Here is a 64,992-nt window from a genome sequence, read left to right on the forward strand (position 1 = left end):
TGGAGCGGAATCCACCTCATAGCGGAGGGCAGGCTCTGCTTTGCCCAGACAAGCCCAGCCCCACTTCCCCTTTGGTGCCAGTGTCCACACCCCCTGGCTGCCACCCCACCTGCCACCACCGTCCTCTCTCACAGATCCCACCTCAGGCTGGGCTGAGGGGCTGAGAAATGCCTTGTGTATGACTGCACACAAAGATGCCCCATAGCCCCACTGGCTGAGTTGCAAGTCTTTCCCTTAAGCCCCAGCCAGATATTTCAACTATAATTATAATAACTTCCATTTGTGGAGCACTTCCTACATGCCAAGCACTGGGTTAAGTAACTCCCAAGCATCATCTCGTTGACCATTTGAATTTGGTATGATTATTTCTACAGGGTTCGGGATAGTCCCAGGGTTACAGAGTTAGTAATGGCAGGAGGAAGCATGGCCTGTCTAAAGCCCACGCAGGCACCCACTGTTTTATCTTGCCTCCTGCTTGTTCCCTTAACCACTAAGCAATGTGCAAATAAAGGCTGTGGCCAGGCCAGCAGATTTATATTTGCCCAGCTCCATAGCCCAGGGCATCACCCAGCAGCCCTTCAGAAGCACCCGCACCCCATACACACCCCAGCTGTGAAACCTCAGGCCTAGTATTGTCTGCGATGCCTAAATGAGAAGAATCCCCCAAAAAACCTATCGGGAGAGCAGAGGCAGGCTCATTTGCTGCTTCCCTCATCTGAGGAACAGGAAATTGTAATCACTGGCCTCGTTTATTTTCACAGAACCCTCCAGAAAGTCCTCTGGACAAAGGTAGATACAATCAGCTTTACAAGCACCACTGAGTGTGCTTGAAAGATTAACAAATACATTGTTTTTGCTGGCGGCTGGCCAGGGGTTCTATGCGAACTAGGACAGAAGACAGCCAGGAGCTGGCAAGTGACAGGAGGCCCACATTCTGGGACAGCGGTTCCTGACAAGCCCCTGCCTCTAGGGCCCGGTTGTCATTGACCTCTGAGAGGAAAGGGTCTGTGGGCCTGTCTGGGATCCCCTGTGCGCGGGCATGCGCTCTGGGCCTTCTGGGAGGCCCTGCCTGAGAGTAGGCCTTCAAGTTAGTGCACGTAGGGCACTTAGTGCCTGGCACCTAAAGCACTCAGTAAATGCCACTATAGGAGGAGACTAACAAAAGCACCAACACTGACAAACCGCCCACCCCTCTGCCCCAGCCATGGTCTCCTCTGGTCTGTTCCCAGCCGGCAGCTCCCAGACAAAGATCCCTCTGTGGAATGAAGGAACTGCACACAGGACCCAAGGAAGCAGGATCTTATAATTAGATGCTGGCAGTCAGCACCCAGGCCTCGGAGCCTGAGCCCAGACCTCCTTCCAGAAAGCAGCAGCTGCTTGATGCTATTGCAGAGACAACTGGACATGGGCCGTAGGCTTCAGCCTACTGCTGTCTCCATTACACATCCTGATCTGGGGGATTCGGGGTGGGGGGACAAAGCCACTGCCTCTCCTGGGGTCCCCGGGGAAAACAGACAGCTGGCTACCTGCCAGGAGTAGTAGTCTGGGATTCTCACCGCCCTCCCTCCTGTCCCATTTAAATAATCTTGCCTTATCTTGAACTCTCCCCCAGCCCTGGATTTTGCCTTCCTTTTATATACCACTTCCTAGCTTATAATTATAGGGTTTTGGGTTTTGTTGTTGGTTTTTTTTTTTCTAAAAAAATAATGCAGTGGAAAGAGACAGAAGTCAAGATTCAAATTCCAGTTCTGCCATCTCTTAACTGTGTGATCCCAGGCAAATGACTTTGCTCAGGTACCCCATCTACGAGCTGGGGTAATACGGTTATAAGGATCCATTCTCCCGGGCCCTGGTAGATTCAAAACTCCTGGAGGGTGGGACCTAGGATCTCTATGTGGCCCTTGTTTTTGTTTGGAGCAAGGTCTTGAACATGGAAAGACCTCAGCAGATGCTGGTGAAGTGGATGGAGGGGTGGATGGAGGAAAGCACCCGCCCCCATTACAAAGAGGAAGCTGCTGTGCTCAGGACAGGTCACAGCCCGGTGGGTCCTTCACTGGGGAGGCAGCTCCTAGAGGAGTGCCCTTGGCTATACTGTGGCTTTGACCCTCTGCAGAGGGCCACATGCACGGAGGCTCTGTCCCTCTCAGGTTGGCGCAGGTCCTTGCCTGAAGACTGGGCGGGGGGGAGACAGCCAAGCCCCTCAAGTCCACGATGCCATCCCTGAGATTTCAGCTTCCTGGGGTGAAACCAAGGGGGCCTTGCGTGGCACCTGCTTGTGGGTCAGGCGGGCACATCCGAGTGACACATCGCAGCCTCCTGCTGAACCCAAACCTCACGGGTCCACCCGCCACACCTCCTGCACTTGAACTCACACTCCGCGTCCGAGTGCTCAGTCTGGCCTGGTGACTAAGGCGCGCTGTGCTGGTTGCTCAAAAGTGTCCACACTCGTGTGTTTGAGGAAAGGCGATGTGGTGCAGTAGGTGGGCATGGCTGCCAGCAGGCCTGGGTTTGAGTTGGGCTCGGCCACTTGGGAAGTGTGTCCTCCCCCGTAAAGTGGGACGGTGAGTGCTCCCCTCGTGGGTTGTTATGAGGATCAGAGAGAAAGTCCAAGAGGTGCCTGAAGTGCTGGGGGCGCCCAGTAGGTAGCAACCATTACAGTCCCCCTTTACTCAGAGGCCCTGTAAACAAGGGGCCCAGCCCATTCTACACACACCTTCTCTTCCCTTCCAGAATCTTGGTCAACATGGACAACAACATCATTCAGCATTACAGCAACCACGCGGCCTTCCTGCTGGACGCGGGGGAGCTGGACGGCGGGGTTCAGGTCGTCCTCACGGAGCTGTGAGCCCTGAGCCCCACGCCTCAGGCCTCCTGGAGTGGACTGCAGGCAAGGAGCAGCTGGGCAGTGGCCCCCGCCACACACAACCTCTCCGCATGCCTCCGTGCTGTTACCTGAATGCCTTCCCTGAGGGAGAGGCCCTCAAGTCACAGACCCACAGACGTCAAGGCCAGGAGGGGACCTGGGAGGTGTCCTGATCCGAACCCTCATCTTGTGCTTGAATCTATTCTCTGAACTTCCGGCCAGAGCCTGCCCGGCCAGGGACAGCGTCACGTTGGTTAACAAGCCCAGCAGGCTGTTCCCTCCTCGCAAGACCTGCTCTACAGCCCCTCTCCCGCAGGCTGCCGTTCGGATGCGGGAAGCGGACCCTGTCTCCACAGGCTGACTTGACTCTTCCATCAACTTCAGACCAATGAGTCCTCACCCTTTGGTCAGTTAGTTAACTTGAAAACACTTGATTTTCAGTGCAAATGACTTTTAAAAGACACTGTAGTGGACACACTCTCCTCATAGATGTACTTCCTCAACACTAGACAGCAGTCAGAGCCGACCGACTGGAACAAAGTGGCCTCGGTGTAAAACGACTGCCATGCCTGCTCACTACTGTATACATTTCTTATTTACAATTTTCATTTATGTTTTATATATATATAAGTATATATTGTATATATATGCAACATTTTATATTTTTCATGGATGCGTTTTTATCATTTCAAAAAATGTGTATTTCACATTTCTTGGATTATTTTTTTTTAGCTGTTATTCAGTTATGCATTTTGTATACTCGTATGGTATTCAGTAATAAAATTCTATGTATGTATTACTTCAAATGCTACACTAGTTCCTTTTGTGAAAGTCTTCCAGAAGGAGAGGGTGAAAGTAAACAAGGCCTCTCTCCTTCTCTATCCTATAAGTGGTTTGCCTCGAACTTGAAGGGCGCTGGTGAGTGCTGGGCCCTGGTGAAGCAGAGGTGCCACCATGGAAGGCGGCCGAGTCCTGATGCCCAGCCTGTCCTGTGTGGCCTGTCCTGTGTGGTCCCACAGGCTGAACGTTATGATGTCAGGATCACTGACTCTGGCCGTGTGACCGCACTCTCCTGCCAGTTCTGCCCCCATGCTCTCGACCAACTCACTTTTCCTGTTGCCGGCTCCTACCCGCTCACAGACGCGATCCAGCCATCTCTCCCCGACTCTGAGGTCAGTGACGTCCTGTCGGTATGTTGGAGGGAGTGTTTACACCACAGGGATTGACAAATGCTACAAATCAAGGCCTTATTTTCCCTAGAGAACAAACGGCAAATCAGAGCTTCCTCCCTCCCTCATCCCTTCTGGCTTACCAGCACACCACCAGCTCTAGTCCTCAGCTTCTTTGGCTGTAAAATGGGCGGGGCTGTAAAATGGGTCATCAGGTAGCTACAATCTTTGGAGCCCCAGGGTTCACTGGTGGGTCTCAAAGGCCCCTACAATGTGGGGGAGGAGATAGCAGGCAGCCCTTGGGCATCCTCCCCAGACTCAGTCATAGCAGCTCTGCTTTCCTTTGTTTACATACTAAGATTTCTCATATTAACTTTTTTGTTTGTTTGTTTGTTTGTTTTGTGGTATGTGGGCCTCTCACCGTTGTGGCCTCTCCCGTTGCGGAGCACAGGCTCCGGACGCGCAGGCTCAGCGGCCATGGTTCACGGGCCCAGCCGCTCCGCGGCATGTGGGATCTTCCCGGACCGGGGCACGAACCCGTGTCCCCTGCATCGGCAGGCGGACTCTCAACTACTGCGCCACCAGGGAAGCCCCTCATATTAACTTTTGTCTGAACTAAACTTAAAAAAAAGAAGTATGAAAACCGTGGATGTCTCCAAGGGCCTTCCGGCTCTGACAGGAGGTCTAGAGTCTTAATTCCCAAGGCCCTGTGGCCAGGACTCAGGTCAGGCAAGTGAGGCCCTAGCCTCAGGTGCAAAATTAAGAGGAGCCAAAGAGCTCAGTAATCAAGTTAAGTCACAGTCCAATGCAATGCTTTTTGAAATTAAGGCCAAAAAAACATGATAAAATATCAAAACTTTGACGAGAGGGTCAGTATTACTGATGTTTCCTGTGGCCTCTGACTCCAATACAGCTTGCCTGGCACTGCTGGAGCGACCCCATGGAGCACCCAGAGCTGCTCTGCCTACTCCGGGCCTCGCTGCTACGTCACCCTGGGTGCCGCATGAGGGTGAAATGGCAGAGCGTATGCAGAGTATCAGCACGCGGCCAGGCACGCAGAGGTGTTCCGCATCTGTTCGTTTCGTTCCAGGGCCGCCAGAAGCAGGAAGGCAATCTTCTCAACCTTGACTGCACATGGGAATCACCTAGGCAGCTTTTATCCCCACTGCCCAGACCACACCCTGCAGCAATTAAATCAGAATTTCTGGGGTTGGGGCCCAGGCCTCAGTACTTTTAAAGCCCCCCAGGTGATTACAATGTGCACTCAAGGTCGAGAACCACTGCTCTATGGCCGTCGTTCCATAGGCCTTGCTGCCTTTGCGACCTGCCAGCGTCTGGCTGGACTAATGCACACAGGGAACTATGGGGACCAGTGCAAAGCCTGCTGCCGAGCTCAGGGGTGGGGCCTGCAGCTCCACATCCACCTCCACCCACAGCCTCCAGCCAAGATGCCAGGGCCCATTTCTCTACCCTCCACATGAACAGACAACAGATGAGGCTGTCTATGGCTAGGAAGGCCATTTGGACCTCAAGCAAAGAGAGCTCTGAAAGGCTTGAGGAAATTCTGCCCTGCCCTCAGAGAAGGTCGGGGAGCAAAGGGCAGCTCCTGAGCCAGACAGCAGCCATTCCGGGGTTGTCCTTCTCCAAAGAGTGGAAAGGTGAAAGGAGTGAAGGTAAGTCCTTTCCAAACGGGGGTCACTGCAAACGCAGCTGGTGGCTGGAGGAATTGCCATCCCCTGACTGCAGGTAGCTTTGCACGGTAGACAGCGAGTGAGTGAGGGGAGAAAAGGATGGATGAGGAACGCAGGAGTGAGGGAATGAACAAATAATGAGGAGAAAGGAGGAGGGAGGGAGGGAAGGATAGATAGGTTGACAGGCAGTTGGATGAACACATGGAGGGCCAGATGAAGAGTTCCACAGTTAGGTGTATTTACTAGACCTTTGCTGCTCTAAGTGTGGCCCATGGACCAGCAGCATCGGCATCACCTGGGAGCTTGTTAGAAACACACCTAAAACTAATACAATGTTGTATTTCAATTATATCTCAATTAAAAAAAAATACGTAGACTCTCGGGCCCCACCCGAGATCTTTTAATAAGATCTCCAAGTGATTTGCATGCACATTAAATTTTGGAAAATACTATCAGTACATCCTAACCCTAACTAGACACTTTGCAATCACACCAAGAATGCTAATAAAGATACCACAGCCCAGGGCTTCCCTGGTGGCGCAGTGGTTGAGAGTCCGCCTGCCGATGCAGGGGACACGGGTTCGTGCCCCGGTCCGGGGGGATCCCACATGCCGCGGAGCAGCTGGGCCAATGAGCCATGGCCGCTGAGCCTGCGCGTCCGGAGCCTGTGCTCCGCAACGGGAGAGGCCACGACAGTGAGAGGCCCCCATACCGCAAAAAAAAAAAAAAGATACCACTGCCCAGACCCTACCTCAGATCAGAACTTTGAGGGTCGGGCCTGGGCAGTCTCTATAACAGCTCCCCAAGTGATCCTACCATACAGATGGGGCTTGAGAACCACAGGGCTGGACAGAGCTGTGAGCAGCCTATGACATCTTCAGAGAGGCTGGGTACAACCCAGACAGACCCTCCGAGCTCAGGGCCTCAGCTCCAGCTGTGTCTTCTATGGAATACCCTGATTCCTACTGGCCAAGAGCAGCCCTGCCATTCTCTTCCCAGAGTCTCCGCTTTCCTGACCCCACTTGGAGGGGTTTCTATAGAGACAGACCTCATCTGCTGGTGCTCAGCCCAGCTGCCCCAGGGAGGAGCGGCCTGTCCTGTTTTCTATGCAGTCCCGCCAGCCTCTGCCTGCAGTGATCCCAGGGCTGGCTGCTTCCAGCCCAGTGGCCTGCTAAGGTCTCCTAGGGTCAGAGGGACCTAAAAGCCAAGGCCTTCAGGTCTGGCCCTACTGTCAAGAGTCTGGGTTCAAAGAAAGGTGCAGCTTCAAGTGTCAGCCTTAAAGGGGTCTTCCAGAATTTCTAGCGCCGAAGTGGACAACTGATGGTTAGCAGAAGAGTTTCCTTTAGCGTGAACAAAAAATTTTTAATTGAAATATGGTTGTTAACATCTCCAATCAAGAAGTTTCACATTAAAAAAATTCCCAGGTTCTTTTGAAAACTCTGCAGATCTGGCAATAGGTAGCTGCCCTTTACATGGGCAGCCTTCTCAGCTCCTGGACCTCCTCTCGCCTCACCTGTTTTTCTCCCTTGCACTGCCCACCCAACCCTGGAAGTGCTTGACCTTGAACCTCCAAATTCGAATCCAACTCTTGACCTCTAGGAGAAGCTAAGGACCTGAGCGGACTCAGCACAGGGTGTCCACCTTTAGGTCCAGACCTTGGTCGCTCTTGGCACCATGCTCCAGGCTGCCTCCCGCTCATCCCAAAGCAGCGGGGCACCTGCGGGAATCTGAGGTTCACAACAAGGCCAGCTTTTGTGAGAAATGAGAACTCTGTTTAACTGGACCCATCGTTCCATCCTTCTCCCTCCCTCTTCCTCACCCGCCCCTCCCTGAAGGGAGAGGCAGTCAGCGACCAGTTCTGGACTAACAGTCACGGAGGAAAGTCAAAGGAGAAAGCCAAGGGCAAGGGAGGGACACGCAGAGGGGAGGGAGGCGGCACAAGAGGCTTCCACTTACAAAAGCCCCAGACAAGTGGATAGTTGGGGAAGGAGGGGATGTGTGGTTAACTCCAGTTCCTCTTGGTTCTTTGAGAATCTCATCCTCTTGCTGAGGGGGACCGACTCGGCAGGCCAGAAAGGATCCGTTAAAGATCATATTGAACTTGAGCACAAGGTGGGAGGGACGGAGACCAGCCCAGGGGAGGGGAAAGGCCGGGCAAAAGTAAGAACCTGCAGGCGCCCCTCAGAACCGCTGTGCCCAGGGCTCTGGCCCCAGAGGGTCCTGCCCACATCTGCCCTTTGTGCACGGAGCCAACAAATGGATGTGGAGGCCTCTCCTGAAAGTGGGTGATGAGCTCACATGACCACGGTGATGCTGCCATGCTCTTCCTAGGGCGAGACACGAAGGCTGAGCTGGGGGTGACGGCCAGGCAACCCCTTCAGGTCCCTGTCACAGTGCCTGTGGGCCTTCCTGGCTCCTGGAACTCCGGGAGGAGTCTGGAGGTCAAGGCCAGAGCATGGGAGTGTGCCGGGGCCGCGGCCTTGCGCCGCCCACCCTGTGGCCCCAGAGCCCTGGCTCAACATCAGCCTTCCAGACGGGGCATCTGCCATCGGCCACCTCCTCCTGGATCCTGAGCTGCACGAGGTCTGAGGGCTGAGGGGAGGCGGGCCGAGCTAGGCCGGAGGGCACGTGGCCAAGTAGCCCAGGGGGCTCTGTCTGCTCAGGAATCCACGGGGGTCCGTGGGGCGGGGGTCCACGCTCCAGGGGGCAGGTCAGGACAAGGACAAGCATGGCAGGCCAGCTGTAACACCAGGCAGGGGGCAAGGACGTCCCAAGTCATCAGCCGTCACACACGAGATGGGCGCTCTCTGAATGACCGTCCGGGGTGCCTGGGGGGACAGCTGGTGGCCGGGGGGGTCTCCTTGAGCTCGGATGAGGTGACTACAACACTGGGATCCATTTCTTGTCCACATTGTAGAGAAAGGACTGCTTTCCAGGGAATTCCGGCTTGTATGTGGCTGTGAGAGGAGAGAGAGACAGTGTTGAGAGAGAAAAGGCCAATTCTCAAGGTCCTGGCACTCGGCGTCGGAGCGGGTGAGGCCGGCGGCACCCCTGCACCTGACATGTGGGGAGACAGGGAGGGAGGGACTGGCCCTAGGTCATCCGGCTCTGAACTGGCCCAGGCGGGACTCGAACTCCAGCTCCCCACCTTCTTCAACTCACTACCTTTTTTAACAGAAGAAAATTTACGGAAGAGTTTTGTAGGAAATTTGAAAAGAAATGAATAGAGCAATACTCTTATAGAAGCAAGGTGTCAGCTTAATGCGGTTTTGCTTTGAATTAGTTCAGAAATTTCGGGAAAACTGAAAGCTATCACAATAGCAGCCAGGACCATGCAGGGCTTGGGAACCACAACCTGGGGTGGCTGGAAACTCTCGTGTCAATGCTGATGTGTTCACGAGGGCCACGCACGGCCTCCGGTACACCCTCAGGAAGCTGCTGAGGGGTCCAGGTAGATCTGTGCCCACTGGAAGCCAAGAAGGCAGATGTTTGCATGTACTTACTCTGGGAGGCCCTCAGGGAAGCCCACCTTGGCCTAGGTGATCACAGCAGCAGGCCCTGGCCTGCACCTGCACTCCAGGTGCCCTCATGGAGAAGATGCTTGGAGAAAGCTCCTAGAGGACTGGGCCAAACAGGGTTAGACGAGGATCCGGCTGGTCTCCGGGGTCCTGGCACCACCACTCCATGGGGCATTCGTACATTTGCGGGACCAAGCTGAGTTCTGCCTGGACTGACCAGATGACCCGTAGGTCAAACCTCTGCCATCTTATTGGCTTATCACTACGTTTCCAAGGACAGAGCCATGAAAATTATATTCTCCCTGTCCCGCCTACCTTACGTTTTGCTCACCTGTGTGTGTGGAGGGAAGGGGACGCCTCGGGGGGGCAGCACCGAGCCTCAGTCACCTTTGCCTCCGCAGGGTGGGAGCATCAGCGATGCTCATTGAGAGCCTGACTTCCACGGGCCTGGTGGCCACCTCAGCTCTCACCTTCCCCTCCCACGCCACTAGCCCATCAGCACACCTGTCATCCCCCAATGCCATAAACTCTGGCCAGTGTCGGGGGTGGTAAATAGCTAGGGGCTCCAAGTAGGCAGGGGAGTGCAGGGACCACCCACGGGAACAAGTCCCTCAGACCATCAGCTCTCAGGCAGATCCTGGGGGTAACTCTATGGCTTGAAAGGGCTGCTCGGGTGGAGCCCTGTTTTATTTTGTGACAGACAAGGCGTTGAGGGGAGAGAGTCTGGGCCTCTGCCTTCCACTCACCCTCCGCAGGGCTATGACACCTTGCTCTCCGGGCCTTTCCCATCTGGGAGATGACCCCGCCAGACTAGACCCGCGATTTAAACATTCTTAAGGACATGAACTTTTTAAACAAAAGCTATGGCTCTTTTCCCCAGAAAATAATATCAGCGTGCTCCAAATCTGCAGACAATTTCAGGGTCACAGACCCCCTGGAGCCCAGCTTTGTGTCTCTTGAAACATTCATAGTCCTCAGTTATAAATCCCTGACCTGGATCATCTCTAAGAGCCCTTTCACCTTAAAAAAATAAATAAAAAATAAAACAAAAACCCACCTTTCATACTCTGAAAGTGTAAGCTGAAAAGTCTTCTAGATCCACTCTAACCCCTGTAAACTGTTTGGCAAACAGCCTATAAATCAGTGGTATTTGATGGCCCAAGAATGACAAACAAATCCAGGTTTGGTTTCTACAATCACTGAAAGCAATCCTCTGACCTGGGCCGGGCGGGTCGGGCAGGCCTGGCTGGGACGGCGCCACTGTCCACCGGCTGGTGTTGGACACGAAGGATGCACTGGATATGAGGTGCTTGGGGGGCCTCGTGTAGTCCACGATCTCATACTGCCCAGGGCCTGGAAGAGGCGGCTTCAGGGGAAGAGGCAAAGGCCGGGCAGAGGAATTTAGGATGGGGTTTCTCCTTCAGAAAAGACAAAAATGGGAAGATGTCACTAAATCAGTCTATTGGAGAAATGGCAGTTTTTCGACATAGCCAGGACCTGCCCAGTGCCCAGCCATTTGCAAGAGGACTGGATGAGGCACTGGGAGACCTCTTTCTTCTTCCGGCTCCACTGCTAGTGATCTGGGGACCCTGGACCCCAGTCTTCTCGCCTGCACAAGGGCAGTCATAACGGTACCTACCCTGTAGGCTTGTTTTCAGGGTTAAAGGAGATGATACACCTAAAACACGGTAGTCAGGACAGGACCCAGCACAAAGTGAGAGCTCAGTACATTTGTCGTTGTGGATGACAGATGTCGTTGAGCTACTCAGGAATGGCAGAAGGCATCGATGCCATGTCCCAACACTGATCACTTGGTAGTGCCTGGCTGGAGCTCCATGTAAAGAACTGAGGCCTCGTTTGGGCTCTATGGGAAGAGCATTGGTGAGCCACTTGTGATGTCTGCCATGGCCAGGAAATGGGAAGAGGCATCCCAAATTCCAAGGATTTGCCATCCCAAGACTAGTAGATCTTTAGAGGCCATTCTAGCACTGACATCTCAGAAACTTATTAACATCTTTTTGGCAAGGCAGGATGTAGGAGTGGAAAAATACTGGGTTGGAAATCAAGAGACCTCTGAATAACGATCACCACTTAGATTGCTGTTGTTTTCAGGTCTGTCTTCCCCCCTTCAGGAAAGGGAGTCTTTTAAGCCTGTTATTGAGAGAATAAATGAAAGAGAGAACCTGTATTCGAGCCCTCACTCTGTTACTAATTCACTCTGGGACTCAGTCTCCCCATCTGTAAAATGAGGGGGTTGGACATGACGACCTCTGAGGTCCCTTCCAGCTGTGACCTCCCATCTGGCCTTGATTCAGAGAGGTCTGCTGGGTTGTCCAGGAATCCTGGGATTGTTAACAGGAAATGTCCTACCCTCCTGGCCATGCAATAGAAGGGCTGCCCACTTCTGCCTCACATCTGAAGCTTCTTCTAAGGTCTCTCACCAAAATGAAAGAGAGATTTCTCAGAGCCTTGAATGGCCCCAGGAGACTCACCACAGCTCAAAGCCAACCCATCCAAACAGAGGAGGGAACTGGGATGCCCAGCCACTGGAACTCTGCTGCCCTTTGGCCAACACCTTCTGAAGCAGAGGCATTCTTAGACTCGGAGAGCTAGAGGAGACCTAGAGATGTCTTATCCAACATCCTTATTTTGCTTAAGAAGTTGGTGCCCAGAGAGAGAAAGTGAGTCACCCAATGTCACAGAGCAGGTTCGTGGTAATGCCAGCACTGGAACTCAAGTCTTGGTGACTAGCAAGATGGGGAGGGCATTGTGGTAGAGGAGAATTTTCAAGTTTTAGAGTCACACAGACCTGAGTCTGAATACCAGGCAGCCAAGTCCCTGGACCTCTCTGTTCCTGGCAACAAGGAGCAGTAACACTCACTCCTTATATGAGGGTTGATGACTGGAGAAAAGCTATGTAAGGTGCCTAGCAGAGCGTCCGAACACAGTAAGTGCTCAGTAAAAGCTGTTGTGTTATTAGTACGAGCCCTTGCAGCACCACCATCCGCTGCCTGGATGGGCAACGGAGGCTCAGAAAAGTGAGGTTAGGGGACCTCTCACCAGAGTTACCTTGGGGCAGGGTGGACAATCCCACTGCCAGCGGAGGCTGCTGGCAGCCATCGTAAACCTGCTAGAGGCTCACATCTTGGGATGGAGGAACAGCTGGCTTGGATGTATATATTTAGGCTAAAGGTGCCCACAGGAAAAGGGGGAAAAACGTTGCCTCCTTTCTTTCCCTCTAGTCTGCGTGGAAGAACTGGTTATAGTGTGTGATCCACCACTCTCCCCTCACAAATAAAAGCTGGCGTCTCCTTGCTCCGGCTGCATCACCCCTTCAGAGCACCCTCAGAAATCTGATCATTGAGAGACAGGCTTGATTCCTGGAAGTTAGAGGTGGAATGAGCCAATCACCGCATGAGGTTACTCCATGGGTCCGGGTCGCCCTGAGTCTTTGAGGAAACTGTGAGATGTCTGCTCTCCTGACCAGGGACAGCCTGCAGGGAGCTGCGCGGGGCGGGGGTGGGGGGTCAGTGTCTCACCAGATTCTTGCTGAGAGTGAGTGAGACAGGTCCCTCACCCTCCCCTCCATCCACATGCCCAGGAGAGGCTTTGCCCCACCAACTCAGCTCCCTGGATCTTCGGACAGTGTCAGCCCCGTGTGCAGCTCTGTGCCAGGCACTCTGGGGGCGTCCAGACTGTTCTGTGCTAAGACACAGACCCTGAATGCCCCGGAGGGCTTGACAATCCACTGCCAGTGACAATCATGACCAGGGACAACTTATAGGCTTTGCACTCAGACTTGAGTTAGAATCTCTGCTTCCCCATCCACCAGCTGTGCATCCTTAGAAAAGTCTCTTAATCTCCTTAAGCCTCAGTTTCTTTATCTGTAAAACAGTGGATAATAATACCTGCCTCCCAGGGTCGTTAAGAAGATTAACAAGTGCTTTACTGGTACCATTTTTTTTTTAACATGAAATATTAGAATAGAGGTGAGAGAGACTAATTCCACCTGGGTGAATCCAGAAATCTACCCTAGAAGAGGTAACATTTGCTCTGAAAGGTAAGCAGGAATTCTTTGGGTAGAAAAGGTGGAGATGGGGGCATTTCCCACAGAGGAAACAGCAGGGGCAAAAGCCTGGAAGAGGGACAAGCCGTGCTCCATGGGGCCGGGACTGGGCCACAAGGAGCCAGAGGCTAAGCCCCTGGACCGCCTTCAAGCCTCCTTCCACCCGTGAATTCTGGGTTGTTCGCTTGGGTTTCCGAGCAACCCCCGTTACAGGCCCTGAGGAGGAGCTAAAGGAAAACTCCTACCAGTGGCCTCTCAATGCAGCCTAACTCCCAGGTCACCTCCCAGAAACACCCAGCACAGGGACTTCCCTGGTGGTCCTGTGGTTAGGACTCCATGCTTTCACTGCTGTGGGCCCGGGTCCGATCCCTGGTTGGGGAACTAAGATCCCGCAAGCTACCCTGTGCGGCCAAAAGAAAAAAAAAGAAATGACCAGAAATACCCAGCACAGCGTTGTCCAACGACTCCGTGCCTTTGCCGTGCTGTTCCTTCTGCCAGGAGCACCTCCTTTCCCTGCCAACTCTGATTCCCTCTTTGCTTCTCACCTCCTCCAGGGAGACTCCCCCGGCCACATCCTCCCCCTCCCCCGCCCCCCTTCCTGGGCTCCATAGAGGAGGACCACGGGTTTTGGAGTCAGATGGACCTGGATTCCACCCTCTGCTCTACCACCGGGGAGAGTCTGCATCCCCTGTAAACTCTATGTAACAATCCTGACCCGTGGGAGAGTTGGAAAATAAAGCTGTAGAAAGTCTGTGAAAACTCTGAGTGGCTGGAAGCTGGCCCCTCAATACATTGTAGCCATTCTTCTCTTCTCTGCACAAGACACATTACTTTTCTATGCTTTTTACTTGCCTAGCTCTTTAATGCAGGGGATGGTGTCTTATCCATCACTGAGGCCCTGGTCCCTATTCCCGAGGACATTTGCCTAACTGCAGAGAGAAGCAGAGGGGTTGAAGCAAGTAGGGGAGCCCAGGCATCTGAACCCCACCTGACAGTTTTATCATCACCCAGGGCTGGTCCTTCCATGTCATCATGGGGCTGGGCAAATCACTGAGGTCAGACTGAATCAAACCCTGGGCAGCCACAGTGCATTGTAACCAGGGCATTTATGAGCCTCATCGCCCAGTTTTAAAAGCCAACCTGGTCCTGCCCCGTGGAAACAAACATCTGTCAAAGGCCCTGAGTTGGCCACAACTGGATTAAGTTGTGTTTGCAGCTTCCAGTGTGAGCTGTTTGCAAATCACCAAAGAATAATGAATGTCTCAGAGAACTCAGCAGGTCACTTGGGGAGGGCATCCGAGACCCTCGGGACACTCCCAGGCACAGATTCACTCTGCCTCAGGGATTCCCAGGGTCGGGAGGGATAAAGGGGCAATTTTTTTCTCATCATTAAAGGGCAGCCGATTGCCTCTGGGGTGGAATGCGGTATCTGTTTAACAGGGAGTGGGTGACAGATTACAGCTGCTTGGGAAGAAGCATCCCATAGCTAATTGAAAATCCCAGGGGAACTTTAGGTGGGTCCAACGTAATTACCCAAATTGGAGTGGGGCCGATGGGGCTTGATTCTTCGGCTCTGGCTGTGACAGGACAGCGTGTCTGAGCAAAACCAGTGGTTTGAAAACTCCAGGAAGCAGATCAAGGGTTAGAAAGATGTCAGTGGGTGTTTCATCTCCCAGCTGGCGTGAGTTGGAAGGCAGCACCTAGGAGGAAGTATTCTGATCTCCAAAAGCCCTTCCCCTGACTCACCCTGATCCATTGAGTCATCACTGTGACGGATGCTGAAGACCTACAGAAGTGAAAACCTGGCTGATAGCCTCCTCCAGAGACCCCCGGAAGCTAGTAAATCCTTTTAGCTTTTGAGTCAGCAACGTGGCCATGACAAAGAGACACTCTGATGTGTTCTTCAGCTGAGGAACCCAGAAATGGCCACGCCAATGACCCTACAGCCCCTCACAGCATCTGTGCTGCAGGGCCACTCAAGAAACATCAGGTGAGTGCAGAAGGCTCGCTCACACGTTTCCATGAAAGTACAAATCACGCACGTCAAAAGCTCACAATTTGCCAGACCTGGTGAGTTATGTGGGTCATCTTTTTTTATCCTTGCAAGCCTGTTGTAAAGTGTGCTTGCCCCAACTCACAGAGGATGAATTTGAATTCCCAGGGAGTTAAGTGTCCCGCCCCCCACCCCCACCCCCAGCCTCCCAGGGCTGGTGAGAGGGGAAGGCGGGAATTTCAGCGGCCTGACTCCCTGCCTGTGCTTATGCCCTCGGTGCCACAGCCTCTGCAGCCGGTTCCCAGCTCAGGAGGCCAGCAGGGGTCGGTAACATGGCACCAGTGACCCCAGCGAGAATTAACGTCTCCCCCGTCCTCCTGCATCCTGAAGAAAGCAGCGCCGAAATATCATCTTTGCAAACTGGAACACCACCCATGAATGGGGAGCCACACACTTCCAAGCAAGAGAAACAAGGGGAGGCCTCACATCCTGTCACATGCGTGTGACACCTGGGCAGCCCGTGCTTCCACAAAAGTAACACTGTGATGATTCTCAGATTCTCCACCACTGCCCCATGCAGCCCCCGGAGATCTGAGTATGACTAGGCTTGATGTAGACAAAGTCTCAACATATCGATGGGGAGGAAACAACGCAGACCTTCTCCGGGGCCTGACAACCCTAGGATGGGCCCTCAGGTGCTCTTGGCCCTCTCTTCCCTCCAGGGTCACAGGAGAGGAAACAGAATTTGAATTTGAGAGACTGGAGTTTGGATACTCCTTCAATACCACCATATTCAGCTGTATCTTTTCTTTATATTATATCCCTTTCTCCATCGTCCCACATAAACAGATGGATGCTACTTTGGAATAACCAACAGCACACTTTAGTTTTATCTCTTTGCTTTTAAATGAAATTACAGATTTCTCAACTTCATCCTTTCCATGTCACCTCAACAATATATACTGGACTTTCTCTGTGGGTCCTGCCTGGCCCCATGTTCACTGCCTCCGTATGCTCTCCGAAGTGACATGGTGAGCAAAGCTGGGGTCACAGAGTGTGAGAAATGGAAAGATTTCCCCTCTTTTCATACATGGAGAAACAAAGGCCCAGGGAGGCGCTGAGAGCAGCCCCAGACCACAGAGCCTGCCATGGAGGCTGGGGCACTGTCCACTCAGCAGGGTGAACCCAAGTTTAAGAGACACTGGGTTTGACAGGTCTCTTTACTGCGGGCCTTCTCAGAGCCTTTAATAAGCTCATGTATACTGTGATGCACCCAGGGGCAGAGGGATTGTATGCAGTGCTTCCTAGGTTTATTAACCGAGGATCCACCATTCACGAAGCATCACAGAGAGCCAGTGCCCCCCAGATACCCCCAGACACACCAGCACTACTGCACTGCTCCCATCAGAAAGCTGGCACCCATGGGGGGGTAGTGTGGTCACGCAACCTTGGGGCCCACACGATCCGGCGTTTTGTGGCACGTTCCTCTGCCTTGCTCTGGAGTTGTTGCCAGGTGAGCCTGAAGGTATGGATGGTGCTCTGTCCATGTGAGCTCCCTCATAGTCCTCAGCACAGCACCAGAAACCTCCAGGGCCTGCTGACTGACAGATGCCAATGCCCTAAAATGAGGCTACTTCAAACCACTCGTCCAAACTTGGATGCAGGCCAAATGACAGCGCTCTGGGGAAGGCGGTTAAACACCGAGTGCCCCTCACCCTCCTCTCATCGTTTCCCTGAAGAAGCTTCCAGAGTCAGGGTGGGGGCCTGAGCCTCCATGCCGCGAAACAGCTGCACCCTCTATCGTCACATATCCTCTCTAGGATATAGAATAATAGCTGCTGTAATAAGAAGAGTGAGAGCTATTTTCAAGCACTTTCTCATCTAATCCTCACAGAACCCCCATGAGATAAGGTTCTTATCTCCACTTAATACATGGAAACATGGAGGCTCAGGGAGGAGAAGTCTCTGCTAGAGACAGAGCTGTGATTCTCACTCAGGTCTGCTAACCCCAAAGCCCGTCCTCTCTCCCACTCCATCTGGGGGCAGCATAGGGATAGGTTGTGTGTAGTGGTGCCCAAGCCAACCCAGAGGCAGGAAGTCCCTGACGTTTGGAGAGAGCCTTTTCCTGGAGACTTTCCCGCCCTGGTCCCGAGTCCTGCAGCCTATGAAGGGTCAACCTGCAGAACCCCAGATCCAACGGGCAGAAGGGACTCAGCTGGTGGACTCCATCTGAGGTCTGAATCCCTTCCCCAGGTCCTGGGTTGGACTCAGCAGGCTCATGTCTTGCTCCTCTCCCTTCTCTCCCTTACCCCTGACCCCTTGCTCTGGGCTCATGGTCCAAGTAGACCCAGTGTTGCCAACCTCCCCGGGTCACCCAGCCTTCTGAACCCCTGTGGCTATGCGCCCAGCCAGCTGCCTGACCTCTCTGGACAGTCCCAGGTGACCTCTCTGGAGGCTCCCAGGTGGCTATACCCTTAGTCCCAGCTCTGCTAGTCAGCCCTCCCAACAGCCAATCCTGTTGAGAGTGACAGGACGGCTAACCTTAATGGCACTTAGTTCTAGAAGTTCTAGACCCATTTGAGGAATATTAAGCCCTGTGAATTTTTGAGCCTCTGAGGCGAAAGTAACATTAAATGTACAGGAGATTAAAAACAGTAACACAAATCCCTGTCTTTTAAATTTTGTGTTATTGACTCACTCTTTGTACCTACTATATCAAATATATTTTTTAAATCCGAAAGCAACTTTCGGATAAATTAACCCCACTTTACAATCGAGGGCATGCAGGCTCAGAGGGGTTAGCACCGTGCTGATTTTCACACAGCATGAAGATAGCAGAGCTGATGTTCAAATCTAGCAGGTCTGACCAACTCCAAAGTCTAGGCTTTTAACCTATCAGTACAAAGCTATGAGAGTTTCACCACTTTCATATATCCTGCCACTCCAGTGGAGATTTTATATTATAAAAATAGAATAATATCAGCACCAGGAGAGTACAGCATCATGGGGAATGTTGGAAGATCCAAACAGTCCTGAGCCTGAGTCCCAGGTGCATCTCAAGTTAGCCGTGTGGACTTACGCAAGTCTTTCAGCCTCGTTGAGGTCTGGCTTCCTCCTCTATGAAGTAAGAATAATCATTCCTACAACAGAGTTGTTATGAATGATCATTGAAGAAGATGTTAAGTTCCTGGCATACAGTAGTTACTCAGTAAATACTACGTATTCAACAAGTATTTCTTGAGCACCTGCTATGTGTCAGCAAGGGCCCCAGGAGAGCAACTCGGCCTGTGTCTGCCAAGCTGTGACACCCCTTCTTTTTCTCCCCAGGTTCGGGTCTTTCCCCAGAATACCTTTCAGAAGAAAGATCAAGATGATCAGGACTCACGGGATAAGAGTCTTTTTTTGAACTTCGGTGTGACCTTTTGGGTTGTAATAACCGGGTCCTGGGCCTGTCGATGTCAGTTTTAATCCACGGCCAGTTTTTGATTTAAAACAAGACATTAATATCTTCGGCGACTGCTTCACAAGGGATTCGTTGACATTATAATGCCCTGAGCAGAAATAAAATTTAAAACAGAATAAAGAACTCCTCTCAAATAAATAAAAAGCAGTAAGAATATATTTAATGACTACAAGGCAGTATCACTCCAGGATGGTCAAGTAGAAGGGGCCTGGAATAACTGAAAATAACGCTCACCATTTAGAGAACATGTGTCCGTGCATCACATATGTGGCTCATTTAATCCTCATGGCAGCCCTGCAAGGTGGGTATTAGCACCTCCATTCCAAACATGAGGAAATAGACTCAGAGATATTCAGTAATTTGCCAAAGGACATTCATCTAACCAGGGCCTAAGCCCAGCTTCCTCCTCCATAAACTAAGGATAATAATTCTTCCAACAACTGGGAGGCTATGGTAGAAAAACATTTTAGGTTCCTGGCACATGGTAGCTGGTCAGTAACTATTACTCAATCAACAAATATTTATTGAGCACCTACTATGTGGACCCAGACCCACCTTTCTCCAAGGTCCATGCTTTCCCACCATGCCTTGTCTCAATAAACTGTCAGAACATAAGTAATTTGGCTGTGCACAAAGCTTTAAGGAAGAAGAGAATGATCTGAGCTGGGGTAAAGAGGGAGCAGTCTCACCCTAAATAGCAAGTAACCCTGTAAATGGGGGCAGGCATTTTGGGGTGCAAAGCAGTAGTACTAGGCAAAGGCCTTCAAGATGCTGCACACTTTGACCCTGGCTTCCTATTACTTGGAAATTAAGGAAATTATTCAACATAATGGAAAAGCTCTAAGCCTAAAGATGTACATAACAGCAGCAGCTACAGTGTGAGAAACAATGAATAGCACAAAGGTCCAAGTACAAGGGCACAGTTATGGGAAAACAGCCTAATCTGGTGGAATATCAGCCCTGAGGGTGGTAAATGCAAAGGCCATGAAGCCTATGGCAATGTTCTCAAAAACAAAGGTGAGGGAGAAAAGTAAAATAAAGCCTAACAGTCTATACTGTATATACTATGACATCAATGTGCAAATGGATACATGTGAATAAAAATAGGTGGGAACCCAGAAAAGTGGGAAAAACTATGTTAATGGTGGCATTGTGGGTGGGAAAAATATTTCAAATTTTCTAACCATTGTAAAGTTAAGTTTTAAAAAAATAAAATAGACTTTTTCATTGCAAAAGCACTGAAAACAACAATATGGGACATATTAGCAAGATTTTATTTAAATGGTAATACTCATTGATGGCAAAGGTGAGGGAAGGCATATTTCTCATAGAAGCAGGAGGATAAATTATCTCTGTGCTGAAGGGCAATTTGGTCACAAATATCAAAAACCTTAAATATTTTACATACCTTTCGACTTAGCAATTTCACGTTAGGCAATTTATGTAAGGAAATAATCTTGATTGTACACAAGTTGTGAGCTATAAGGATGTTTGCTCCCACTCTATTTATATGAGTGATCCATTTAAAACAACCTAAATGCCAGCAAGAGGGCATTTGTTCCTTACCTGATGGTACCACCAGATAATGGAATACTATGCATCCATTAACAAAAGATGTTCTAGGAGGATTTTTAATAACATGAAAAGATGGTCCCAATATATGCTTAAGTTAAAAAAAAAACAGATGTCCAGTTAGCAGCATTTATAATACTGGTATCTATCTCTCAAATTATCTTTCTGGGTTTTTTACATATACATATATTTATTTTTTAATTTTTATTCCCCCTACCAAAAAAAATAGTTTAAAGCAATGCTTGATTATAAAATGTTAAAAAGCAGAAGCAAGGGGGAAAGGCATTCATGCTCTCACGGCCCAGAATAAACCAGGGTTGAACTCTCTGCTGTATTTACCCTGGTCTTTCCATCATGCAATGGACACTGTCTCACGGTGTTGGGCCCACAGCGCGGATTCGATTGTGTCACCCACGTTTTTCAAGTGACACTTTACCATAGTTGTTTCCCCATGATCTAATAACTTTTTTGTTTTTAAGGAGAAATAGAGAGGAGGATGTTGGGGAAGTGCTTGGCCTTGTGTTTGAGGCAGCCAGACTTTAGAAAATCCAGCCAGCCAATGTGTAAAGGTGAGCATTTTGCTCAGAACTGAAGGCAGACCATACCCGGCCCTCAGCCCCTGAGCCTGAGCACCCTGAGTGGGCGGAACCCAGCAGGGATGCCAATCATGGCTCCACATCTGGTTTCTTCCCACAAGGGGGAGAAGCAGAAACCACAGCATTTTTCTGAGAGGTCAAAACAGATTGTTTCTCTCAGAGAAGCAGATTCCCCAGGCTGTGGCCCCTGGCAAATTTGGGGGATGTGAGGAGAGTCCTGAAGGCACCAGGCATTGAGCTGGATGTAGGGGGAGGCCTGGATTCAAATCCAGCAGTGGGACCCTGGACTGGTCACCTGTTTTCTATATATCATGTTTGCTTGTAAAGTGGGGCTATAATAATATTAATAATAACCCACACTCTCTGAGCACATATGTGCCAGGCAACCCTCCATGGGGTTTTGAAAGCTCCTGGCACACAGTAGGAGCTTAAAAGATGCTGGTGCCCACCTCTCCCCTTCCTGCTGTGTTACAAGGGGCCCCTCAGGACCCTCCCAGAGGGAGGAGCTGCCCACTTCCCGGGGCTCTCTGGTGGAACCTCTGGCCAAACCCCAGGGATGCTGGCTTTGTTCTCCTGTATAAACAAACAAGGTGGGGTTTTGCCCGTGGTGATGCAAGGCAGGGAGCTTTAGCCGGGTTTAGCCTCCTAATTAGGGCTGGTTTTGTTATTCAGCCTCAGACTGATCTTCTCAACTTTAATCTGGATTTGCTGAAATCTGACATGCGCTGAGATTTTGTCCACACTCCCATCCGAGAAGCATGATTGCAGAGGTAAACCCTCCCAGCTCCTCTTCTGGGCTCTGGGGCCCAGAGCTCCCTCGGGGGTCTTCTGGACCTGTTTGGGAAGGTCTAGTCTAACCAGTGCTCCTGGAGTATGGACTGCTATGTCACCAGACCCCTCTGGAAATTTTTCACTAAGGCTGGTGTGGGGAGGAGGTCTGAGGGCACAGAACAGGTGCAATGCCTTTCCCCAGCCCAGCAGGGAAAACATCTGCAGGTGAGCCCTTGTGTGTTCCTGAATCCTGGAGGCTTCAGAAGTTACATTGGGACGACGGGGTTAAGAGATTCCTCAGACACCTCTGGGCTTAGGCCTGACATTTATTAGCTGTGTGATGCTGAGCAAGCTGCTTCAACTCTCTGGACCTCCATTTCCTCACCTGAAACACAGGACTAAGAGTGTGGCCCTATGAGGACAGATATGTGAGGACCGCGTGGAAAAACTTAGCACTGAGCAGGCGCTCTGTGAACAGAGCTATTTCCCATCATCTGATGATAGATGATGAAGCCGCTGTGTAGGCATGGGAGGAAAGGAATATTACAGCCAAGTGTCCAAGGATCAGAACCTATTGTGTGCCCCGCCTCCCCCCAGCACCTGGGATGGCACCTGGGGTATGCGCATGGGCACACTTCTGGCACGAGAAGTCTCCCCCCAGCTGGCTGCCCAAAGCAGGTGTGCTGGGTCTGGAAGGCAGGCCAACGTGATAGGCCACCCCGGGGTCCATTTCCAGAGCCGGCTGTTCTTCCCCTGAATGGGGAGCGAGTCTTCTCCTCTTTGTACAATACCTGCCTGCACCCCCTCTTCCCCCAATGCCTACCTCCTTCCAAAGAGACTCCCTGTGAAGGAATGGGTGCCCTGCTGATCAGATCTGGTACAGGAAGCCTTAGGTCAAGGCCAGTGCGAGGCAGCTGCTTACCTGGGGCAGGTCCTGTTTTAGTAATAGTGAAAAGTCCTCTCTGGGTTTTGGACATGAACCCGGCTCGGGCACAAACGTTGTTTGTCTGTTTGCAGCAAGAGACAGAGGCCTGGGGGAGAAAATAAGCACGGTGTGCTCAGTGTCTTGCCTTTCTTTGTCCTTGTTGTTGTGTCTGGACGAGGGGCACTTTGGGGTAAAAAAAATAATAATAAATTTAAACCTGTCTTCAGAAAATGAGCGGACGTGAGTGGAAAACGTCACACTGGCTCTGCCTTCACCTTCACCCCAGCTGGAGTGGGGGAAGAGCTTGTCATCGCTAGCCAGTGTCTGGCGACCCAACACAACAAGGAGGACGGTGCCCTGAACCAGCCGGCAGACCTGGCTTCCGGGCTCACTCCCCGCACACAGGGCAGGGCATCCTGCTCAAACGGATTAATTTCTCTGAATTTGAGTTTTCTCACCTGTAAAATGGATCAGATAATCCCTGCTCGACTTGAGGCAGAGTGCTGTTGGGTTGGGGGTAGGGGACAGCCGGTCAACACAAATCATCTGTTTTTTTAAAAAGTGTGTAACGTTACATAGGCAAATTATTTTCATCATTTTTTCTACGATTTTCATTCTTTTCGGAACACTTAGTCCTACATATCCCCACCCTGATTCCTCACTGCTCAAATAATCCTTCAATACGTGTGGGATTTAGGACATACAAAGAAATTGTGTAACTTTAGATTATGATCAGATTTGTAAGCACTGTCTTGACTTTTCTGGGCTGACCAGAAATTTAGAATTTTGGTTGACCCGGGCAATATACATTAGAGAGTGTCCAGTGAGTTCAGAACGCTAAAAATAATTTTGGAAAAAACAAAAAAAGAACCCTGAGATCATTCTTATGATGAATCATAAATATTTTAAATGCTAATTTGCAGTCAGTCTCCTGTATTCATTAGATAAAAGATGCAATAAAAATTGTGCCTGCAATGGCTGGAATATTTACTGAATGAGTGAAACTATTTGCTGAGGCCAGGATGGCTTGATTTTCTGCGCTACTCCTTTGTCAAAAAAAATGTTTCTTGAGAAATGCAGATGGCATTTTGATTTAGTGTTGACAAAGGCAGAGGAATTTAGCTTTTCCCAGGGTCCTAACGGCCAGACTGCCTGCAGAGAGGGCAAACAAAAAGATCAGATGGACCAGGCTAATTACTGGACACCAGGAGAAGAGCCAGGATGCCAGAGAGGAAGTAATAACAGGTACCAAGGGAAAGGCTTCCAATAGAGAAGCGGGGGATCGCAGTAAGCAAAGGTAGAGAGGTCTTGACAGCCTCAAAGCACAGTGTGGCTAACAGGATTACCGCATTTCTGTTCCTCGCCAGTTGACTCAACCATTGTTCTCCAGGTCTGAAAAAAGCCTCCTGTAGACAAAACACTACTTCAGCTTTATTCCTCGCCCAGACAGAAAAGCAACAGAAAAAGGGGGCATTTTTGTATACACTGAGTGTGTGTGTCACTGGAAGGTTTTCACTATTAGACTAGGAAGAGTCAGCTCCACTGGCAGGTTAAAAAAGAATGAAGCAGATTCATTGTGTTGCCATGGGAAAAAACAAATCCCAGATATAATTAAGTAGAAAACGCACATGTACCGTGGACAGCGTAATCCCAAAATCAAGGGAAGGACCAAGGGAGGAAGAGAATATGAACAATATTGCCCCTGGTTTTTTTTTTTTTTTTTTTTTTTTTTTTTTTTTTTTTTTTTTTTTTTTTTTGCGGTACGCGGGCCTCTCACTGTTGTGGCCTCTCCCGTTGCGGAGCACAGGCTCCGGACGCGCAGGCTCAGCAGCCATGGCTCACGGGCCCAGCCGCTCCGTGGCATGTGGGATCTTCCCGGACGGCGGCACGAACCCGTGTCCCCTGCATCGGCAGGCGGACTCTCAACCACTGCGCCACCAGGGAAGCCCTGCCCCTGGTTTTTGATGTTTGTTTGCAGAGCAGAATGATGAGGGACTTCCACTTTCTGGCTCATGGGTTTCTGTGATGTTCGAAGATATTTTATGATGAGCATGTATTATTTTCAGAGCCACATTAAAAAATAATGAACAAAAAACATGCAAACTAAAATTGATCTGGCGGCAGAGTCCTGACGTGGGGGATGGTCATTTCTTGATTAACAAAGGAAGTTATTCCTTTGGAGTCATAAACGTTTATTGCATGATTACTGCATGCCAGGACCTGAGCTGGGCCTCGGAGATAGGAAGTCAGGGTGAAGGAGCAGTGGGCTGGGGAGGTGAAGGCACGAAGCACTAACACTACAGTGCCCTTCAGCAGCCCCCAGGAGGACGCAGAGGGGGCGCTCACACGGAGACAGCCTGCACTTGTGTCTGTCTGCCAAGGAACCCAGCCCTCTCTCAGGAATGGCAACGGCGCAATGGCCAAGCACCTTCATTATCACTCGCCTGGACCAGACCTCGACCTCTCTTTTGTTATCATGACAGCTTCCTAACTGTTTTTTCAAAATCCACCCTTAACCCACACAGCCACTGGAGGGATCTTTTTTAAAAGGTACATCAGGGGCTTCCTTGGTGGCGCAGTGGTTGAGAGTCCACCTGCCGATGCAGGGGACGCGGGTTCGTGTCCCAGTCTGGGAGGATCCCACATGCCACGGAGCGGCTGGGCCCGTGAGCGATGGCCGCTGAGCCTGCACGTCCAGAGCCTGTGCTCCGCAACGGCAGAGGCCACAACAGTGAGAGGCCTGTGTACCACAAAAAAAAAAAAAAAAAAAGGTACATCAGAAGACATCACTCCACACCTCCCATCCTCCTCAAGGAGGGCTTCCCAGCACACAGAGAACAAAATTCGAACACCCTCCTGTGGTCTTCAGGGCCTTGCATGAACTGGTCCCTGCCTATCTGTCTGGCCTCTCCTTGTCCCCCTCCCCCGAGCCCCCCTAGTTCATTCTACTTTAGATACTTTGGTTTATTTCTGGCTGCGCCATGCATCTTACAAGATCTTAGTTCCCTGACCAGGGATTGAACAGGGGCCCATGGCAGTGAAAGCGCCGAGTCCTAACCACTGGATCACCAGGGAACTCCCTCTAGCTACCTTCTTACAGTTCCCCATGGGCTAAGGTGTTTGTTGTCCCAGGACCTTTGCACATGCTGTTCCCCCAATTCTTGCTCTTCCCTCAATCCTTGAATCTCAGTCTCAGGACCTTCTCTGACCACCCAGTCTAAAGTACATGGTATTGCCAACCTCCACACCCCACACATACTCTCTTTCTCAGGCTCCGACTGTTCGTCTCCCTCAGAGCTGGCCACAGTAACTATTTTGTTTGTCTGTCTCCTAGTTCTCATCTTGAGTTCCCCACTGGAATCTAAGCTGTATCGGTGGTCTGGCACAGAGCAGCCACAGGATTTATGAAGGGAAGCCCGGCAGGGCTGGAACATGGGGACTCTGATCACTCCCCAGCTTTATACCCGTGCTCACTGATGTGGGAATAGTCCCTTCAAGCTGGGTAACTTTGGGCAAGTCCCTTCCCCTCTCTGAGCCTCAGCTTCCTCTTCTGTAAATTGAGAATAAGAGAATCCACTTCCTGGGTTCTTGTGAGTATGAAATAAGTGAATACACAACTCTTAGAACAGCACATAGGCCATGAAAAGTGCTTCATCATATCATCATCATTCTTATTTTCAGGCTCTGATTACCCTAGGAGAAGAGTATCTAGAGCTATACTACCCCAAACAGTAGCCACTGGCCACATGTAGCTATTGAGCTCTGCAAACATGGCTGGTCCACATTCAGATGTGCTGCAAGTATAAAATATACACTGAATTTTAAGGACTTAATATGAGGGAAAGAATGTAAAACATCTAATTAATAATTTTTATATTGATTAGATATTGCAATATTTTGAATATATTGGGTTAAATAGAATATATAATTAAAAATAATTTCATCTGTTTCTTTTTACTTTTAAATGTAGTTACTAGGAAAACTTAAATGACGTATGTGGCTCCTGTTATACTGATATTCCTTTTGGACCGTGCTGGCCTAGCAGGCACTTATATTGCTTTGAACATGTTATAATTGATTGGATTCATCATAGAAGGTAGGCAGGATCTTTGTAGTCAGAAAAATAAATATTATTTATAAATATTATAAAAGAAAAAGGAAATTTTAAATGAAGTATTCTAAGGCCAAAATATTCTTAAATATAGCGTAATAATATTACTACCTTATGTACAATTCCTTAGGTATTTCAGAGTGCTTTCACATTTGTAGTCTCATATGCTTCTTATAATAACCCTGTAGGGCAAGTATAATTAATTCCCTTTTACAATTGAAACTCAAGAGGTAACGGGGCTTCCCTAAAGACAGTTCTACCAGTTTTCATATATTGTAGAGTCCTCGTGCACCAGATATTGTGCTAGGTAAGCACTCAGCCTAGACTATCTCATTTAATGTTTGCATTAACACCATGGAGTAGACATATACCCCCACTTTACAGATCAATAAACCGAGTCCTGAAAGGTTGAGAGACTTGCCCAAAGCCATACACAGTTAGAAAATGGCAGAGTCGAGATTTGGACCTGAGTCTGTCCCTTACCTGTTAATCACACCATTCTGCCTCAGTGGCTACAAAGTGATGGGAAATGGTGAACCACTGCTGTTAAAAAACCCAATTTTCTGATATGGAAAGACAGAAGTTTATTTTCCCTGTAAGAATATAATAGTGTCTGCAGATAAAGTGGTACGTAATATAATCATTGCTAGAGATGAGAAAACCGTCCCAGAAAGCTTATGTGATAAGAGTAATTGCAATAAGTATTTTCCGGGGCAGTGGTCTTCCCACTGCTCCATACTGACCTCCGTGTTGCCCACATTTTTCTCTGGGTTCTGCAAATTCCCTATGAGAGTTTTGCCCAGCCTCATGTAGCCATTGGGTAGTCAGCAAATGCTAACTGGCTTACCAATTGCAGTAAATGCTATTCCCCAAAGCTCCCCCCTTCCTTTCTTTTATTTTAGCAAACCATTAATTCAATAAATATTTAAGAAGCATAGGCAGTGTTCTTACATTGTAATGGTTTGGTGCGGGAGTTTCAGATTTGAGAACTTTCATGAAGCTTGGCAACTGGAACATGCTGGAACAAGAATTACTGAAGTCTTTCTTCGAAACAAAACGTGATGGTATAGTGTACGCGTTAGCTGCAGGGTATTTAGAGACGATGGTGTCCAATCGGGCACACTGTGAGGAGAAAGTCAAAGGAATCCACATCATCACGTATCTTATGGCTCCGAAGGGCTGACGTCAAAAAGATGGTGCCCAGCACCAGGTCTAAAAACATTTTATAAACGGTGAAACCCTGGCAGGTAACAATGATAAAATGACCTTGGGCTTTGAGAATTTGCTCTTGGAAAATGCAAGTTCAGACCTGTGTTAACTTCTGTAAACTAACTCTAATTATTCATCTTATGTTTGGGACTTGGCAAAGATAATTCTTCCATAAAAGCATTTCCACCCAATCTCATTTCAGGACACTTATACTTGACTCATCAGCTGGTGCGTGATTTATATGATGGGACGCTTTAGACTTGCTTCTTCCAACCTTGGTTTTCCTTTGAGTAAAACCCTCACTTTTCATTTCTAATTTTAAATAATCCAAATTTCCTAAATAACAAGTTTGCTTCTAACACCTTAAAGGTACAAGGTTCCATAGGGCTTGCATCCCACCCATACCTCCTATCCACCACCTAATCACTGATTTCATAAAACTCTACGATATTTTTGCTGTTTCAACAGAAACCAATCCTACTCCTTCCAGGAAGCCATGATAAACTATTTTCAGTTAAAAAAACAAACAGAATCAATGTTTGCCAAATGAACAGGGACAAAAGCCATAAAAACTAGGCGATAACATCACCTTACCCTGGGATAGTATGGCAAGTATTGAAGTCTGATAAGACAACAACAAAAAAATTTCATTATTTTATGGTTAAAAGCTTGAGAACATTGCCCTGAGTTTCCTCCACTTGACAAGGGTCAATAAACAAGCACAGAAAGTGGGCGAGGTGTGGGAAGGCATTAGCCCCTCGCCCGACTTCACTCTGTACGTGGCGGCAATGGTTCTCACCATCTGGTTCATGGGCCACCAGTAATATGGGTGGATGTGCCACCAGAATCAGGCGTGTTCTTTCCAGAGTCTTAGCTGTCCTGAGTCTAACCTGGGTTCGAGTCCCAGCTCCACCTCCCCCTAACTGTAAGGATTCATTGATGTTCCCAGAAGTAAGGTCACCCCAGCCTTGGATTCACTTTACCTTTGCATTTGGGGCAATAGTTAACCCAGTACTTTGCAGGGGTGTTGCATTGGATCCTCATGACAACCCTGGGTCGAGGATATTATGAATATCCCCACTTTACAGAGGAGGACACTGAACTTCCTCAGCTAGCGAAGTGTTGGAACCAACATTCTCGCCTCCATGAGAGGATATGGATCAGATATCCATTCTGAAGGAGCCAAGAGGAGTCACAGCAATGTGCTTGCATCTACAGGATGAACAGCTGATAAATGCCTGTGGGAGGTTTTAGTTCTGGAAGAATCTACCCGAAATCTGCTGTTTCCAACGGGGCAGACACACCTCTGCTCTTTCCTTCTGACTTCCACAGAAGAACGGTGGCAAGGTCAGACCTTCCTTGCTGCTGCCATTTGCAGCGTGTCTATCCTGAGTCACCCAACAGAGTGGGCAAAGTGTGTTCTTCTAAAGCGCTCGTTCCCAAAGTGTGTTCCTCGGCCTTCCAGGTCTGTGAGATAAGCTTGTGTTGGTGGTAGCGGCAGCAGGGAGAGAGTTCCAGGGTCCAATACATTTGAGAAGTTTCACACCATGTTCCCATTTTGAAGATTCATAACACACGTTGGTGTAGTAAATGCTCTGGGAAGGTCTGCAATAAAGAAACCTCTCTAGCTTTGGTTTTTTTTTTTTCCTTTTAATATTTATTTATTTATTTATTTTAGTTGCACTGGGACTTAGTTGCAGCACGCAGGGTCTTTGTTGTGGCATGTTTAGTTGTAGTGTGTAAGCTCTTAGTTGCAGCACGTGGACTCCTTAGTTGCAGCATGCATGTGGGATCCAGTTCCTGGACCAGGGATTGAACCCAGGCCCCCTGCATTGGGAGTGTGGAGTCTTACCCACTGGACCACCAGGGAAGTCCCATGTCTAGCTTTGTTTAAACAGCCTTTCCCAACCTTCCTGCATCATAGAACCTTTTGGCCTAAGATACCTACTAACATACTCTTTGGGAAAAACTGTACTAAAAAAATTCCTATTCGAGGCAAAGTTTCATAAAGCATTGCAGTAGAATTAGTCTGAGTCTAGCTGAAGTTGACAGTCACTCACCAACCCTCTCCACCCCTTGGCTTTCTTTTCATTGCCAGGCCTCTGGTCTCCAATTTGGCCACATGCTGGCATTTATGAACCTCTCTCCAGCTCTTCCAGAGCCACTGCTGCCACCACACCAATACAGAAAGGCCATGGACACCTCCTCCCACCTGCCCCATTTAACTTCCTAGTCTGTCCCGTGAAGAATTCTGGAGCAAAGCTTTGGAATACAGTCGTGAAGCTCTTCAGATGATTTGAATGTAGGCGGATGACAGGTCCTCTCAAAAGGCTGGGTGCTGTTGCTCCAATAGTCATCAGGAAGTTTTTAAAACGTGTTGACCCACAGAGTCTTTTGGTCAGCCTCACCCAGAGAGGCACGCTCCTGCTGGCCATACTAGCTCCAGTAAGGCAGACCTTTCTCTGACGGGAACTACTTTTAATTCCCTCAGGGAATTGGGATCCGGAAACAAGAGGCACTGAATGTGAAAGGCAGCAAAAAAAAGGGGCGGAGGAATGAAAGTCTCGTCCAATTTGGGGAGGAACTAGGCGAGGTGTGGGGATCTCCTGACAGACTTCCACCAACCACTTAAGGTCCCTTCCCAAGGATATAGGAACTTATGTGTTTACAAACAGAAATAGAAACCCCCATATCCATCACAGCGGGGAGAGGAAGCCTGAACAACTCACCTTCTGCCTTCTTTTGGGTTTGGTCTGAATTTTTTAAAGACCTGATTATATCCTGTCATGCACAGAGCTTCCCTTGGACCCCTTCTTCTCCAGGCGGCCCAGCCGCATCATTTGGAAAGTTACTACATGGAAAGCCTAGCAGGGAATTGATGGTGTGCTCTGATTCAGTGCCTTCTCTGGCACCAGGCAGGAATGGGCAGTGCCATTATTTGGCAACGTCTCAGAGAGAAAACCTAGGTGCTGCAGGAAGTCTTGTTTGTGACTCAGGTGGTGACAATCATAACATTCAACATGATTATAATGCTCTGCAATTTCAAAGACTATTTTACTCATTGCAGCGTCAATTTGCCCATCGCCTCCAGGGAGTCTCCACTCGATGAGGCAACTGGGACACAGAGGGTGACGTGCTTGAGGTCACATCAAGAACCCACAGCTGAGTCAAGATTGGGTCTTAAGTCCTGTCTCCTGGGCCAGGCCATTGTGAGATGGCACTTCTTTTGCAGATCGCTTTGGAGTCTCTTTACTCTCAGGGCTTGGGACAGGAGAAGTAGAGGCGTGGTTGTTCTGTGAACTCACTGGGGGCATGTGCAGCCTCAACGTCTTTGTTAATAAGGAGTTAACTCCAAAGTCGGTTTTCTCCTTGAGTATTCAACCCTGCCAAGCTTGAATTCCAATAAGTGGCTGCATTCAGTGTGTCTTAAATGGTCTCTTTGTGTGTGGTTTTTAAAAAAAAAAAAATCAATTCCAGTGTCAGGTATCGTAATACATTTTTGCAAGAGATTATTATAACTTTTAAAGGGACAGACGGCATATGTGTTTTGTTAATGCTGGAGTTTGGGTTTGCTTTCTTTTTCACTTTCCTCCCTCAGCTAGTCTTACCCTACTTTGACCCTTTCCCCTTGTTATATCTATTTTTCTTGCCAACTGATAGGTGTTCAAATAAAGACTATCCTTGCCCAGGTCTGGTCAGAGACATTGGAACTTCATTTAGCTACTTGACGGTTGTAGCCTTCCACAAAGATAAAGACCCACATCTTACAAAGGAGAGAAATGGGGAGGAGAGGAATATCCCTAAATTACCTGCCTGCTGCCTGTTTTCTTTTTGGTCCCATCAGATTTCTCAGTAACTCGAATAACCAAATTAGATTAAGCAGTGTAAAAAGTCTTATTAGGGCAAGATGTATAATCATAACTTTTTTCCTGGTTTGCCTAAAAATCTCAAGAAAACATTTGTAAGTCCATTCCACGCTGACAAAATTGGTTTTGGATGAGCAGGTCCTGAATATTCTTCTAGCTTCTCTTCCCACTCTGGCAATGCATAGCAGTGGGGAAAAAAATTCCTTAAAGACATAGACTCCAGTTTACCTGCAGGAAATCTGAGGAGGCTGTTACTCTCTAATTAGAACTACGGGCCTTTGGAGAGAAGGGACCAGTTGTCCAATGTATGATTATGCAATGAATGAAGGAAAGTACCGAGCAGTTAACGTTCAGAGAAGGGGTTCTCACCATAGAGGGAAAAGTACATGTCCCTTTCTTAGACAATGACACACTGTCAAACACAGGTGACTGGTGAATGACGTTGTAGAACCCAGGACCTGGGATATCATCCTGAAAGGGAAGAGAACGTAGTGTCATTGGGATAGTTTTAATTCCATGGTGCTTTTCTGCAAGCTTTACATCCATTAACACTAAGCCTTCCTGTAATCCTCTGGGACAGGCAGGGATGCCACCTCGTGGATGACAGCCGGGCTCCACCAATTCCTGACCTGCCCAGTCACCGTCTCAGTTAGCAAGCACTGGGGCTGGAATTCCACCCCGGGTCTGGGACCCCCCAGGGCCCTTGCTCTTTCCACTGTGCTGTACTGCCTTCCAGGAGAATGCTGTTGTTTCTTTGTGCCATTAGAGATATGAGCAGAAAATGCAATCCTGAGTGCGGCAGTGGCTGTGCAGTGTGTGTGTGCAGTGTGTGTGTCAGTGTGTGTTGACTGGGTTCACCAAACCCACGGCGAGGGAAGGGTGACCGATTTCATGTTCACCACACCCCACCTGACTCAGCTTCCTCCCCAGCCTTTCAGAAGAGAAACCAGGGAGTGTTTCTGTTTATAAAGCAAAATGAAACAAAAACAACCTTCATCCCAAACAAGACCATTTCTAACTCTCAGACAAAAAGAGGCGGGTTCATGGGGCTCAAGTCCTAAGTGATGTGGGTACGTTAGAGAGGAACAAACAAAAGCTTGATTTCTAAGCTCATTTCTGCTGTGGCAGTTAGTTGGGCTTGCGTCTCATTTCCCATGCTAGTTACCAGGGGGAAGTAAATGTTGACAGAAGTTGGCCAGGCAAGTGACATGAAATGATAAGGATGCCCCACCGTCTCAAGAGTTTACTGGGTGCCTCCTTGGTGCCAAGAACTTTTCAAAGTTTGTCTCGTTTAATCCCCTGGTGAGAAAGGGATGCCCCCGTTTTATAGATGGAGACACTGAGGCACGTAGAGATGAACTTGCCCAAGGTCCCACTGCTGTCAGTGGCAGCACCTGAATTCAGTGCTACATGGTGGTGTACACAAGCCTTTTGCAGTGGGGCTATTATCAGGTCCATTTTAAGGAAAGTGAAGCCTGGAGACTTTGGGGCCGCAGCTAGTAAATGGTGAAGCGCAGATTTAAACCCAGGCAGCCTGACTCCAGAGCTTGCTACCTCCAAGACCTGCCACCCAGGCTCCTCCTGTCCCCACCATCCCTACTACCTTCCTCAGAGCAGAGAGAGAGCTCAAGGCACCATCAGGGCCTTCAAGGACTCTCCAGTGTGGCCCAAGCAGTGTATGATTATGGTTTAATATAAGGGCTATTAACAGGTTCTTCTGTGCTGAATTTTAAATGCAGTGAACCTTTGAGCCTTGCAGGTGGGGGCAGGGGAGCTGATTCCTGCCTTGTAGGTGATTATGGTCCCTGGTGGACAGAGGGGGAGCTGACTACCAGGAGAGTGAGGCAGGAGATGCAGGAGATGCAGCCCGACCAGAAGAGCCCTGGCATGTGGGTGCGATCTGAGGTGCTACAGGAAGGAACAGAAAGAGGTTTTTCTAAGGGGCTGTTTGCAGGACTGGCGTATGGTTTTTTTTGGGGGTTTGGGGTTTTTTTTTTGGGTTTTTTAAATTTTATTTATTTATTTTTGGCTGTGTTGGGTCTTCGTTGCTGCACGTGGGCTTTCTCTAGTTGTGGCGAGCAGGGGCTACTCTTCGTTGCGGTGCACAGGCTTCTGAGTGTGGTGGCTTCTCTTGTTGTGGAGCACGGGCTCTAGGCACGCAGGCTTCAGTAGTTGTGGCACGTGGGCTCAGTAGCTGTGGCTCGCGGGCTCTAGAGCGCAGGCTCAGTAGTTGTGGCACACAGGCTTAGTTGCTCCACAGCATGTGGGATCTTCCCGGACCAGGGCTCAAACCCGTGTCCCCTGCATTGGCAGGCGGATTCTTAACCACTGCGCCACCAGGAGGGCCCTAAAAGTACTGTTGTTCTGATTTCAAAAGCAGGGAAGCCCATGGCATATGTTTATTGATGGTCACTGCATGCCGGGCACTGTTCTGAGTACTTTATACACGCTAGCTCATTTAATCCTCATTTTAAAGATGAGAAGACAGGGCCCAAAGGGATAAGGACCAAGGTCACGCAGCAAGTAACAGAGCCAGAATTTGAACCCAGGCAGTGTGAGGACAGTCTACTCTTGACCACTAAGCCAAACTAACTCTCAGACGAGTGCAGGATAAAATGTGCAGGATAAAAGGAAAAACAATCCCGCTGAGTTTTGAATTAGGATTCTAGCATCAGTGCTGCTACTAGCTAAGTAACCTCGATCTAGTCACCTCTCTAGACCTCAGTTTCCTCATGTGTAAATCAGAGATGTTGCACTAAGTGACTTCGGGCACCTTTTAGCTTCCAGAGTCCCTACAGTGAGGGAAAGCTGAAGCAGGAAATGTAACTGCAACTCTTCTAGGTTTAAAGAATAAACAGTCTTGGACATCTCCAGCCCCCAGTCTGCTGCCACACTCCCAACACCAGCATCAGCCCACAAGAATCTTCTGGGCACCTATATGTGTCTGAGGATCTAGGGTTGCCAGATAAAACACAGGCCTGCAAGGCTGCCCCATCCCACCCTGCCCAGTTAAATGTGAATTTCAGATAAACAACAAAAAGCTATTTTAGTATAAGTAGGTCCCAATCAATATTTGGGATATACTTATACTAAAGTAGTTTGTTATTTATCTGAAATTCTAAATTAAGAATCCTGTATTTTTATCTGCTAAATCTGGCAACCCTACTGGACCTTAATCACATTTTAATTCTGCCACATTGCAAACTGCTTTGAGTCCAGGACAAGTAGGAAGAGAACTGTCACCTCTTAGCCTGGAAGGATAGCGTGCTGCCTATTTGCTCTTAATGAATATCTAAGAAGGGTCCTCCAGGCAGCAGGACGTTGGGGCTTGCCAGTGGTGGCTCATGAGGGCGACTGTTAAATATTCAGAAATGTTGCTCGTGGTAGCTTGAAATTGACCAGAGTGGGGGGCGGTATTTACACCACAGAGATTGGCCAATGCTCTAAATCAGAACTTTCTTTGTGGAGGAGAGAGCTGGTTTACCAGCACACCACCACCTGCACTCCATACCAAGTTAAGTTTCAAAGCTGCCTGGAGGGAAAGGTCCAGCTGTAGGGAGTTCAAGCTTTCTCCTGCAAAAGCTAGAGGTGGTGGATGGCTCCCTGGGAGGGCAATAAAAGTCCAACCTTTGGCCTCTGGGATAACAGCTCATGTGACTAATGTTACATGAGGTTGATGAGTTCTGGCCTCTCAGCATCTCCCAGAGAGTGAGAATCCAAGTCGAAACTGGTGTGAACTCAGCCAGCCCTTGGCTTCTTGGCCACGACCACCCAGAAGGCAAAAACCAAATAAACCAACCAAATAAAATGGGTGTGGGGAGGGAGAAGGGAAGAGCACTATTTATTATTATTTTTTTTGGCGGTACGTGGGCCTCTCACTGTTGTGGCCTCTCCCGTTGTGGAGCACAGGCTCCGGACGTGCAGGCTCAGCGGCCATGGCTCACGGGCCCAGCCACTCCGCGGCATGTGGGATCTTCCCGGACCAGGGCACGAACCCGCATCCCCTGCATCAGCAGGCGGACTCTCGACCACTGTGCCACCAGGGAAGCACAGGAGCACTATTCATTTGAGCTCTGCTGACTGCCTGTTGTGTGTTCCACGGGGAGCTCTGCGCCAGGGCTACACCCATTGTCCCCTGTGCACGTGAAGATTGAATGAGTCAATGCACGTCCCACCGGCCTCATCATTACCAGTCCTCAAGTTGCCACAACAGCCTCAAGGGAGCCAGGACCTTCCCTCAGCGGCAGTTAAAGGCCCTCAGAGCAGGATGGAGCAAGAGATGATTGGCTGATGTTGCTGGGCAACATTTGGTGGAAATGCATTTTGAGAGCTCTTTTGAAGGATTAAAGTCCCAAATGGGCAGCACGTGCCAAGGGCGGGACACAGATTGACATTCACGTGACCTTGGGATAGGTTTAGAGAGGTCATGAGGAGGAGGGGAAGAGAGGGAGCAGGGCATTTACCCCCTCACCCCAGGCAGCTCCTTAGGGTATGGGAGGGCCTAATGTCCACAACCTGGACCCAGTCACATCTGCACACAGCCTGGATTTTCTCGTCCCGATTTCATAGATTCTGTCCAATTAAGACTTTCAAGTTTGTCAACCCATTTCCTGGTTGGAAAATGCGGTCTCTGCTGGATCATTGGCCAAAGCCCACAACACTAGAGCTGTCTTTTGACTCTTCAGGGGTGTTCCGCCCTGCTTTGGTCTATTTTGGGGGTGGCCAGCTGGGGTTCTCAGGAGTGCACAAGACGAATGAAAACTAAGAGTCTGCGGAAGGGCTAGCGGTATATAACAGGATGAAGACACGCCTGAGGTGGAAACAGAGCCCTGTCCTGTGGTTAACCCACTGGCAAACATGCCCAGGAATTTGGGGTTCCTGCGGGAACAATTTCCTTTTACAAACACCTCTGGTTTTAAGGTCTCAGGACAATGCATCCATCCACCCTTTTCTCAGGCTGATGTGGCCAAAGTGGTGATAGCATGGGCCAGAAGACAGGAGAGCCAGTGTCTGCCCCCAGGGCACGTCCCCTCACTGGGCCTCAGCCCCCTCATCTGTGAACCTGCAAAGAGGCAAGTGTGGGTGTGGAGGTCTATAGTTTTCAACCCCACTCCGGGCCTCCATGAGGAACTCAGGGAAAGGGGGCCTGATTGGCAGTGGCTCCGAGCAGCAAGTCCCCTTTACCCGCTCCGCCGACGGGCCTCAGCATGGGATGCTGTCACAGATGGGGCCCCTCTGCTGAGCCCAGGGATTTCGGGATCACTGAAGCCCTTCTGGTTCAAACTGTCTACAACCCTGAGATGTGTCCCTTGTAAGACGCCCTTCCTCCTTTCTGCTTTCTCCCCTCTCCCCGCCCCAACTCCATACTCTAATGTCTGGCATGAAAGTTTCCATGCCTCCGACAGCAGAGGAGAAGGGAGAGGCAGGGAGCGTACTTCAAGCAAGAAAATGACACCTTTTTGTTCAGAATGGGGATCTCAGAAATGAAAGATCCCTGGGTGCCCTCAGGGAGCAACCAGGAAAAGTGGGATGAGTTCTCTCTCTTTTTTTTTTTTTTTTTTTTTGCGGTACCCGGGCCTCTCACTGTTGTGGCCTCTCCCGTTGCGGAGCACAGGCTCCGGACGCGCAGGCTCAGCGGCCATGGGCCACGGGCCCAGCCGCTCTGCAGCGTGTGGGATCCTCCCAAACCGGGGCACGAACCGGCGTCCCCCACATCAGTAGGCGGACTTTCAACCACTGTGCCACCAGGGAAGCCCCGGGATGAGTTCTCTTGAGGAGATTGTTTTTTAGTGGCCCAGGTGAAGAGCAGGTGGGGGGGAAGCCCAGGGACACTGGCCACCTGGGCAGATGAAAATGGGGACCAGGTCTTTGCCCATCGCTGGCCTGGCTGGGCTGGAAACAGAGTCAGACATGAGAAGCCAAACCTGCATTTTCAAAGCATCGGTTTACATCAGTACCGTCTCTGAGCACCCGTGCTCCTCTTTTGCAGAGCCCTCCTCTTTGTTAACTCTGGTGTCAGCTCATTAGCAGGGCTTTGAAATCCCCTGAGTGGAATGTGAGCCAAGACTCAATTCAACAAGCACACACTGAAGTCTGCTGTGGGCCAGGGCCCGGGCAGGGGCACCAGGATACAGGCGGTTGGCAGCTTAGATGTTCTAGGAACGGGATGGAGGAGACACAGCAAAGCAATGCAAGATGGGTGGGACAAGTTCCCGTGGCTCGTAGACTTGAGTTGGGATCATTCATTCGACCCACTTTTGAGGGGCTTTGGGGGTCTGGAAAGGACAATGACTGCTGCCCGAGGAGTTCCGGCTGGGTGGAGACAAGATGTGCATGCCCATTACCACCCTGCCAAGCAGAAGGTGCTCGGGCATTCAGGGGAAGGTGTGCTGGCTTCCACCCGGGAGACGCCAGGAAACGGTGTGGGAGCCTGGAGCTGCTGCCAGGCTCGTCCTCACTCTGCCTGACCCTGGCTGTGCCACGTACTTAACCCTCTTTGTGTCTCAGAGTCATTATCTGAAAAGTGGGGATAATAACGGGACTTAGCTCCCAGGGTAATCGATGATGGGGATTAAATGAGTTCATAAAGGCAACATCTTCAAGGGGAGCCTGGCACACTGTCTGTGCCAGCCAAGTGTTTGCAGTTTCCACCAGCATGTCCTGCAGACCCCTGAGGAAGGGGTGCTGGTGACTGATATGGAAGAGGTCAGGCTTCTAGAGCAGGAAGGTCGGGCAGACCCCACTGTGGTTCAAACACGCAGCTGAGGGCACATGTAGGGAAATTATCTCCTTGAACATGGCGGTCTCTGCAGACTGAACTTCCTTTCATTGAAAAATCTCTGACATTAAAAAATTCCTTTAAAAATATCCCTGGTCTGGTGCCTTATCAAGGCAATAAGTGAACCGTATTAACTTTGTACCATTGCACCACAAATGAAACACTGTCCTGCTTACCACTGGGGAGGGTGGATTTGCTGTCAGGCTATGTCTGAAATTAACATGTATTTTAAAATTGTGCATCTAGAGGAAAGGGTGTCTGTATCCTACCAGTATCCCTTCATGTGTGCCTGGAAGGGATTAATCAGGTTTAGGATCATGGAATAGTAATCCCTGGCAAGGGCCTACCTATTATAACATCCTTATTTTTAAGATGAGGAAACAGAGGTGCAAAGACTTTAAGGGAGTGTCCTTAGTGTTACACAGCTTGGGAAATAGTGACCACAATCCAGGGTGGCATGGGGACAGAATCGGGAGGTGGGGGAGGAAAGTGTCTCTCAGGTGGCTGGGCTATGCTCTGTCCCAGATTAGGCATGTCTCTTCATGCACCCAGTGTGAGCAGCACATCTGTAAATAACTGTAAAATGTTCAGGGAAGCAGACTTCATTTCTAGCAGTCAAAATTGCCAGTCTGGACACGGAGCTCAGTGAAGGATTCCTCGTACGCAGCAGTCAGATTCTCATGGGGGATGTGAGCTGGGCAACGAGGCCCTGAAGTTTCTCTCCAAAGTCAGACTGATAAGGTAAGTGCACATTTCAGAGGGCACTGATTCTCTGTGTTAAAGGTGTGCTAGGGGCTTCCCTGGTGGCGCAGTGGTTGAGAGTCCGCCTGCCGATACAGGGGACATGGGTTCGTGCCCCGGTCCGGGAAGATCCCACATGCCGCGGAGCGGCTGGGCCCGTGAGCCATGGCCGCTGAGCCTGTGCGTCTGGAGCCTGTGCTCTGCAACGGGAGAGGCCACAACAGTGAGAGGCTCGCGTACCGCAAAAAAAAAAAAAAAAAAGGTGTGCTAGATGTGTCACAGAATGAATGTGAGGACACAATCAAGTCATGAGATGAGGCACAGGGTGTGTACGATTAATGTCATAAGAAGGGTGGTGAGACACCAGAGTTTTAAAATCTGCTTTTAATTTGTATTGCCTCACTAAATTATTGGGTGATGTTAAACAGAATTCTTAACTTCTCAATGCCCATCCCTCTCAGGAAAAATGAAAATAATGAGCTGGCAATAAGACATTTTCTTCCTGTTTTTATAGCTTGAAGAACCTAAAAAAGTATAATAATCCAAACTGTACATTTCAAATGAGGAAACTGAAGCCCGGAAAAGTCAAGCGATTAGTCTAAACCCAGTCAGCTAGTAACAGAGCAAAACCCAGGGGACAGGGTTTATGGATCCCATGCCCTTTCTAAAAAATTCCATACTTATTTACAAAGTGCTTTCAAATGCTTAGATGAACGTTTTCACATTGTCAGACCAACACAACCACGTTTGAAAAGTACTAATCAAATTTCTGAGCTATTTCTCTCTTTATCGGATGCTGCCTATATCTTTGGCTGGCTGCCACCTTGGTTCCTTCAGCAGAAAAATTTCTGAAAAGTAATAGTCATTTAAAATGCAAACTTTAAAAGCCAGACCATTCAGTTTCTGGATTTGAGTCTTCAGAACATGATCATGTAGAATGGGGCCTACGCACACGACATCTTCCCCTATCTTGAGCTTGGTCTGTTTGGCGGAAGCATTTTCAGAAACGCACTCGCTGACTTTCATAGATGGACTTGATGGCTTTGTGGGCCACAGAGGGAGGTGTGGTGCCATGTGTGGACAGAGCATGAGGCTTAGGAGTGAGCTGGGCCTGGGTTTGAGGTCTAATTCTTTCAACGTTGATTCAGCCGATATTCATGTGGGGCCTCTTATGTGTCAAATCCTGCATTGTGAGACCTCGGGTGGGTCAGTCATTTAACTTCCCTAAGCCCGGGTTTCCTCTTCTGTTAAATTAAGGTATAAACCCTTCCTCTTAGCATTGTTCAGAGGATTAGAAATATGGTCTAAAACTGGTTTCACGCATAGTAGGGATCGGTAAATGGTGGCTGTCATTATTTTTATTGGAGATTGGCTGCAGATATCTGAGAGATGGACAGTATATTATCGGTAAATTGACAAATGGAAAACCAGACAAAAAAGAGACAGAGAGACAGATGGACAGTTAAAACATAGAGAGGAGGGCTTCCCTGATGGAGCAGTGGTTGAGAGTCCGTCTGCCGATGCAGGGGACACGGGTTCATGCCCCGGTCCGGGAAGGTCCCATATGCCACGGAGCAGCTGGGCCCGTGAGCCATGGCCGCTGGGCCTGTGCGTCCGGAGCCTGTGCTCCGCAACGGGAGAGGCCACAACAGTGAGAGGCCCGCGTACCGCAAAAAAAAAAAAAAAACATAGAGAGGAAACTCCTGAGCGGATAGCTTATTTATCACCGTTGGAGAAAAACTGCAAGTAATTAAAAATATATGTGTGTGTGTACACACACACTATATTCTTTACTACTTGCTTTCTTGGAATCCTAAAATATCAGAAGTGGAGGGAACTTAAACATTCTCTAGCTCAGCGCTCTTGTTTACAAAGGAGGAAACAGGCCAAGGGGCACAGGGCTTGCCGAGGACTCACCTGCGTTCAGGACCCAGATCTCCCCATCCCCTCTCGCCATCTTGGCGAGGGGGTAGGATGAAAAACATTTTTAGAATGCAGCAAAAGGTAACTGACATGATGACTCCTCCAAAAGAATGTTATTCTAAAGGTCCTAGTTAAACGAATAAAGGAATGAAGATGTTAAAAGACTCTTGCGTCTGCGAGTTGCTTCCTCCCCCTGCTGGTGAGAGGGGAGAATATCAGACCTGGGCTTTCAGCCGGTGAAATTACAGAAGTTAGGTGAGGACCGGCAGGACCCAGGCAGAACATTCCAGATCAAAGGGAAAAAGAGACACAGATATTTGGGGAAGAGGGTAAGGAAGGCGGAAATGCAGGAACAGTTCTAACACATTGTCAAAGGAAGCTTAAAAAAGAGGGGGGTGTCATCACAAAGGTAATTTTACGTTTATTAGACTCGTTTATTTTTCCTTTTATGTTATTTGAAGAACGTCTTGTTCTTCCTGTCATGTTTTGAGTGAGGCTGGGGGGAGGGGGGAGGAAAGGATTTTTATCTTTTACTTCATACGTCTGGGATTTTTGCATATTTGATTTTTATAGTAATTTTAAAAATACATTTCTTGTTAAAAAACGTTTAGTTTCAGTGTGGCCCCATAAGTCCAGACATGTTTTCCACTGGATTTAATATCTTTCCAGCTCATTCCTCCAGCCCAGTCAGAGCGCACAGCTGGAGAGGGTGCTGCAGCTCCTTGGATGACACTGCCCTCTACTGGTCACAGAGGCAGACGCACCAGCCAGACTCGCGTGTCTGTCCCCTGAGGCTAAAATCCAGACTAAAAGTAAAGCATCTCTAAGACAACGTCATTACCTTTTTATGGTAAAACCTCTTGGCTTGACTATTAAATCCTTTTTTTTCTGATTCTGGAATCCTGGAAGGCTGGTATTTAAAAGGAATGGAGGATTGTGTTGGATACGCAGCAGTAAAACCTAAACAACAAAAATAGAATAAAAAATAGCACAAAACACAGAACTGACGAATGCACAAAACACAGAGCTATCTGTTAACATTTTATTTTAAACGGAATAAAAAGAGAAACTTGCCTTTTGACAAGAGACAAACATGAAACTGGATTTTTTTAAGACCCTCTTAGTAATTTATTGATTCCCGCCCCGCCATCCACCCCCCCAACCCCGCACCCAAGCACCTCCAGCTCTTAAACTAGTGAGACTTGGTCACACAGCTGAAGCATATTATCAAGGGAAGAGGAAGGATCTGACAGGAAAGGCGTTCTTGCCAAGGAGGAAGGGGACACAAAACCATTTGGAGCAGCCTTGGAAGAGAGCCAGGCAGGGGGACAGAGCAAGAGTCCTCACTCATCCTCAGCCCAGAGTCACAGATCAGCGAAGCACCGTAAAGATACAGAGAGGTCAGGAAACCCCAGAGCAGAGTGGGGCTCGCTCTCATTCTTCAGGACACAGTGCAACACAAGTGTAAGTTTAGGTTTCTGCTTTGAGCAGACTTGGGGTGAAAAAGCAGAAGGGGATCATTTATAGAAAATCAAGTTAAAATTTTATATGTCTGGGTTGTGATGTATAAATGATATATGAACTCCCCCTTTTCCTTCCTTCCACTCCCGATGAATGGTGCAGAGAACCAGAGAAGAGAGAGCTACACAGAGAAAGAGTTCCGGAGACGTGCACTAGGTTCCCCTCAAGTAGCTTCCCGAGTATCAATCAGCCCAAGCATGTGAGAAAACTCCCCAAGGGGAAAGATTCACCTGAAAAAGTTAGGGTTAACAATACCTGAACACTGGGAACAGGAATAGCTCCTGTTCCCACAAGTCAGAGTGGAAAACCTCATAATTCATGGGACACAAGGAGAATACGCAGAAGGGTTTTGCCTCAGAAATAGGGTAAAATTACCCCTAGGCTAAATGCTTCTCTGGTTCCAGCTAACAAAGCTTAAAAGCAAGACTTGAAAAAATCAAACTTCACAAGTAATTTAACTGCATCCCAGAACAAAGCACAAGAATTCATAGGACTACTAAAATATACAGTACCCAACAGGTAAAAATAACTGGCATTTGATAAAAAATTAATGGGCATACAAAGAAGGGAAAAAATGCAATTCACAATGAGGAGAAAATAAACAATCGATCAAATCCAACTCAGAAATGATATAGATGATAGAATACAAGAACATTACATTATTACAATAATAATTGCATTTGATATGTTCAAGAAGCTGGAAAAAAGATTGAACTTATTAAGTAGGTACATGGAAGATATCAAGAAGATCCAAATCAAACTTCTACAGATGAAAACTAAAAAGTCTGAGATTAAGAATACACTAGACACTGCAGAAAAAAGACTAGTGAACTTGAAGACATTGAAATACAAACTATTCAAAACAAAACACAGAGAGAAAAAGGACTAAAAAATACAGAGTATCAGTGAGCTTTGTGAAAACTTCAAGGAACCTAATATATGTTCCACAGAAGAGAGGTGGGAGAGAGGAAATAGAAAAAAATTTTTCAAGAAAAAAGTAGCTGAAATTTTCCAGATTTGATTTAAAAAAAACATAAACCTGCAGATCAAAGAAAGGCAGTGAAACTCAGGCACATGAAATAGGAATTTAACTACACCAAGGCACATAATAATCAAATTGCTTTTTGGTTTTTTACTTTTAATTTATTTTTTTTAAGTTTTTGGCCTCACCACATAGCATGTGGGGATCCCAGTTCCCTGACCAGAGATCAAACCTGTGCCCCCTGCAGTGGAAGCACAGAGTCCTAACCACTGGACAGCCAGGGAAGCCCCCATCAAATTGCCTTTTTAAAGTGATAGGAAGTCATAAAATCAGGCAGAGAAAAAAAGACACATTACACACAAAGCAACAAATATAAGAATAACAGCAGATGACCATCAGAAACAACATCTGTTAAGGTACCAGAAGGGAAAAACTATCGCCCTAGAATCCTGTACCCTGTAAAAATATCTCTCAAAGATGAAAGCAAAATAAAGACTTTTGAAGATATACAGAAACTAAAAGAATTAATCACCAGTAACCTGGAACTACAAGAAATAGAGGGAGTCCTTCAGGCAAGAGAAAAATGATACCGGTTGGAAATCTGGATCTACATAAAGGAATGAAGAGCTCTGGAACTAGTAAATATGTAGGTAAATGTAAAATGTAGAACCCTGAGTATAAATTGATGCATTTAGATAGAAACATAAAATTTAAATCATTTTTAAAATAATTGACTATTTAAAGCAAAAATAATAACACTATTGTGGCATTTATAATGTATGTAGAAGACGTTTGACAGCAACAGTGCAAAGGCAAGGAAACAAAAAATAAAAATATACTGTTGTAAGGTTCTTCTACTATATGTGAAGTGTAATACTATCCCTTGATGGTAGAATGTGATAAAATTAAAGATGTATATTATAAACTCTGTAGTACAGATCAGCAAACGTTTTCTATAAAGGGCCAGATAGTAAATATTTAAGGCTTTGCAGGCTCTATTGTCTCTATTGAAACCATTCAGCTCTGCCATTATAGAGTGAAAGAGCCACAGACAACACATAAACAAATAGAGGTAACTATGTTCCAATAAAATTTTATTTATAGAAACAGGCCACAGGTCAGATTAGGCCCAAGGGCCGAAGTTTGCCAACCCTTGCTCTAAAGCAACCACAAAGAAAACACTGCAAAGAGTTATTCCTAAAACGCCAACAAAGTAGACAAAATAGAAACAAAAAAATATTCAATACAAAAGAATCCAGAAGATGTAAATAAAGAACAGATGGGACAAATAGAAAGCAAATAGATAGATGGTAGGCTTATACTCACATACCAATAAGCACATTAAATTTAAATAGTCTAAACATCCCAATTACAAGACAGAGATGGTTGGATTGGATAAAAAAGAAAGACCTAACTACATGATGTCTACAAGAAATATACTCAATATAAACCCAGGAATAGGTTAAAAGTAAAAGTATGGGGAAAAGATACACTATGCTATCAAAAGAAAGCTAGGTATTAATATCAGACAAAGCAGATTGCAGAGCAAAAAATATTACCTGCAATAAAGAAGGTAATTTCATAATGATAAAGCGGTCAATTCCTCAAGAGAATGTAACAATTCTAAGCACTGATATACTCAATAACAAGAAATTCAAAATACAGGAAATAAAAACTGATAGAACTGCACGAAGAAATAGAAGATTCCACAATAATTGTCAGAGATTTCAAAATCCCTCCCTCAATAATTTAAGCAAGTAGATAGAAGATCAACAGACATCCACGACTCGAACAATACTATTACCTAACTTGACCTAACTGACATTTATAGCACACTCCACCTATCAATTCTATACAATCTATCCTAGAAAACTGAAGAGAAAAAGACATTTCCCAAATCATTCTATGAGGCCAGTTACTACCATGTTACCAAAGCCAGACAGAGTCATTACAGAAGGTGAGAGGGAATCACTATAGATCATTAACCCTCATAAATATACATGCAGAAATTCTTATAAAAATGTTAGCAAATTAAACTCAACAATATATAAAAAAGATAATACATCATGATGAAATGAGGTTTATCCCAGTGATCCAAAGATAGGTTAACATTTGACGATCAATGTAATTCACCATATTGACAAACTAAAAAAGAAAAACTATATGATCATGTCAATAGAGGCAGAATGGAATCATACAATATGTACTCTTTTTTGTCTGCTTTCTTTCACTGAGCACAGTTATTCTGAGATTCATCCATGTTGTTCAAGTATCAATACTTCATTGTTTTTTATTGCTGAGTAGTATTCCATTGTATAGAAATGTAACAATTTTTTATCCATTGTTGATGAAAATTTGAATTGTTTCTAGATTGGAAGTATTTCAAGTAAAGCTATTAACAACATTCAATCCTAAGTCTTAAAATGGACATAAGTTTTCATTTCTCTTGGGTAAATACCTAGGAGAGGAATGGCTGTATCACAGTTTAACATTTTTGAGAAACTGCCAAACCCTTCTCCAAAGTTGTTCTATCTTTGTATATCTCCACTATTAGTGTATGAGAGTTACTGTTACTTCACATCCTCAACAACAATGGGCAGTCTTTTTTTTTTTGGCTGTGTTGGGTCTTTGTTGCTGCACGCGGGCTTTCTCTAGTTGCGGTGAGCAGGGGCTACTCTTCGTTGCGGCGTGCGGGCTTCTCATTGCAGTGGCTTCTCTTTTTGCGGAGCACAGGCTCTTGGTGCACGGGCTTCAGTAGTAGTGGCTCATAGGCTCAATAGTTGTGGCTCGTGGGCTCTAGAGCACAGGCTCAGTAGTTGTGGCGCATGGGCTTAGTTGCTCCACGACATGTGGGATCTTCCCAGACCAGGGCTCAAACCCGCCCTGCATTGGCAGGCAGATTCTTAACCACTGCACCACCAGGGAAGTCCCATGGGCAGTCTTTTTAATTCCAGCCATCCCATTAGATGTGTAGTGCTATCTCACTGTGACTTTAATTTGCATATCTCTAGTGACTAATGATGTTGAGCATCTCTTCATATGCTATTTGCTATCTGTTTATCTTTTTTTTGTTTTTTTTTTGTGAAGTGTCTGTTTAGTAGACGGTGAAAGCACTTTGTAAAATTCAGTGTTCTTTTATGATTAAAAGAAAACCCTAGCAAACTAGAAATAGAAGCAAATTTCCTTAATCTGATAAAAGGTATCTATGACAAAAGCCTACACCAAACATGATACTGAAAGCTTTCTCTTGAGATAGGGAAGGAAACCAGGTTGACTGCTTTCATACTTCTGTTCAACATTGTACTGAAGAACTCTAACCAGTATAAAGGCCAAGAAAAATAAATAAAAGTACATAGATCAGAAAGGAAGGAAATAAAGCTGTCATTATTCATAGACAAGATTGTATACGGAGAAATTTCAAAAGAATCTATAGATAACCTATTAGAGGTAATAACTGAATATAGCAATGTCAATATACAAAAATCAATTAATTTTATTTCTATGCCAGCAGAAAACAATTAGAAAATGAAATTAAAATAGTACCATTTACAACAGCATAAAAGTCAAATGCCTAGAATAGATATATAGAAGATATGCAAGGCCTCTGCATAGAAAACTATAAAACATTATTGAGAAAAATTTAAGAAGACTTAAATAAAAGAAAGGATACACATGAACTGGAGAACTCAATATTGTAAAGATGTAAATTATCCCCAACTTGATGTCTAGAATCAATGCAATCTAAATCAAAATGACAGTAAAGGTATTTTTAGGACATTAATGTGATGATTCTAAAATTTATATGGAAATTCAGTGTGGCCAAGAGTAGCCAAGATAAACATAGTACATAGTTGAAGGAATTATACTAGATAAGAAAAAAACTTTGTTATAGAGTTACAGTAATTAAAGGTGGTATTTGAACAGCATAAAGAATCCAGAAGCAGACCTGCATATACATAGACATGATTTACAACAATGATAGCATTGCGGAGTAGTAGAAAAAGCATGCTCTTTCAATAAATGGTGCTGGGCAATTGGATATATATACTGAAAACAATAGATTTGGACATCTTCATACCATGCACACAAACAATTCCCAGTGAATTGTAGGTCTAGATGTGAAAGGTAAAATAATACAGTTATTAGAAGAAATTATTTTGGGATAGGCAAAGATTTCTTAAATAGGACAGACATATACACTAACTATAAGGTAAAATATTGATAAAATGGCCTATAGTAAAATCAAGAGCTTCTCTTCATTAGCACACCATTAAGAGAATGTAAAGGAAAGTCACAGACTGAGGGAAGATATTTACCTATAGCCAACAAATGGATACATTTCTAGAATGTTTTCAAGAACTCCTAAGAAAAGAAAAACCCAATAGAAAAAATGGGTAAAAAACTGGAACAGTCACTTCTCCAAAGAGAATATCCTAAAAGTCGGCCAACACATGAAAAAGTGCTCAATCTTTTTGATCAAAGGACAATGCAAATTAAAACCCTTATGAGCTAAAAATGTTGGTGAGGATGTGGAGCAACTGGAATGATCTTACATTGCTTGTAAGGAAGTAAAATTGGCACACTCACTTTGGAGAACTAGTGGTATCAACTAAGCTGATCATAAACACACTCTATGACCCAGCAATTCTCCTAGGTATAGACCCAAGGAATATATACATACATGTCCCAAAAGACATGAACAAGAAGAGTCATAAAAGCTTTTAGTCATAGTACCTCAAAACAGGAAACAATCCAGATGTCCTTCAATAGTATAATGGATAAACTAATTGTGGTATATTAGAACAAAGAATGCTATGCCATTTTATGGCAATGAAAATGAACTAATCACTGATACATGAAACATGAAGTTAAATCTCTCAAACCTGAGAGAAAAAAGCCTGAGAGAAAAGAGTTCATATTGTAGGATTCCAATGTATATAAAGTTCAAAACAGACTAAAGTAATTAATGATATTAGAAGTCAGGATAGCCGTAGTGTTTACGTTTGCAGAGAAGGGGGATAAGGCCCAGGGAAGGGACAAGACAAGGGCTTCTGGGATGCTGTTGTTTATCGCGGGGTCTGAGAAGTGATTCCATAGGTGGTGGTTTCTTTGTGAATATTCATTAAGCTGTACAATGATGATTTGTTTTCTGAATATATATTAAGCTTCAATTTTAAAGTATTAAAGAAAAGGAGAGAGCACTAAATCAAAAGATGGGAGGAAGAAAGAGAGGTCCAGCTGTGGGTTTGAGAGCAGCAGGGACTCTAGAGGCCCACCAGGGAGGTGGTCATACCCCTAAAAGAAAAAGCAGTGGAGTGAGTGAGGATGAGTGGGGAATCAGCAATGATTCCCCAAGCCCAGAGGTAGTCCCGGATTAGTGCATACTAACAAAACCAAAGGAATACATGGGCTGAGACAGTGGATCTCACCTGTCTGGATGGATGACCCAAGATCTGAGTACTTCTCCCCTCCCTCACCCAGACTCCCATCATCACGTCACCTTTTTCCACTGAGAAAGATCCAGAACTTGAAATAAGGAGGAATAGCATTTGTGCCAGTAATGGCTGGAGTTTAACTTTCCAACGACCTGGCAGAATGGGGGCTTGGGTTAAGTTTTAGGAAATAAAGTAAGATCTCTTCCTCCTTCTCTCCCCCTCATCCTTTCTTCTCATAGTTTCTTCCCAATTATCACCCTAGAGGCAGTGGGAGAATGACCAAAGCAATCTATTTGATATACTTCAGAGTGGCCTTGGGGCTTCCCTGGTGGTGCAGTGGTTGAGAGTCTGCCTGCTGATGCAGGGGACATGGGTTCGTGCCCCCGTCCGGGAGGATCCCACATGCCGCGGAGTGGCTGGGCCCGTGAGCCATGGCCGCTGAGCCTGTGCGTCGGGAGCCTGTGCTCCTCAACGGGAGAGGCCACAACAGTGAGAGGCCCGCGTACAGCAAAAAAAAAAAAAAAAAAAAAAAAAAAAAAAGAGTGGCCTTGTAGGTATAACCCAGGATTTACTATATTCCCCTAAAATTTGCTCTTACATACTAAAATGCACATATGTCAGGAGCTCTCGTCCCCAGAGACCTCTGTTATAAAATTCACTAGACCTTTCTGTACTTTGCCAGCCTTTCTGGAATATTTTTTGCCAGAGTGTTGGTCTTTTTGCATGGAGTTGCCCATCTTGGCAAAGTTCTGTGATATATTCCATGTGTTTGATGAAAAACTTGACTGCATGTTCTTCTAAGCACCTGAAACAGCAAAATACAGCATTTGTAGGATCACTTCACAATCTTGGTAAGTATGTTGATTGGGTTCTGTTGTATCTGCAGGATAAACTGAGAAATCTTGTGGGTAGAGGCTGAGATTTACCAAGTTCTATGACCCCAAATCCCAAACACATTGCACTGCTTGTAGTAGGAACTCTGTAAGTGTTCTCTGTTGATGTTGCTTACAGAGCTCCTGTAGGCTTGAATTTTATACATTTATTTCTACTGAGATAAGTTACATACAATATAATTCATCGGTTCAAAGTGTACATTTTTAAGTTTTGGCAAGTGTTTACAATTGTGTAAAATACCACAACAATTAAGATCTAAGTATATCCAACCTCCCCCACCCCAAAGCTCCCTATGTCTCTTTGCAGTCAATACCTTCCTAACCCTGGCATCTGGAAACCACTGCTTTTCTTTCTGTCACAATAGTTGCCTTTTCTAGAATGTCATATATGTGTAATCATACAATATATACTGTTTTGTGTCTATTTTTTTTCACTTAGCACAATGCTTTTGAGATTCTTCCATGTGGTAGCATGTATCAATAATTTGTCCCAGTTGCTACACATTCTCACCAACACATTTGGTAAGTCTTACTAATTTTAGGCATTCCAGTGATTGTATAGTGGTATCTCATTGTCATTTTAATTTGTATATTTTCATGTACTTATTTGCCATTTGTTTACATCCTTTGGTGAAGTGTCTGTTCAAATCTTGACTATTTTTTTAAACAATTGGATTATTTCACTATTGAGTTATAGAAGTTCTTAATATATTCTGGATACAAGCCCTTTATCATATATGTGTTTTAGAAATATCTGCTCCCAGTCTGAGGCTTGCCTTTTCATTTTCTTTCTTTTTTTCCGGTACGCGGGCCTCTCACTGTTGTGGCCTCTCCCATTGCGGAGCACAGGCTCCCGACGCGCAGGCCCAGCGGCCATGGCTCACGGGCCCAGTCGCTCTGCGGCATGTGGGATCCTCCCGGACCGGGGCACGAACCTGTGTGCCCTGCATCGGCAGGCGGACTCTCAACCACTGCGCCACCAGGGAAACCCACCTTTTCATTTTCTTAACAGTGTCTTTTCAAAAGCAAAAGTTTTCATCTTGATCAGGTCGAATTTATCAATTATTTTTTGTTTGTTTTTTGTTTGTTTTTCTTTTTTGTTTTTTTTCTTTGTATCGATTATTTTTTTTATGGTTTGTGATTCTTTTTTGTCTTGTCTAAGAAATCTTTGCCTAACTCAAGGTCACAAATATTTTCTTCTATGTTTTCTTCTAGAAGTTTTATACTTTTAGCTATTATGCTTAGTTCTAAGATTCATTCTGAATTAAGTTTTATATTTGGCATGAGATATAGGTCAGGTTTGTTTTATTGCATTTAAATATTCAATGGTTCTAGCACCATTTGTTGAAAAGAATATCCTTTTCTCTATTGAATTATTTTGGCATAGTCATCAAAAGTCCAAGAATTCTGTTCTTTTGACCTATATGTATACCCTTATACCAACAGCGCACTATCTTGGCTTTATAAGTTTTGAAATCAAGGTAGTTGCAACTTTGTTTTTCACTTTCAAAATTATTTTGACTATACTAGTTCTTTTTAAAGTTATTATTATATAAGTTTCAGGAGTACAGAATTGTAATTTGACACCTGTGTACGCTACAAAATGATCACCACCACAGGTCTAGTTACCATCCATCACCATACAGTTGATGCCCTTCACACGTTTCACCCCCCCAACACACTTCCCTCTGGGAACCATTGGTACTAGCCCTTATAAGCTCTTTCGAATTACCATGCAATTTATACAACTAGCAGGTCAATTTCTACCAAAAAACCTCTTTGGATTTGAATTGAAATTTCACTGAACCTATAAAACAATTTAGAGAGAATTAATATCTTAACTTTTTCGAGTGTTATGATCCATTAACGTGGTATATTTCTCCAATTATTTTCAACATTAAGTATGACAATGTTAATTGTAGGTTTTCTTATAAAAGCATTTTATCACTTCCAATCCTAGTTTCTTCAGAGATTTTAACAGGAACAGGTGTTGAATTTTATCAAATACTTTTTCTGCATCTATGGAAATGATCATATTATTATTCTTTTGGGGTATTCTAATGGGATTATACTGATTGATTTTCAAATGTTAAAACAATCTAGTATTTCTGGAATAAATTCTACTTGATCATGATATACTATCAATTTTGTATATTGCTGAATTCAATTTACTAAAATTTTGCCAAGGATCTTTTTGCATCCACATTCATGAAAGATATTAGCCTGTAGTTTTCTCTTTTTTGTAATGCCTTTGGGTTTGGTATCAGAGTAATGCTGGATTCATAAAATGAGTTTCTCTTTTATTTTCTGGAAGAGTTTGTGTAGAATTGGTACTATTTCTTCCTTAACTTTTTGATAGAATTTATGAGTAAAGCCATTTGGGCCAGGAGTTTTTTCAGTGGGAAGGTTTTTTAATGACAAACTCCATTTGCTTGTTAGATATAGGGTCTTCAGATTATCTATGTCTTCTTGAGTGAGCTTTGGTAATTTGTGTCTTTCAAGGAAGATTTTCCATTTCATCTCTGTCGTGTAACTTATTGGCATTAAGTTGTTCATAATAGTCCCTTTTTATCCTTTATGTCTGTAAGTTCTGTAGTAATATCCCTCCTTCATTTCTGATATTGGTAATTTGCATCTTATATCTTTTTGTTAAGACTGGCTAGAGGTTTATGGATCTTTTCAAAAGAAAACAGCAAGGGGGTTCATTGATTTTTTTCCCATTTCTGTTTTCTATTTCATTTACTTCTACTATTACCATTATTATTTCCTTCTTTCTATTTACTTTAGGCTTCATTTGCTCTTCTTTTTCTAGCTTTTTAAGGTGGAAGCTTAAATCATGGAATTTAGACCTTTCTTCTTTCTTAATATAAGCATTTAATACTGTGAATTTTCCTCTAATCCCTGTTTTAACAGCATCTCATGTATGTTGAAATGTTGTGCCTTCATTTTCTTCCTAAACTAGCTTCTATTTTTCTTATATCTTTTGACATATGGTTTATTTGGAAGACTGCTGTTTAATTTCCAAGTAGCTGGAGGGATTTTGAGTTTTTCTGTTGTTATTGGATGGAGGTTTTTTAAAATAAATGTCAATTAGGTCAAATTGGTTGATAATGTTGTTCAAGTCTTTTATATCCTTATTGATTATCTCTTTATTCATTCTATCAATATGGAGAGAAAAGTGTTGAAATCTCCCACATTATATTATTGTGAATTTGTTTATTTCTTTTTTAAGTTTTGTCAATTTTTGCTCCATGTATTTTAAAGCACTGTTTGGTGCATGCACATTTATAATTTTTACCTCTTCTTGGTGAATTGAACCCTTTATCACTGTGAAATGCCCCTCTTTATCCCTGGTAATAGTCCTTGTTCTGAAATCTATTTTTTCTGATATTAATATAGTCACTCCAGTTTTCTTTTGACTACTGTTAGCAAACTGTATCTTTTTGCATCCTTTTACTTTTAACCTATCTGTCTCTCTCTCTCTCTCTCTCTCTCTCTCTCTCTCTCTCTCTCTCTCTATATATATATATATATATATATATATATATATATATATATATATATATTTGTGTGTGTGTGTGTGGTATGCGGGCCTCTCACCGCTGCGGCCTCTCCCGTCGCAGAGCACAGGCTCCGGACGCGCAGGCCCAGTGGCCATGGCCCACGGGCCCAGCCGCTCCGCGGCATGTTGGATCTTCCTGGACCGGGGCACGAACCCGTGTCCCCTGCATCGGCAGGCGGACTCTCAACCACTGCGCCACCAGGGAAGCCCCCCGTGTCTTTATATTTAAAGTTGGTTTCTTAAAGGTAACATATAGTTGAGTTGGATCTTGGTTTTTTAAAATCTGTTCTGGTTATCCCTCTCTCTTTTTTTTTTAAGAAGATGTTGGGGATAGGAGTTTATTAATTAATTTATTTTTGCTGTGTTGGGTCTTCGTTTCTGTGCGTGGGCTTTCTCTAGTTGTGGCAAGCGGGGGCCAGTCTTCATCGTGGTGCGCGGGCCTCTCACTATCACGGCCTCTCTTGTCGCGTAGCACAGGCTCCAGACGCGCAGGCTCAGTAGTTGTGGCTCATGGGCCTAGTTGCTCCGCAGCATGTGGGATCTTCCCAGACCAGGGCTCGAACCTGTGTCCCCTGCATTAGCAGGCAGATTCTCAACCACTGCGCCACCAGGGAAGCCCTGGTTATCTCTTTTTGATTGGAGTGTTTAAAATTTTTACATTTAATGTAAAAATTTATATGGTTGGATTTAAATCTACCATTCTCCTATTTGATCTTTGTTCCTTTTTTCCTTCATTCTTTTGGATTAAATGAGTATTTCTTATGATTCAATTTTACCTTCATTGCTGATTTATTAGCTATACCTATTTTATTTTTAGCAGTTGCTTTAAGGTTTAGCGTTTACATCTTTAATTTATCACAGTAAAAAAAAACACCACTTCACATATAACGTAAGAAGTTTACAATAGTATACTTCCATTTCCCACATTCCATACTTTTTGTTATTTTGAGATACATTTTAGTTCTACATATATTATGAATCTCATGTTATTAGTTTTTTTAAAGACTTGTTTTAATTTTATTCATTTTTTGGCTGCATTGGCTCTTTGTTGCTATGCGCGGGCTTTCTCTAGTTGCGGCAAACGGGGACTACTCTTTGTTGTGGTGCACGGGCTCCTCATTGCAGTGGCTTCTCTTGTTGCAGAGCTCGGGCTCTAGGTGCGCAGGCTTCAGTAATGCAGCACCCGGGCTCAGTAGTTGCAATATGTGGGCCCTAGAGTGCGTGGGCTTCAGTAGTTGCGGTGTGTGGGCTCAAAAGTTGTGGCACGCAGTCTCAGTAGTTGTGGCACATGGGCTTAGTTGCTCTGCAGCATGTGGGATCTTCCCAGACCAGGGACCGAACTCATGTCCCCTGCATTGGCTGCCACCAGGGAAGTCCCTCGTGTTATTTTTCATTTAAACAGTCAATCATTTTTTAAGGAGATTAAAATAAGAAAAAATGTATTTTATATTTACCATTGTCAGTGTTCTTTAATTCTTTGGGTTTATCTAAGCTTCTGTTTGGTATCATATTCCTTCTGTCTGCAGAACCTATTTTAACATTTCTTGTAGTGCAAGTCTTCTGATAATGCATTCTCTAGGTTTTTGTTTGCCTAAAATAATCTTTTTTTCTTTCATTTTCTTAGTCATTTTTATTGGTAATAGAATTCTGTGTTGACAGTTTCTCTCCTCTCCCCAACTTTAAAATATATTACTCCATTGTCTCCTAACTTGCATAGCTTATGATGAGTGATCCACTGTAATTCTTATCTTATGTCCTAATATATCTTTTTTACCCACTATTTTAAAGTTTTTCTGTTTATCACTTTTATTCAGAAATTTGATTTTGATGATGACTTTGCATCATTTTATTATTTTCTTTATGTTTTTACTATTTTGGATTCATTGAAATTCCTGAATCTGCAGATTTATAGTTTTCATCAAATTTGGAAAATATTCAGCCGTTATTTTTTCAAAAAATTTTGAGCCTTTCCCCATCCTGGCTTCTTTCCTGGAGCTACAAGTATATGTATATAGATTACTTAATATTTTCCCACAATCACTGAGATTCTGTTCTTGCCCCTCTCCCGCACTTTCATTTGGACAGTGTATATTGCCTTCAAGTTCAATGATCTTCTGTAGTTTCTAATCTGCTGTTAATCCCATCTATTATATTTTTATTTCAAATATTGCATTTCTCATCTCTAGAAGTTACATTTGGGTCCTTTAAAAAAATATTTTCCATTTCTATCTTCATTATGTTCATGTTTTCCTTTACATATTTGAGCATGTTTATAATACCTGCTTTAATGTCCTTTTCTACTAATTTTTTAAAAATTCATTTATTTAATTTATTTATTTTTGGCTGCATTGGGTCTTCATTGCTGCACATGGGCTTTCTCTAGTTGCGGTGAGTGGGGGCTGCTCTTCATTGCGGTGCGTGGACTTCTCATTGCAGTGGCTTCTCTTGTTACAAAGCATGGGCTCTAGGCGTGCAGGCTTCAGTAGTGGTGGCTCAAGGGCTCTAGAGTGCAGGCTCAGTAGTTGTGGTGCATGGGCTTAGTTGCTCCACGGCATGTAGGATCTTCCCAGACCAGGGCTCGAACCCATGTCCCCTGCATTGGCAGGCAGATTCTCAACCACTGTGCCACCAGGGAAGCTCCTTTTCTACTAATTTTACGATCTCTGTCACTTCTGGGACTGCTAATATTGGCTGCCCTTTCTCTTGGATATGTGTCATATTTTCCTGTATTTTTCATGTCCAGTAATTTTGTACTGGATGCTGGACATTGTGAGTTTTACACTGTTGGGTACTGGATTTTGAAGTATTTCTGTAGAGTGTTGCATTTTTTTTTTCTGGTGCAATTTTCAGTAACTTACAGACCCATATGCTCCTTTCCAGCTTTTTAAGTTTTGTTATAGTGACTCCAGAGCAGCTTTTATTCTAGGAATAATTCATCTCCACTACTAAGACATGATATTTCTAGAGACTCTGCCCAATCAATCCTCATCTGATACAGTGTCTCTCTATTCTGGTTTATGGGAACATGAAGTAGTCCCAGTTCTGTGTAGGACCCAGAAATTGGTCAGCCCACTGCTTTCTGGTGGTTCTTTCCCCAGTCTTAGTTTCTTCTCATGCATGTGCCCATCATTCCTCAGCCAAAGACTTGAGGAGAACTCTCTTCCTATTTCTGAACTTTTTATGTGCAGGTCCCTCCTTTACGGTGTTCTACCCTGTAAATTCCAGCTGCTTTGGTCTCCCTGAACTCTGATTTCTATCTCCCCAGCTCAGAAACTAAGGTTTCCCTCACCCTGAACTGTGGCCTAGAAACTGCCCCCAGCACTAAGCTGGAGCAATTGTGGAGCTCACCTTGTTTTTCTTCTCTCAGGGATTATAGTACTGGGCTCCCTGTTGCTCAATGTCTAAAAACCATGTTTTCTATATTTCTCTGTTTTTTTAGTTGTTAACAGCAGGAGCATGATTTAATTTTCATAGAAGTTAATCTTTCAAGAACAAACTTGAGTTTTATTTTTATTTATTTATTTATTTATTTTGCGGTACGCGGGCCTCTCACTGCTGTGGCCTCTCCCGTTGCGGAGCACAGGCTCCGGATGCGCAGGCTCAGTGGCCATGGCTCACGGGCCCAGCCGCTCCACGGCATGTGGGATCTTCCCGGAACGGGGCACGAACCCGCGTCCCCTGCATTGTCAGGAGGACTCTCAACCACTGCGCCACCAGGGAAGCCCTTGAGTTTTATTTTGCTCAGCCTTTTTCCTAAGGAACTTACATCATTTATAAATACTAAGGAATGAAGGATTGAATAAATGATGTTATGCTCTACCAATCCTTTGCTCCTTCAGTATTTACTCTTCACTTTATTCTATCACCCTCACAGCAGCAATTCTCAATCGTTTATGGTGGACAATCTATACTAAAAACTTAATATTTAATATAATTATTGGCAACACACTCAAAGAAATTAAGAAATCAAAAACAACAGAAACAAGTCAATATTGATCACAGCACAATCACTACTCTAGTATAAGAATGTCTTTTAGGATCTATAAAAGCAGCCACTATTCACTTATCACATCTCAGTGCAGTGTTGTTGTCTTAGTAATAACCATCTACTCCCCTAGCTGCAATAAAGCTGTTATTTTTTAAATGCATTAGTGTGCTAGAATTATGAGTAATTTGAAAAGATTTAAGTTTCCTATTACAATGGTAATATGTACATATTGTCAAATTTTTGGAAAGATAAATTTAAAAGATTTAAAAAACAATCCATATTCCTACCACCCAAAGACAACACTATTAATAATGTTTTCCAGCCTTGTTACTGCGTACCTGTGAAGCCAGGATGAGAGAAGGTGCAGCCCAGGTGTGAATGGAGCACTGCGCAGATGTGCCTCACTGGTGCACTTGATTGTATAACTGTTCATGACAGGATGTCATGGGCCTGGAATCTAAGAAAGAGCAATGAAGATATATTAACTTCCTAATCAACAGCATATGTTTAAGCAGTTCCCAGGTGAGGGCCAGTGCAGTGATCAAGAGTATCCAGTCCTCTGTTCAAGGTTAATAGTCCTGGGTTCTGCCACTTAATAGTTCTTATTTGGATGAGTCACTTGACCTTTTAAATCCATTTCCTCTTCCATAAATGGAGATTGGTAACAGTACCTTCCTCTCACGTTGCTTGTGAGGATCAAATACGATGATCCACAAGTAGTAGTTAATGCTGCTTAGCCTACAGTAGGTTTTTATTAACACTAGATTTTAATACATGCACGGGGATAATATATTAACAGCTTAAAATAATAGCTGTCATTTCTTGAGCCCCTACACTCTTAAATGCCTTGTATAGAATACTTCATGCAATCCTTACAATAATCCAGTGAGGTATTATCCCCATTTTACAGATGAGAAAACTGAAATTCAGAGGGAGGGGTTAAGTGACTTACTCGAGGTCACACCAGAAGTAAGAGGTGGGATCAGGCTTTGAACCCAGGAAGTCTGACTTCTGCTTGTTCTGAACCACTATAATAACCTCTAAGGCAGCACACACTAAATGTTAACATGCTAAATGTTGACATTTACTATCCTTGAGTGTGTATGGTTGGTTTTTTAAAAATTAGGACATTGCATATAGTCCTGTGCAATGTACTATGCAAATAGAGTCCTATGCAAATATTTAGGCTGTCTTGAATTTTCACAGGATGCTGGGTGTCCCCAGAACTCAGTTTGAAAGTTCCTGAGGCAGTTCATTGTTGGGTAGTTCTAACTGCTAGAAAGTTCCTGCGTGAATCAGCTCAGAATAAGTCTCACTCCTCTTCCACATTGGTGAGTTTTGAAATGCAGGTCATAGCTTGTAGTCTTTTGTGAAGCTTTTGTTTGTTATGTGCATGTGTATGTGTGCTGGATCACAATATAAAATGCATTTCTTACCATGGGTCACAGTCAAAAAGTTTGAAAGCCGCTGTTCTATATGACTATTCTTCAGGTATTTGAAGGCAGCTGTCATAACCCACAACCTAAAGACTAATTCTCTTCTCCACAAGGGACCTCTTCAGCTTCTGCAATACCCTTGTAACATGGGGATTCCTCCCTTATACTGGGTACCATCCTCTGGCCCTATCACCAGATTCATCTGGGCCTCTCCTCAAATTGCCTTTGGGATGACTTCCTTGACCACTCTCTCTTCGGAAGCACCACCCATCTCTCTCTAGCCCCTGACCCTGTCTTATTTTTCTCAAAGCACTTTTCACTACCCAACATCATATTTTATATGTAATATATAAAATATTTTTTTACGATCTTCATCAATAAGATGTTCATCACTGAATCCCCAGTCTGTTTCCTGGCACATAGCAGTTGCTCAATAAATATTTGTGGACTGAATGAAGGGATGAATACTAGGAGTAGACACATTTTTTCCATAATGTATATAGATGTACTCATAATATTAAATACAACTCTTTCCATTAGGAGCTACATTCTAGAAAGATTTAACTCACAAAACTACAACTGTAGGCATGTTTTCATTCTACCATCTCTATGTTTTAAAAAAACCTTATTATTTATCTTATAGTATTATCACATATTTCATATATTTATGCATGTATTTTACTGTACAAGTATATTAATATATTCTAACTCATGTATACTGTTACCTTTATGTGGAATTTTATGGGACTTGCATGAGTATAGTTTTGACTATATGAGATTTTTATTGATTCAGTTACAATGCTATGGTGCATCTTGGAAGTATTTTATATTTTTCAAAGCAATCTCGGGTAAATAATCTATTTGATATTTTTCTGAAGCCGAGAAAGTATGTCGGAGAGCTGGAATAAACTTCCGCTGCCGGCTAGTGACCTCTAGATTCCAATCACAGCCTTTCGTTTCACAGATAGGTAAACCGAAGCTCCGAGCAGGGGTGGACCTGGGATTAGAATTTAGCTCTTTGTGGTCCACCTGCTGCCAGACGCCCCCAAACGTTTGTACACTCGCCGGGGCTGAGGCAGGGGAGTCAGATGCCCACGCCCCTCACCGGAGCTCTGTGGGGAAGGCATGCCCTGGTTATTATCACCACTTTTCAGGTGGGGACTCTGAGGGCACACCTCCAGGGAGGGGAACCTCCAACAGTGGCTTCTTCCGGCCCTCACGGCACCACCTAGCTCGGCAGCGGAATTCCGCACGCACCGGGCAGGCGGCGGTCTCAGTGGGTGTCCCATGCGGTGAGCCGGGTCCTTCTCCCCACGACCCTGGCATCCATCCCCCAAAAGGGACATCTTCCTACCTTGTCGGGTGCCCCAGGGCTGAATCTGGCCTGTCAACCTCCCTGTCGCTATGGCAACCACAGGCCTAAACATTCTAACTTCCACCTTCTGCCCGCTTCCTGATGAACTCGAGCCAATGGTGTCCTCCGTTTCTTTAGCGTGAAAAGTTGTTGGCCAATGATCAGAGGCATTTCAAAAACCGCTGGGAAGCTGCCAGAATTTTAGGGTTCAGGTTAACTACGTCAGGATGGGTGGGGAACCTTAATAGGGCTTATCTAGGCAACCCCACAAAATCTTGTGATAGACCCAAAGCCCTTAGACTTTTGCTCACCCAGAAATCCTACTTCAAGGAATAAACCTAAAAGAACTAACATTCATCGAAGCCCTGTTTATAAGAGCCAAAGAAAAAAGACTGAAACGGGCAACATACGAGGGCAGCCATGTAGTGTTCCAGGAGCCCCTCTTTACACACTTAAGAGCAATCACAGTGATCTTGTCATTCTCCCTCTTAGAACACTCCAAGGGCTCCGCTTTAAACTTAGGATGAAATCCAAACATCTTCATATAAGCTGTCCCTTGTCCGTCCCGCTCCCGCTTCCCACGCGTCAGAAAAATCTCGCACCAGCCACGCTGTCCTTTGGGCAGTTCCTACAATATGTCAACCTCGTCCTGCTCTCGGGTGTTCCCTCTGAGTTCGCTTGGTGTCAGGGTCTGAACCACAACTGCCTCTTTCTCATCATCGAGGTCTCTGTCCAAATGTCATGTCTTCACCTGTAAAATGGGCATGAGCCCAATGTCTCACTCAGGGGGTTGTTGAGAGGATCTGGAATGAAATGCATGTGAGTGAAAAAGCAGAAGCTCCATGCACGTATTAATTATCTTTTAAATACAACTCATTTTGTAAATTTTTAATTTTTAAATTGAAATATAGTTGCTGTACAATATTATATGTTACAGGTGTACAGTATAGTGATTCACAATTTTTAAGGTTATACTCCATTTATAGTTATTATAAAATATTGGCTATATTCCCTGTATTGTACAATATATCCTCGAGGCAATTATAACTATTACACTTGTACATTACGGAAGCATTCAAGTGCTGGGCTTACTGGTGGACCTTAAGTATGGCTGAGCTGGGGACGTACCGGGAGGCTTGGTATATTGTGCTGCCAACAGGTGTTCCGGGAAGACAGGCAAGGGGAGATTTTTATGCGGGCCTTGAAAGATGTGTAGGATTTGAATACCTGGTGAGAGCGTGGGGTGGGGCAACAGCAGGAGCAAAGCCCGGGAGGGGGCTCTGAGGATAAGGAGGCAGGACACCTGGCAAGCTGCCCACCTGTAGGGCAGGTGGAGTGAGCAAGTCACCGGAGCTTTCTAGACACAGCCCAAGGAGGGAGCGGAGTTTCGTTCCAACGTCCTTCCTGTGGCCGCTAGAGGGGACCCTCTCTAGGCGAGCGCAAAGCTCCTGCGGGGCGCCGCCTCCTCAAGGCTCTCCCCCTACACTTCAAGCAAGCTTCTCGGCGGAGCCAATGCCGGAGGTCTGTCCCACCCACCCCCTCCTCGCAGCCACTCGCCTGCGCCAAATGTCCGACAGCTTTTGACTGGCAGGCAGTCTGGCAAATCAAATCGCTGCCTTTGAAAGCAAAACACTGCAGCACTCAGGCAGCTCTGGGTTGCGGAAGGAATCTAGGAGGCTGTGCCTCCGGGTTGCGCGAAGAGTCTAAGTCATTGCTCAGAAACCTCTGATAGGTGGGCCTTAGCGGAAACGCCGCCGGTGAGTAGTGATTAAGACTAAGGGCGGGGGAAGGGGGACTTGAATTCACACTTCGTTTCAGGAAAAGTGAATGCATTTGTGATCATCTACCGTAAATATCTTCCTTCTTGTCATTTTGGGTCTCATTGCCTCAGAATGCTTTTTCCATTTTCTAATCGAGGAGAGGGGCGTGGATTTGCCTTAGTAAAGGTGATGCCAGGCGTTACCAAATCAGGAAGTGAAATAGAGTAACTTCGCCTAAATTGTTCCTATACACGCCGGCTTGGGCGATACCAGATGGTGGAGTTAGCAGGTGGATGAGAGAAGACCTTCTTGATCCATGCTGGCCTCTGGAAGTAGTTTCCAGCGCATTGGGTGGGGACTTTAGCGTGTAACCCTTTAGTGAGCCAAAGCCCAGGAAAGGGAAAGCGCTTGGCCTGTAACTGGCACTCAGCAACCGGAAGCTGAATTGGCAGGTGTTGGGAAAGGGCGCGTTTGAGTTGTTTGTTCAGGCAGAGCCACATTCTATCAGTAGGGTCTAACAAAATACAGACCCTACTCTTAGCAGCCACGAGCTACGTTTCTCCAGGCTGGGAAACCGTATTCTGTGGGTCAGTGAAGTAATTCATTGAGATGAGGGCTGGGGGATGGAGTGGAAGCCATCACCTAGTGAATTATCTTTCCTTTTTGAGTCAGCGGCCCTGTGCTCACTGGTGGCTGTGAGGGCCTCAAAATTAAGGGATGGCTGGCAGCACAGAGTTGGCTCCTTGCCTCTAGGGCATATGTTAGTCCTGGAAAAGTGCTTTGAAGTCAGGAAAAGAGAGTCGCTGGGCAAAGAACGTGTGCCTTATAAGGGAGGGCAACTTGCAGAGAGTTCCTCCAAGGCTTTGAGTTCCTCCAAGGCTTTTAGTCCCAACGGCTACCCAGCTGAGGGAGAGTTTTCTGTCTTTGCAGGCCATGATGCCTCAGAGGCCTGGGTTTCCTGAGGCAGAGAGGGAAGCTGCTTTTTCAAAGCGAATTAAATGAGAGTAACCACAGCCTCTACAAAGGAGGGCAAAAACAGAAACCCACCTGGAGGAACCAGCTGATCCAAAGGAGGTTAGTTAGGGGCCTGGATTCCCATCAGCCCCTTGGCACATCCCTGTGGTCTCTCTGACGTGCTGTGGGCGGGGCTAGCTATACGGGCTGTATCTCTGGAGTCGTGGTTGGTTAGGCCTGAGTAAGCCGTTCTCTTCTTGCCCGTGAAGCAGCCACGGTGCCCCAGGTGCTTCACAGGCCTGTCTATAGCCAGTCAGCAGGTATGTATGGAGGTCACCGTGCCAGGCTCTGGGCTAGATCTCAGCAGGGAGCAACGGAGCAGGAGATTCAGCAAACTGCTTCCCAGAATTTGTGCTCCACTGCCCCTTCACCTCACGGCTGAAAGCCTCTAAGAGGGTCTCAGAGATCAAGGGAACCCTGGGCCACCCTTTCTTCCTAAGGCATAAAAGTATAGTGAAGAATAATTACGCTTTTCACAAGATTACAAACAAATATTCGTAGGGCTTTACAGTCAGGGAGGTCTGGTTATGGGATGTGGGTTACAAAGTTATCTGATGAGTGTACTTCATGTATATATATATATACCGAATATATAACCTCATCTAGAGACAGAAGCAATCCTTTAACTTTGAGGCCCTTTGACAAAGTGAGACCTGGGCTACATTGTCTAAGTGCTGCCCGTGTGCTAAGCCCTGCATCTGATGTCTTCTAGATACTGGACTCAGTGTTAGTCCTATAACATAAGACTGTGCTGTTCACACCAGGAACCAGAATTCCTGGGCCTAGGGCTAGATAACAGAAGGAACTGGAAGCTACTGGAAAGATAGGAGGCAGCTTTCTCACACCTTGAGGCACAGCAGAGACTTTGTTTGGCACGCAGTAAGCCCTCAAATATTCGTTGCTTGAGAGAAAGAAAGGTGTATTCATAGGCAAATTAAATAATTAGACCGATAATAATAAAATTAATAATAATAATAACTGACATTCATTGACCATTCACTGTGCACACATTTTATATGCATTATGTCACCAAATTCTCATAACACATGGGTGCGGAATATCCATGTTTCACAGCAGAGGAGACTGGCTGAAAAGTTAAATGACTTGGCCAAGGTAAAACAGGTAGCACATGGCGGATCAAAAGTAATTTAAAATATTTTTATATTAAAATAAACATAGACTTTGCAGTAGAATCCAAATTTGTATTTTTTTTTTAGTATAAGAAGACCTCAAAGAAACTCTTGGCACTTGCAGAAGGTATTTTGGCCATGCTTCCTCTAACACTAAGGGCGTACTTCCTCTTTCTCTATTTGGTATAAAAGCTTGAGATGCCCTGAAAATATCAGTCCAATGAAGTTAATGGGAATTACCGTCATTGCTGATTTTACTTGAGGCCACATTTTACCCCTGTTCTACAGATGAGGCACCTGAGACTCCCAGAGGCAAAATGATCTGGTCACTTAGGTCTTCCCCCTCCTGGTCCAATGTTGTATCACCTGTGCTAGGCTGACCCTCAGAAGCAGGACAATTCTTCCATCTTCCACGGAGATAACTTTTCTTCTCATTCTTTCTTTCCTGCATCAGAATGTAGATGGTTCCTGTTTTATGGCAGTGGGATTTTTTTCTTTTGTTGGAGTCCTGGAGAAGTAGATGTAGGTGGTGTTCTACTTCTTATGTCGGGGAGCCTATAGAAAAGTAGCATTTAAATGAGGATATGATGGAAGGAAGGAAGCAAAGGAGGCGAGGGATGGGGTTTTTAAAGGGCCGGGAAAAGGCTTTGAGGTAGGTGAGC

At 46.0% G+C, this 64,992-nt stretch overlaps 2 protein-coding genes across 4 annotated transcripts in view; one reads left to right on the plus strand and one right to left on the minus strand.

Annotated features, from left to right (window-relative positions):
* Positions 1–3,672, plus strand: part of GRHL3 (grainyhead like transcription factor 3) — a 23,754-nt gene extending 20,082 nt beyond the window's left edge. For both annotated transcript variants that reach the window (XM_079698595.1, XM_079698596.1), the window contains exon 15: positions 2,731–3,672. In XM_079698595.1, coding sequence (XP_079554721.1) covers positions 2,731–2,845 — 115 coding nt within the window. In that variant the 3' untranslated portion in view covers positions 2,846–3,672. The remainder of the gene's footprint in view (positions 1–2,730) is intronic.
* A 4,931-nt stretch (positions 3,673–8,603) lies between these two features.
* Positions 8,604–49,930, minus strand: STPG1 (sperm tail PG-rich repeat containing 1; the record flags this gene model as incomplete). Of its 2 annotated transcripts, XM_079696905.1 has the most annotated exons (8): positions 8,604–8,680; positions 10,460–10,659; positions 18,686–18,851; positions 22,625–22,733; positions 27,690–27,860; positions 32,183–32,284; positions 42,097–42,215; positions 49,858–49,930. In XM_079696905.1, the coding sequence occupies 8 exons, from the start codon at positions 49,928–49,930 to the stop codon at positions 8,604–8,606; spliced, it is 1,017 nt and encodes a 338-aa protein (XP_079553031.1). The 2 variants fall into 2 exon arrangements, with proteins under 2 accessions (XP_079553031.1, XP_079553030.1); XM_079696904.1 differs by lacking the exon at positions 8,604–8,680 and having other exon boundaries at positions 10,302–10,659.
* Between the last annotated feature and the right edge of the window lie 15,062 nt (positions 49,931–64,992).

The sequence above is a fragment of the Hyperoodon ampullatus genome (genome assembly GCF_949752795.1).
Source record: "Hyperoodon ampullatus genome assembly, chromosome: 2".
NCBI lineage: Eukaryota > Metazoa > Chordata > Mammalia > Artiodactyla > Ziphiidae > Hyperoodon > Hyperoodon ampullatus.